Genomic DNA, 71,425 nt, shown 5'->3' on the forward strand with positions numbered 1-71,425 from the left:
TGTGTGTGTGTGTGTGTGTGTGTGTGTGTGTGTCTCCCACCAATTAATCACGGTCGTTTGCACCTTTTTTCCTCACTTCATAAATTTCCTTTAAATATAATTATTCAGAGCCTCAGTTTAATTTAAACATTTTCATATTTTTTTTAAGGGTAAAATTAGAGTTAAATTAAAATCAGATAATACATATATATCTTGGTTGCTTCCAACACAATAAATCATATTGATGGATTTATGATTATCGTGTGAGTCAGTGAATAATTCAATGATCATTTAAAGGTTATAATAATTTGAACAGAAACCTCTAAAATATAGAAAAGGAATATATATGTTTTTATTATTGTTTTCAACAAAATAGAAGAAAATATTTTATTCTAATTTGTTTTCTTAACTCCAGACGTGTATGTAATGTAATGATTACAAAATACATAGTTACTTTAACTTTATTTCTAAATTTATATTCAGATACAGGCAGTTTTGACAGTCGGTAGTTATATTGGAGCCAGGGGCTGAAAACCTGGACGAGGAGGAGGCGTCGGGCTCCAATTATAGGAAACAAGGTGCACATGTGATGCTTTTTGTGTGTGTGTGTGTGTGTGTGTGTGTGTGTGTGTGTGTGTGTGTGTGTGTGTGTGTGTGTGTGTCGCAGGTGGGGGGGGAGGTCTCCGCGTTTCTCAGTGTGACTGTGTGTGTGTGTGAGCAGAAGTTACAGGACGATCTGAGAAACGCTGGGTTTGGACGAGCTGGGGACTGGAAGCCGAAAGTTTGGAGAGGAAACCTTGTGCGTAAAAGTAGAAATTCACGACTAATTTCTTATTTTTTTTGTTGCCTTTCTGTTTGGTCCTTGGGGTAAAAATGTAAAAGAAAAACCTTATTGTTAATATTCTATGTATCACTTAAATTCAAGAACAAATCGAATGTAATTTACCCTTGAATTTTGATGCCAAACGATATGATTTGGAGAGGTTGTGCGTGGAGACGTGTCTAGGCCTGTTTGTAATTCTTTTAAAAATTAAAAACAGGCCTAAACGAATCAATACATATCAATAATCATCATCAGATTTTCTCTATAATCTACCAGACACTTTCTAATTGAATTAAACAGCAACGGTGCTCCTGCATGCTCCTTCCAAAAAGCTCCTCCCCTCGCTGGTGTGTGTGTGGAGGAGTGCGTCTTATAAGAGCCGCTCCACATCCCACGTCCAGCCCATAATCTGATCTGAGAACCCGTAGGTGAGGAGAAGGTTGAACCTCCTTCCATCATTCGTTCAGGGAGGGAGGCGTGTAGACACACACTGAGAACCCGGGCGCCTCCACGGCCGAGATCCTTCACCTCCTTGGAGCCTTTTTCCTCAACTCCTCTTTTTCTTATTTATTTGCAACGATGCAGTTAGAGAACATCCTTCCCAGCGCCAGCATCAATTTACCCAAAACCTTTTACAACCTCTCCTCGTCGGACAGTGTCAACAACAGCCCGAGGCCGTCGTCCCAGCAGCTCGAGTACCAGGACGTGGACCGGACGGAGTCGGAGTCCGGCAGCGTGCCCAAGAAGTACCTGAGCGGGGTGGGCACCGGGATGCTGGGCGAGGCCGGGGACACTTTCTCTAAACCCGGGCCCGATGGGAGGAAGGGCTCCCCGGTGCTGGAGGACGAGCTGGCCAGTGCTCGCCGGTACAACATAGACGAACTTGGCTCTGACAGATACTTCATCTCGTCGTCCCAGGCGAGTAGCGACATGGCCAGCCCCTGTTCCCTCTTCCCCTATGCAGGCCAGACCGGCTCGGTGTACACGGGCTCCAGCGGCTCCCGGTACCCGGCGTCGCTTCACTACGGATCCGTGCTGCCGCCCACGGGCTTCTCCTCCTCGGCCGTGTGCACCGGCCGGAGCCAGTTTAGCACCGGAGGGTACCAGTTCAGCCAGGGTCCGGGCTGCTTGTACCCGTCCTATCCCGGGACGGGCACGGGCATCGGGTCCATGTCGCTGCCGGGGTCTGCAGCCGGAGCCCGGGCGCAGGTGTATCTGTGCAACCGGCCTCTGTGGCTGAAGTTCCACCGGCACCAGACCGAGATGATCATCACCAAGCAGGGCAGGTAAGCAGATGCGCTGCCGGAGGATATAAAGGCCTAATTTAAATAAATAAAACGAACATGAAAATGGAATTAATATTTATTTAGTTGGCACATTTATTTTGTAAAACCTTAAGACACAGCAGTCATAATTTCTCCTTTTACGCACGCGTAAAAGTTAAATACACGGTCGATATCTCCCAGTGACGCATTTATTATGCGTTTTCTGTGCTTTGAATTTAAAGTTTTCGTTTCTGTTAAATTGTAAGTGCACGTTTACGCCACGATTTGCTCATTGCACCCGTAAATTTTATTTTATTTCACATTTTAACAATCGTAAAACATTCGGACAAATACAATAATCTCCATCGTCCCTGCTTTGAATGAGCACAGCTGTTAATTATTGCTTTCTTATTCTTCTTCTTCCAGACGGATGTTTCCATTCCTGAGTTTCAACATCACCGGACTCAACCTCACGGCACATTACAACGTCTTTGTAGAAGTCATCCTGGCCGATCCGAACCACTGGCGCTTCCAGGGAGGAAAGTGGGTCACCTGTGGGAAAGCGGACAACAATATGCAAGGTGAGTTCGAGCATTTCAATCAAGTATTTAACTCTGGAAAAGTCGTATTTTTGAGTTTGTATAAAGGCTTTGAAAATATTGATGCAGCAGATGTTGTATTTTGTCAGGAGACATTGAGGATATACAAATATGGGTATAGAATTTAGAGGTGGCTTTAATTCTTTAAAAAAAATGAAGACAGTTTCTCAATTCTTTTAAAATCGTATTTAACCTTTGTCAGGTTGGAATTGAGTGTTTTATTGCAAAATATATTTAATTTGAATTGTCAAACATTTAAAATGATTCAGCTCAAGTGTGACATTGTTTTTAAAGATTGCTTTCATCAAGAGTTATAAATCAAAATAAGCAATTCATTCTTTAAAACTGTTTTAATCTTGATGGGGAATTATAAGGTTATATGTATTGTAATTCTTTACAATACAATAATATTTAATAGTTTGTATTTATATTATATCAGGGGGAAATAAGGCTTTTTAAGTCAGTAACTTCTTATATCTATATTTAAATAATATAAGTTTTTATTTATTTTCATTTACTTTAAAACCAGGCTGTTTGATGGTAAATTTACCAAGAGAATGACCAAATATTTTTTTAAAGCACTGTGTTTTATTGAATGTCTAGACAGCTGCTGTTTTTGTGTTTATCACTTCACTAAATATCTATTTACATTTTCCAGGTAACAAGATGTATGTTCATCCCGAATCTCCAAACACTGGTGCTCACTGGATGAGGCAAGAAATCTCATTTGGCAAGTTGAAGCTGACCAACAACAAAGGGGCCAACAACAACAACACACAGGTTAGATTTTGATCTCTCACCTGCTTAAAGCTCCATGTTTTCCAAATTATTTTCAACATCGATTGTGGCTTTATTTATCTATTTACTTCATCTTTAAGAAAAATAATTTAAACATTAAAAAGTCATCTTCTCAACAAGATATGCATCTGACGTGTTTACCTGTTTGCCCTATTTGCAGATGATCGTCTTGCAGTCGCTTCACAAATACCAGCCGCGGCTGCACATTGTGGAGGTGACGGAGGACGGAGTGGAGGACATGAGCAACGAGGCCAGGACTCAGACCTTCACCTTCCCAGAGAACCAGTTTATAGCCGTCACTGCTTACCAGAACACAGATGTAAGATTCTGCATTTGGATGAAGAATTCAATAGGTTTAGATTCAACTAAATTAAATCATATACAATATAATATATTTAATGTTTTTCTCTTCTTCTGCTTGTTTGTTTCAGATCACACAGCTGAAGATAGATCACAACCCATTTGCAAAAGGCTTCCGGGACAATTATGACTCGTACGTACACTTCAATCATTTTTTTTTTTTAAATCTGTGTCCTAGATGCTGAATTTCCCCTTTTTCCATATTTTTTTCTTATGCATGCTATTCTTTCTGTTGGACAGGATGTACACAGCCCCAGAGAGTGACAGGTTGACTCCATCCCCTACAGATTCCCCTCGCTCCACCCAGATTGTGCCTGGGGCCCGCTACGCCATGCAGCCTTTCTTTCAGGACCAGTTTGTCAACAACCTGCCTCAGAACCGTTTCTACACTGGTGAACGGGCCGTCCCCCAGACCAACAGCCTCCTCTCCCCACAGAGTGAGGACGCCAGCGCCGCCGCCTCTGCCCAGCGCTGGTTCGTCCCACCGGTTCAGCAGCCGGGCTCCAACAAGCTGGACCTGTCCTATGACAATGACTATTCCACCAGTAGCCTCCTCTCCTACGGCATCAAGCCCCTGTCCCTTCAGACCTCCCATGCCCTCAGTTACTACCCAGACTCGGCCTTCGCCTCCATGGCCGCTGGTTGGGGAACCAGAAGCACTTACCAGCGCAAGATGACCACGGGCCTGCCCTGGTCCCCTCGCCCGAGCCCCCCGGCCTTCCCCGAGGACCAGCTGGGGGCCACTAAAGACAAGCTGCCGGAGGAGAGCGCCCCCCCGGCCTCAACCTGGATCGAGACGTCCCACTCACTGAAATCTGTGGACTCTACTGATTCTGGCGTGTACTCCATGGTGTGCAAGAGGCGCAGGATGTCTCCGGGGGGCTCGAGCACAGAGAACTCCCCCACCATCAAGTGTGAGGACTTGACCACGGAGGAGTACAACAAGGACAACCCAAAAGGCATGGGTTACTATGCATTCTACACAAGCCCCTGAGACTATTTATTAAAACTATATCAAAATCTTTTTGCTTATTGAGTGCTCTCCATTCCTTGATAATGTCTTTTTTTCTCTTTTCTCTAAAGGTGCCAAAGCTTAGTGTTCCCCCCCCAAGCAAGCTGCACACCGTTATTTTCCCAGGCCAGCCCCCCCCCCCCCCTCTCACATACCTGAACATGCCTAGTGATTGTTGTTTTTGAAAAAAGCATGTCCCTTCTTATTCATTTATTTTTACAAATATCTTTTTTTTTTCACAAATGTGATAAATCCCCCGCCCGCCCCCCCCCCTGCGTATTTAAGTCATTTTCGTTGTACAGTATTCGTGCACTTTAGAATGTGATGTATCTTGTACAAAGTGTCTTCATGGAGGTGTTATTAAATGGATAATAAAACAGCTTTTCATAAAGCATTGTCCAAATGTCTTTCTCTGGATGTTTTATTCACAAAGGGAAGTGGCGGAGAGTTTGTGACTGTAAATATAAAATCTAAAACCTTTTTTTTTTTTAAACATGCGCTAGTTGCAGCAGGAAGCGGAACATTAGGCTATGACTGTGTAAATGGAAATTGTGCATGTCTTGTTAAGCAGTGAACGTACCCGAGTAGTGTTGACTTGTAAAGCTACTGTATTTTATGGCTTGTTAAGGAGGCCAGGAATTTGGGCCTCTGAACCGGAAGCCCCTAAGTGGTTGCGGCCATCAAGCTGACACTGCAATGAGCAGAATAAACTGTAAAACCATGCAACTGAAACATGTCTTCAGAAATTTGGCACAAGTGAAGAGCCAGTTTGACATTTTAACTTAGTTTAACAAGATCAGGGAAGTAATCGATATTCCTCCAAGTGAGCCATGTGACTTTATGAGGCCATTTCTATCAACATTACATTGCAAATGAACATTTCATAAGCTTCTGCTGCCTTAAATCTATTTCCCTCTAAAAATAAAGTATATTTGGTGCCATTTCTTAAAAGATTTCCAAATACAAACATTTTTCTTCATATACACAGGCATGTGCATTGTAAATACCAGAAAGTGACGTGCGTTTCTGTAGCTTTTATTTCTGGCTCGTGGACAGATATTCTCAGAATCCGTGCGTTTTAAAAGAGCTGAGCAATCCGTCAAGCTACAAACAAGTGTTACAAGGTATAACACCAACTCCAGTGAGAGAAGTGCGATTTAAAAACGAGATGTGCGCGTCTTGCTCGACTCACAACATAGGCCCGGTTAGGTGACAACCGCACAAAAGAACGCAGAGCTACTATTGCTCCTGTCGTTGCCATGGCGTTTTCACACATTTTACAATTTAACCTAAGTAATCTAACTACACGTGAGGCTTGCGTACTGAGGAAATGCCAAAGCAGGGTAAACAGAAAGTGGTCCGTCATCCGTCCAACTCGGGCCGATGCACAGCTCAACACGTCTATTTATACAGCCGGCGTACGGCCTCCGCTCACGTGGATTAGTGAAGATGAAATCCACAAAAAGAGAAGTCATACGATTCACACAGAGACTCGACTTGGCTCGTGTTCTCAGCACCTGTTTTTCCTGCGTGAATATACTTCAAATCCCCCCCCCCACCCCCTCCTAAGCAGCCCAATTTGAATTGATTTACATACTCAAATTCTAATTAATTCTGTTGTCAGACTCCTTGACAAAGTGAGGAGTCTGACTAACTCCAATTAACACCTCCTAACAAGGTAGAGTGCTTGATTGCCCCCGCCTCTCAGGAAACGCTGTAAGAAAAAAAGGCTCCTCGGGGGATTTCGAGCTGGGAGAATCAAAATGTTTGCACTTGCGCGTGTCAGCGAATTGTATTTCAGGGCCTGTGATGATGTTTTCATCCCCGTGTGTTGTGTTGACCTCTGCTCAACAGAGCTGGAGAGGTGGAATGTGTGTGTGTGTGTGTGTGTGTGTGTTGAGATTAGGAATGGATGTTGGACGACCACAGCGGCTACACACATTAGAGATGCAGAGATTTGACGATAACTGATCTTCTGAAAATCGGAGAAGAAAACCAGTTTGAATTTTATACACACAAAACCTGTTCCTGTTAAGTGGAACTAATAGTTGCTACAACCCAGAATCTCCTAAATAACTTTTGAGTGTTCCCATGCCAACAAATATTGGCATTTTGGATTAGTAGGAGTATTTGTAGTAATTACCTTCCACGCAATACTGCTGGAGTGGCACTCAGAGGAGCGCCTTCCTCTGCCAAGGCCCAAATGTCCCCTTAAACCAAATTGCTCACACACACATAGATATCAGCTCCCTAAATGTATCTGATTGAAAAACTCCCAAATAGAAAAAGCAACTGCTACCTTTGCATGTTTCTCTGTCAGAATCCCCATATACCTTTTCGATTATTCTCATGTCGACAAATTTTGGTGTTTTTAATTTATTGGAGCATTTGTATAGATTATATTTATTTCACATCTTCCATGCAGTGCTGCAGATTAACTTCCAACAAACACACCATGTAGGAAGATGGCAGTTGTGTGTAAATTTCCTCTTTCATGCATGTTTGCATTGACCCTGGACAGAGACAGAAATCTCAATCATCCCTTGACTGGAATGAAATCTCCTTTTCTTGAAGTAACGTGTACAACAGCTTGTTTTACATTCACCGACATTAATCTTGTTTTTAAACTGCACACCTCCTCAGTCTCCAGCACTCTCCCATCCTGTATTTGATGGATGTTCCACGCCTTTATGACAGATGATTCCTGAGCAACCCCTGCAACAAGTCGATAGATTGTGTCTTTATCAAGCATTCATGCAAGAAGTACAGCAATCAATAGACACCTCGACAGCATGCTTCCACAAATTCAGACCATGTTTACTTACGGGAGATATGCGCATTGGGATGAGACCTGAAAAACCGGCTGCTGTGCCGTACTGTGATAACGTCTACAAGGACCAACAAGTGGTTTATACAGTTTAAAGTATATCATGAAAGAACTTTAGCGCTCTCTTCCTCCTCCTTGTCTGTGCCCTTCCCCCAGGCAAATCATTGGCGACCATGTAGAGATTCATGTAGGAAAGGCCAAGGAGGCTACGGAGACATTGTACTCAAGGAGGGCTGACATCCAAATCCAGATGAAGGCCTGAGGCAGTTTCCTCACCTTCAGTCACACACTATTACTGCTCTCACTGGCTAAATGCAGCCGCAGGCAGATCTGTGGGTCTGGGTCAGGATTCTTTTTAGACGTCTCTTTCAAAAAAGAAGGAGAAAAAAAGGGTCCTGCACACGGGCGAGACAGGGACAGTGGTGATCATGTTTCCTCTTACTGTATTTCCACTTTTCCGATGTGTTGATATATAAAGTCTTCCTCTGGGACTGCACCAGTCTCACACGGCCACTCTGGTGTTTTGTGATAATCAAGCATTTCGCTTTTATTTTGAAGAGGATTTCAGTTTCACTTGAAGTTAACAACAAATCGATTTCAATCAGTCCAATATAGTAATTTGTGATCCTAATGTACACGTAACCATACACCACAATTTAGTCCAACACAGTAACACATGTACCGTCTGACTCTGATTCACCTTGTGGGATATTCTGTTGTGTGTATTTCGAGCATATGTTTTTTGCATTAATAAGTGGAGGTCAGGCATCGACAGTCCTAATGATGCTGACCAGGTCGCTGCTTTTAGCTCACCCCGGGTGTTTACGCTGCATAAAGCTTTATTTAGCCTCCTCTGGAAGCGGTCCGTCAGCACTGAGCCGGGGTCGGGGGTCCGACTCCAGTAGACGGGGGTGTCATCATGCTCACAGGTCTGCTGGAGCAGGACCCCGGTGTGAGAGGAGTCTCAAGTTAGCTGGGCCACAACTGTTTGGATAAGGGCGTTGAGTGTTGGCAGCGAGCACACAGCGAGGTGAGAGGATCCAGAGGCGCGGAAGGGGAAGGGGCCTCGTGCTGGTGCCCCCCCGCCACCCCCCCGGACGGTGTGTGTGCGGTGTGCAGGCCGGGCCGTGACTCACTGGTGCATGGATAACACTGAAGAGAGTATCCCGCGGCTAAGCTGCACTTAACAGCACATTGATTTCAAACCCCCGTGTTCCCTCTGGAGGGCAGTGGGTCGTACCTCAACAGGCCCGGACCCCTCCCTCTTCCTCCCCCCTTTTCCTACTTACCCCTTCTGGCCATCTACCCACCCCTGCGTCGATTTGGGTACACCATGCTGGTCACTGGCCTCTCCACCCCCCCCCCCTCTCCTCGGAGCGTCCCAGAGGAGTTGAACAGGATTCAGAGGGCACTAAGGCTCCCGAAAGACCCCCGGTCTTGAGAGCGATGTTTGGGGTAGGGCCGGCAAGGGGGCAGCCAGGTGGAAGAGATCTGTGGTCAAAATCAATGCATTGGCACTTTGAGGGAGCGCTGCAACAGATTTGGGAATTTCACATTCTCCTCGTTCTCTCCTGGCGCCGTCGGGAGGCCTCGCCGCTGGAGAGAAAAACAACATCCACTAGATCTTCTGGGAAAAGGGAACTCTTAACTTGCACGGCTTGTGGGACCAAAACCCACGCGGTCAATATTCATTTGGTGGCTTGTGTCTAACATGTTAAACTCTCCGATTTGTCGCTTTTAGCTGCTCATGGCTATACATAAGGAATATCTGTTTTTCTGACCGGAGAGGCGGTGGACTAGTGGCAGAAACTTGGACTATGGGCAGAAAAGGTCTCTGGATCGTCTCTGGTTCGACTCCACGGAGAAACAACAAAAAGACGAACCTGGATTGATCTGTCCAAAAATCCAAGAGGATTCTCCCTACCCTGTCTAGTGCCCCTGAGCAAGGCACCTTCCTCCCCCAACATCTGCTCCCCGGGCACCGTACATGGCTGCTCACTGCTCTGTGTGTCCTGCTCCAGATGGGTTAAAAGCAGAGGTTAAATTTCCCTCCTTGCATAAGTGTGCTTGTGCATGTGTTTAATGTATTTTATCTAACATCTGAAATTAAGAGACAACTCATCCTACCACAGCAAGTTTAGTGCAATTACTCCGACACCTATTTCCCTCTCTGAAGCTTCGGAAGAGAAAACTTTTTCCCTCACCACCACCACCACCACCACACCTTGGAGTCTCTTCATGTGGATCCCAGAGCAGGCGGTTGCCAGTGTGGTGCTTCTTCCACTTGTCTAACTTCTGACTCATCTCCCAGCTGCATTATGTGGATGCATGTTTTTAGGAGCGATACACGGCACACGTCTTTGTGCGCTAATGGGCTCTCAGCATCTTTAAGACTCAGGGTACAATTAAGAGGTGATAGTTTGATCTCCCACCTCGCAGTTCTATTTCTGAGCCGCCGTGTGATTATGCCTGAGGTTGCTAGGGCGGGTGAGGAACAGGCTCTATTTAAAGGAAGACACACCTCTGCAAGAAACCGACTTCTTCTGCCGTTTGCACCTCTCTGATTTCTGTTCTGTCTGTATTGTTTTCTGCTGCACTTAAGTTTGGGACATTTGATGATGCATGAATTCACATGACGGAGGGTGATGTCTGAAACTGTGGCAGAAGTTAGCTTTGTATTGTCCACAAACGTTTAGGGAACAGAGGTTATCCTCAAATGCTTAGGCTGATATTATTCTCTACTGTACCAGAACTAACTTGGCCTTACACATTTAGCTCAAAATGCTTGATTCCAACTTAATCTTTCTTCCATCCACTATATAATATTTGATATGTTGTGTCTAAAGGCTATTTACAAGTGATTAAACGTTGATAATTACATGTAACCAGGTATAACAGAAACAGAATTGCCTCTAAAAGATGAATTAATTACAGCGTGGTGATTTCTCAAAGCCAACTTCCACGAGTGGAGAGAATTGGTTAGTACAGCATTGCCATCTGCTGGTGTACAGGGAACATTGCACAGTGGTGGTCGCATTGATTTGAATACATATAAGGGTGTAGAGGAGAGATGGTTTTATGGAAGGTTCAGATTCATGGGACTTTATTAGTGTCTGTTGGTAGATTTATTGATCAGTAACAATAGAAGGAGGGCGTCACTTCAAGGGATGGAATATAGTCAGGACTCTGCAAAACAAAAACAGGAGATACAAGGCAAAAGAACAGATTTTCTATAAACTGAAGGTGGCCAGGACTCTTTAGATGAAAAATTGCACCTGGAACAAGTATTTTCCTGTACAATTTGTTCTACACCTCATGACTTTAAGCCCCCGACCAGACGGGAGAGGCTGAAAGTCCCCGGTGAGGGCTGGTGGTCATCACTGGAGATGGAGCTGATTATCTGCTGTACTATACAGGGACTCTAGGCTCAGCTGTGACCCACCAATCAGCCGACTGGACCATTTAACTATCTGGGGCAGTCTGTTTCTGTCCTTCAGAGAGAGAGAGAACCACACCATGACACCAACGGAAAGGGAAACACTGACTCAATAACAGCTCGATAAAAAAAAGTCATCATGGTTTGTTCCAATTCCTGAGGCAGAACAGAAGGGGATGTGATACGCCTGTGTCAAGAGTTTAAATTATTTAATTACAGGTTTTGTGCAAATATTGTGGCTGTGGCTGTGGAATGTGGCTCATAAACCAACATAATATATCATTGCTGAGAATAGTGATGATTGTTGGTTTCCCACTTAAAGACTAAAGTTTCAGTGTTTTATTGAGACCATCTGAAATAGCCTCTGTCCATGTCCATGTTTTGTGATGGAAACAACTGAAGATGTTCAGGCGTCTGTATGTCAGTCCAAAAGGTTAGGAAGCTTTTATTCAGTTTGAATTCTTAAGTGTATGTAGGCTTAGCTGTTTGTACTTACACAGTAAATGCATTGTATAATCTTCTCTAATGTAATTTCCAAATTAAATATATTATGAAGTAAATAACCTCATGAACATCTTCTTACATTGTACTTTTTTGTTTCTCGAAACTTTTTTCACTTTAAAGACAATAAGTTGAGATATATTGCAGATATACTTGTAAAAATGCCTGTTCCTTACAAATGAGAGAATGAGGAGAATTACAAATATTGTCTACGCTGTTTAATGTTTGTTACCGGTCTGATATGCAGTATTACAAGTCTTCTGTTACTTTAAAAGCAAAGGGAATTACCTCTGTGTTAATAAGATAAGACTCTTTATCTTACACACGGGTTTACAGTGTATTGATCCGCCGATGGGGAAACAGCAGTAAGAGTCAAAAATAGTCCTCAGTAGGTAATAATACGTAACATGAAATACTTAGGTGTTAGGATAACAATACTTAAGTATAAAGAAATGTAAAAAATATAGAAAAATAACATATACAGTGTGAAAAGAAGAAAGTATGTGCAGTGTGAGAACATGAACAGTGAATGTATTTCACATGAACCATTGTAGTGCACAGACAGAATGAATATTGCACAGTTATATTAATGAACTGAATAATAATAAATATTCCTCATATTATCTGAAATGTTTCTTTAAAGAAAACCACAACACAAAAGACCCGCTCGGACTTTGAGGAGAAGGAGCCACATGCCCCGCCTCCATCACTACGTAGTCTCCTCTGATTGGCTGAGGGTGCCGGGCTCTGACACCCTATTGGCCCTCCCTCGCTGTCAGTTCCTGTGGAGGCGTGTACTCAGCGCCGGGAAGCAGCCAGTCGCCTCAGCCCGGAGAAGTGTCACCGGCCCCGGGCTCTCACTCGCTCATCCCCCGGTGCACACGGAGGAAAGGCAGCGGCAGGAAGCGGAACAGCGGAGCGGCGGAGCGGCAGGTGAAATGGACGAACCCTCGGATCAGATGAGGCCCCTCCTGAGCTCAGTAAGTCCCCGCCCAGCACGGCCCGGCACGGCTCAGCCCGCCGCCCCGCCGGCACGGTAGCACGGCTCTTTGTCCCGGGTTGGTCCGGAGCAGCAGAGGGGGGATGCCGGGGAGCTAGACCCCCGGGTTTGGAACCATCCGGCGGCTACTATTGTTAGCCGGCTTTCCCCCCCTGACACGTGGCAGGGACACACAGTTGTGCTCGGGGGTCTCCGGTGGGGAAGTGGACTAACGGGGGGGGGGGTCGTTCAATCGATGTGATCGCTACGTGGCTCGGTAGCTCGGGTTCTAGGAAGTGAGTTAGGGTTAGGGTTATAGGGTTAGGGAGGGTTTAGCCGGTTCCCAGAACTTTTAAACCTTATTAACGGAAGTTGAATTAACCGAGTGTCTCTTGCAGTGTTAGTCCCGGAACTTTAACTCACTCACAAGAAGTTTAAACCCGAGTTAAGTGTCTAAACTCCACCGGAGCGGTTTGTTATATCTGCTATTGATTAACAAGACCGTTACATTTGGGTTTTATTCTTCATAGGTTCAGCCCAGTTGGCTCCAGTGGGGTTTTCCCCAGCTGCTCACTTTGAAGTGATCTGCACACACTGGTTTAACTGCGGAAAATAGTTTTAATAAAAAACAACAAAAAAGTCTAATTTCCAAACCAAATGCTCCCAGAGTAGCTTCTTTCTTTCATGTGTGACATGTCAGAGTCAGGAGAAAGCTGCTGATTTGACTGTGAAAGCAGCAGAGGAGACATGCACATTAGAGACGTGCTTTTGAGCTTTTCATATTTGAATTCTAGTTTTAATATAGTAGATATAATGCATTTATGTGTTGAACGTGGCTCATAACGCCACCTTGTGTTTCAAATCGTGCTGGACCGTTAATTTCATTCATCGACCAAACAAAACAAAGGGAAAAAACTCAAATCTTAAAATGAAAAGGAGCAGAAAGAAGAATAATCGTGTATGATCTGCTTCTCTTTCACAAGACATCAATTAAGGAAGCATGTAATTCAATACAATTCAAAATCCCAATCGCTGCACGCCAACACAGCTCCTCACATCCCTTATTAGTATAACTTACATTTCATTTTATAGCATTCGAAAGAAACTCACACAATAAGTTAAACTAAACGACAAATCAAACTAGATGAAGAACAAAACTTTATATATAATGTTTGATTCTTTGGTTTCTTTTGTTGAGATTGTTCCATAAACTGATTCCTTTCACTGTAATGGGACATTTTTGGGGCAAATGCTTGTGTAGAATTTATCCTCAGGGATGTCGCTGCACCATCCCATTTATATATATTTTTAAAAGAAAGTTAACAAACTCTTATCAAAGGTGCAACCAGCGATCGCTTAAGAGTGGGAATCTTTAATACCATGTACATGTTCACATCTATGCAAAAACCAAACATCTAAACCACCCTATCTTCTACCATTCTGAGACGTCTCCATCCTCTCCTGCTGTCTCTCTCACACACACATCATTTGAACTACTGGCTGAGAAAGCTGCCTGATTCAAACTCCTGTGGACGGCCATGCTCTCTGCTGTCGTGTGCTGTTCCTGGAGTCGTCGCTCGTAGCCGGACCTCCTAGAGAAACAACAAAAAAGACGAACCTGGATTGATCTGTCCAAAAATCCAAGAGGATTCTCCCTACCCTGTCTAGTGCCCCTGAGCAAGGCACCTTACTCCCCCAACATCTGCTCCCTGGGCGCCGTGCATGGCTGCTCACTGCTCTGTGTGTCCTGCACCAGATGGGTTAAAAGCAGAGGTTAAATTTCCCTACAATTGCATGAGTGTGCCTGTGCATGTCTGTGCATGTGTTTTGGACAAATAAATGTATCTTAATCTTAATCTTAATACCACATTCGAGGCACCTCAGCTCAAACTTAGGGGTGAACCTCCACCGAACTGAAAGAGAAAGCACACTGCTCAATGCAGGAGCCACGAGGTGCAGTTACACCCACCAGACTCTGGCATATGAGATGTTTCAAGTGAGACCCGCTTCCTGCCTGCTGGGACTGGGTGTAACTTTACAGTCGTAGAGGAGATGATGATGAGCATCAAACACTCGGCCGTGTGTACAAGCCCAAAAAAGAAACTGGTAGCTGAGCTAAGTTTAAAAAAAGGCAGGCGGCCTGTCTGACATCAGTGCTGGTGTAGGGTTGTCTACTACTGTGTTTGTGCGCCTAGGTATGTGCTCTATGTGTGTGCATGCAACATGTGCATGTGTCAGAGGAAACTCGACCCCACGCTGTTCAATGAAAAGGAGCTGCTGGATGGCTGCCCACCTCGTCCCCCCCAGGCCTTGAAGTCAGTGTGACGCAGGACCCTCCAGGCAGTAAGGAAACTGCCTAATGCCTGATTAAGTCTCTGTGCTTATTAATTCTTTATCCATCAGAATGCACAACTTCAGCCTAAGCTTTGAGTGGAACATTGAGTTTTTTAGAAACAGGGCTCTGGTGTGATATTTTTCAGGCTTGCTGGTCGACCAGTGGGGTTTCACACTTGTGTGTAAATGTCTCTTTTGAAAGTGCAACATTGCTGTTTGTTTGAGACACAGAACTTTGTGAGAACCAGAAGTTCCCTCGTGTGTCGGGTGATGTGACTGAGTTGTTTGGTCTGATGCCTTTTAAGACACAAAAGGTCATCTCAGGCTGTTTTTAGCATTTAGGAAAGGCTCCTTGTGTGGTTTTGACTTTACATTTACCTTACGTGTGTTAGTCTACGAAGGAGAGGGTTGTGTCTTTTAATCATACAACACTGAAGTGTTGTCTAGTAGACCACAACCTTCCTGTTGTTGAGTTTGGTCCAGGTGTCGTATTTTCTTGAATACACTCACCCTTTCTTTCACTGATACCTTAATCTCTCCTTATCAATTCTACTGTCCTTGGACTACCGTTTATGAACTCTAATCATATTTGACTTCTGGTCATTGCAAACTTTCCAGTGGGATATTTGTGCTTCCTGCTGCCCCACTACTGAAAGAGTGTTTGAGTCCTGGTGGCCCTCTGACCTGGACTATTATTGGCTAAGCCTCTTGCTGCCAGAGTTAGTGGGTGTTTTATGAACTTTCCTTCATCACCGTGTGGCACTGCTTTGAATGGGTAATTACACAGAAAGAGCCTCTGTGCCAGTCTGACTGTGCTCTGATCTCTTCACCTATACAATTATTATAATACGATAAAAATAATTAATTTCTACAGTACCCAGTCATAGGCTAATTGGTTCACACAGCACAGAGCCTGGTTGTTTCTTTCTGTAGGAATTAAATGTACTTTTAGGAGGTGTGACGCGATTAAAACAGTACAATAGGCCACAAGTTTTAAAGTGTTTTTTTACAGGAAGTAACAAAAGATGTTCCTAACAGCAAATTTCCACGTCGATTAAACAGAAATTTAAGTGGATGAGTCTGAAAATCAGAAAACAATTATAAAACAGAAAAGAGTTTAGCACAGTTTAATAAGATCCACAGTGTTATCAATACCATATTGATTATTCAAGATTAGCATTGCTAGCATCAGCAGCATTCTGTCCTTGCAGGTTAATGTCCACATGCCTGTGCTGATTGTGGTCAGCCTTCTTCCATTCGAGTGGTTGTATAAACAGCCTTAGGGATAGGGGTAGAGTTTTTTTTTATCAGTCAGTGTGAAATTATTTCTGGGGCGAGTGCTCCTTGCTTTCATGCCTTGAGTGAAATCAATCCACTGGTTCCAAGTTAACCTGTCTGCTTGGTGGAGACGTCTGGCAGCTGCTGGCTCAGAGTCAGTCGCAGAAAGCAACTTAATATAATACAGTCTCTGGCTTTTGTTTGATATATGGTGTCTACACAAAATGTTGCAAATTTTCCGATCCATGTATAGCTAGCATGCATCAGCTCAGAGATAAAACTCATGTGAACTTTGCTACCACCCTGAAAATAATGGCTTATCTGGCTGTTCAATTACTCACCATTACTCTAATGGTCTCCGAACATTAATCGTAGAACATTTGTATTGATTCTAGTTTGACTGACAGAATCCTTATACTGGTACAGTCCTGGCCTACTTATAAGCTTATTTTCATTTTCTAGATAGAAAATACTGGCAAACTGAGCTGGTTTTCAACATGACATCTGCTCTGCCTTCCACTTTGCTAGTTAACAACCATTATTAGCATGGGGAGAGGGGGATTGTTGTTAACTTCTTAGATGTAATAGTTACTAAAGTTGTCTTGTCTTTCCAGTGAGAAGCAGTTCCAGCAATCGATTATTTTGATATAAAGTATGTCTTTAACAACTTGAAGGATGTTTAAAAATTGAAAGTGGCCCTTGATAGTAGGAAGGTTTCCCACCCTGGCAGGGGTGCATATGTTTTCACTTTAAGTTTAGTCTGATATTGTTCTCACAGAATTGTCTAATGTCTGAGCTCAGTGTAAGTTTTGCCTTTAGAAACCATTCTCAATCTATTTTGCTCGTTTTCTATTCCTCATTACGAGAAGTACCTTCATTTTAGGTTTGGTTTGACCTTTCCCTTTGTGGTTAGTCTATTTGGAGCCGGACCTAGGGGTCCCCAGTGTTTCCTTGAATAAAAAAATAGACTCTTCGGTTTCAGAACCAGGTTCATCTTGCCCTACTCGTGTGACACCTCTTGTTGTTGAGAGAGGCAACAAATGAACCCCAGTAATTGCAGCTTGTTGAGAGACGTGTCCAACCTTGAGAATATAGTAACAGTTGTGAATGTCAAAGTGAAAGTCATTTGGATTCTTCATTAATATACGGCACTCTGTCCTTCTTCTATTCATTGCACCCTCCGAGGAATGCCGGGCCCACACGTGTGCTTGTTTCTATTTCTCCGTGCTGGGGGGGGCGGCTCCACGTTTGTGACCTGAATACCTCGGCGGGCGAGCACTTGTGTGTCCTCCAAATATGTACGTATGTCCTCCCGTGTGGGGCTGTGAATGTGTGTGTTTTTAAGCTCTTGGCTGGGTGAATAAAATATTCATGGTGGCATGGTGGGATTGGCTGCTGAGCAAAGAGCGGGCTGACAGGGACGAGCTGAGCGCCGTGTGTTCCGAAGCGGCTCGCTCCCCCCTCTCTCTCTCTCTGTATAAAGAGATGAGCAGAGGAAGAGGTAACAGACGAGTGCGACAGCATCTCCGTTACAGTCAGCTCACGCACGCGTTTTTTAACAAGCGAGATAACAATCCGAAAGAAGGAAGTGGTTCACGTCCTGTCTGCCGTTGCTTTGCGGATGTTTTAGTCTAAATGGACGAACAGAGCGACGACGAGGAGGCTGTGCTCACGGTACGTCTGGTCCTTTGTGTGTGTGTGTGTGTGTTCCTGTTTTACAAACTGTCGTGGCGTGAACGGGATCCAGTGTCTGTGTGTGTGCTCCGTTACTGGTATGATCATTTACTGTTGAGTGGGGTAGAGGTCTCTGCTAATGGAACCGGGCAGGTGGTCGGTACATTCGACCAAAAAGGAAAAACACGAGATGAGGTGAAAGAGTCAGAAGCTGTTGCCTGAAATGGGAACATATCATCTCCACTCTTGAATTGCCTCAAGGACCAGGAATGAGAGGAAGCCGACAGCGACAGTTATGGCTGCTTGAAGGAGCGGGACAAGGAGAAGAGGAGAGAGAGAGAGAGAGAGAGACGCGGAGTGCCGGGGACAGGAGGGTGAAAAACAGGTCTGCCAAGGCAGCTGAATTCAAACGAGCTTTTATTGACTGGAGGGGAGTTGATCAAATGCTTGTTGCCTTCTCAGTCTCGCTGAGAGCACCCGACACAACAACATGTGCCTTGTGGGGGGGGGGGTGGAGGCAGCAAGGACGAAGGCACTGTTAAAACCAGGTACACAGATACAGAGAGGCAGATAGAGGGCACGGTTTCCATCTTTGTGTTTACGTGCGTGCGTCTCAGCGTGTTTGGGAATATTAATCACAACCAGTGGAACCTGTCATGGGGATGTGTTTGCTGGAAATATCTGGAATATCTTCCCAGTTGTTTTATGCTCAAACATCCGACTACATCTTCAGTTGGGAGGCGTGAGACGCAGGAAACAATCATCTCACTGCCTCGCTCAAACATGCAGTGACTCCAGGGATGTATGTAATTGAATTGCCAGCAAGCAAAAGTCAGCAAAATAGAACTGGCTGATAAGATTATATAATTATCTCTGTCTTCAAGCACCTGCTGAGCACCAGCGGATGTCCGTGTCATTCTAAAAAAGACCAGAACATCCAATGTTTACACTAAACACAGTGTAGCTACTAATTTGTAAGAAGTATCAATTCTTTCTTTTTATCTTTCTGTTTTGAGACAATTGAATTTATAATCATGTAATTAATTGAATCTAGTAGAATAATTTAACATTTATTGGCAGTGTATTAATGTCCATGTTCTCATCTGTGCTGTGTCTATAATGGAGCATTTGGCAACGTGAGACAGATATGCAGTAATGTGAAGGGACAGGTTCCCTCACTATGTAACACCTCAGTTACGTCAGTCTCTGTTGGAACAGTTCCCAGCAAAGCAAGGCAAGGAAGTGAGATCAGAGGGAAGCAGGCCTGTTGGCTGGTTGGGGGCCGGCTGAAGAGGTGTGCGACTGCTGCTTGGCTGGAGCACTCCCACACAAACACAGGAGTGATACGCACTCACATCTTCGCAGTGAATTATCAAATTCATTTTAAATGGAGCACGACCGATAAGGACTTTTGGCAGCGGATGCCAACATCGGGGAGGAAACGATTTCTGACACCAGTATATTGACCAATATATATTCTAGAAATGGCAGTGATTCATACGATGTCGTTATGAAACTGGTATGATGAAAAAATTCAATTGAGGCTTGATATTTTATAGCTTAACCTTAATTTGTTTACTGTAAATAACTATAAATAAAAAGAAAACAAATGCAACACAATATATTGAAATAGGCAATAAACTATTTATTTTTCTGAATTGTTTATTCTGTAGAATAAAACTGTTCTTACCCCTGCAGGATACAGGGCTGGACCACAAACTCATAATATCATACAAGTTGGATGTTGTGTTCATGTTATGCTTCCTACTGAGGCAATTTACACCATGATACACATCCTTTGTGTAATGTTTCTCTCGTGTGGACCCTTTTTTTCATTGGACACCAACTCTCCAAGCATCCACAGGTCTTTGTGGGTCACACAGAGGTCTCCTGTGTGACCTCAGCACATTAGATTAGAGGAATGGGCCCATTGTAAGCCTTGTGTTTACTCTTAAAAGTCCATGTGAACCGTAAATCCCTTCACATGCATAGAACCTGACACAACTGTGATTTTACCATCTAAGCTGCTGTAAAGACCATGCAGAGAAAATCCTGAAATGCAGAAACACTTACAGTAACAATGTACTTGCCCTTTATCCTTTTCCCAGATGCAGCCTGGAAACTTAAGTATATTGTGGAACATTCTGTGTTTTGAATTGATGTGTTCATGGTGTGCACCCTTTCATGTTATCTGCAAAGTGCACAATAGGCCTGTATGTTTTTATTGGCAGCTTTATTTATTATTAAGCAAGGCTTTTTCTCAGATGAATGGCCACGGAAATGCTTTTTCATCGGTTTCCAGCCAGCTGCGTGAAATGTTGAAGTAAGAGTTCCCACTGTTTGAAAACTGCAGTGGACCAACCTGATGTTGTTCTGGGTATTTTTCTTTATCTTCAACCTAACGTCAGTCGCTAATATTCATTTGCAAAACAGTGTAGAAAACATGCAGCTGCTCTGTCCCTGTTAAAATATCAAACATGCTGGTTGTACGTTGGATCAGCTTTAACAAATTAAGTTGATAAAGGGCCTAAATTTAGTTCCAGCCCAGTCCAAAACCTCTGTTTTGTGAAAGATAGCTATGGAAAAAAAACACCACCGAGTGAGACATCTTAGTGTTTTGCGACCTATCACTTTCAGGGATGGCATCCTCGAATCTGAAGATATAAATAATTCAAGATTAAAGACTCAGTGTTGTTTAACTTTGACCTTCAGTCGTTAAATGGCTCGTCATAATATAATAAAAATTAAGTCATGACTACGGCAGAAGTTATTCTACAATCAAGAGACCACAAATGTTTGGTCAATATTTTACAATACACAGTTATGATCAGGATTCTGGGCTGAACATCATCATGACTGTCAATCAGCTGGTGATGGACGATCAGACGTTAGACAACCTTTTAGTTATTCTATTTACTCACACCACAGGTGAGGTTCAATCATTTCACATTCTTTCTAACACACTATCTTTCTTCCCAATTTTGTAACGGGCCCTTGAGAATATCCAGACTCTCAACCAGACACAGCCAGAGACACATCTGCCTTCTGTCAACAGCCCTCCATTGATGTATGGTGACTTGGTTCTTTTTAGGCTTCTGCTCTTCAACCCCCCCCCCCCCCCCCCGACTGGCACTGCCCCTGCCCAGCAGCCACAGCTGTGCTCTGGTATAATGGCCGATTGCCTCCCTTGCCTGAGGACTTTGCGAGTGACAGTCTGGGGTTCTTTATTTTGGGAACTATTTGACAGGTTGAATCACGTGTCCTTAAATTGTACCAAGCAATGCAGGGTTGAGGGCACGACAGAGTTGAACGTGTGTGTCACCGTGTCACCTAACAGGCACGACAACGGCAAATACAGACTTCATGAAACTGGATGTTTGTATGTAAACAGGTGTTTATACAGTAGAATTCACAGATTTGTGTAGTGGTATTTTAAGAAGCTTAGGAATAAGTCGATACTCACGAAGCAGTAATAGTTTCACACCAGCTTTGTGTGGCCAATGTTCGTAAACACGGGTTCATGTGATTGTTGGAGACCGGCGAGTGGACTGATGGACCCAAAATGGGTTTGCAGGAAATTGTCCAATTCAGAGGATTTGATAACAACAGGAAAAATGTGTGAAGTTCAAGTGACGCTCTGGAGTCTTGTTTCCCTTCCAAGTTAAAATGTTATTCTTTTAAATTAGTGACGCATCCTTTTTCCTCCTAAGATATTCCTATTCTCTTTGTTTTCTGTCAGTACTTGCATCCATCAGGCTTGAGAAAACATATCAGATGCGCGCCCACTCACTTGTGGTGAATTCTCTGGACATTTTCCTGCTGTATTCACACGTGGGCCCGCTGGGACATTAACATTCTCACGTCCAGTACATGTCTGAAAGCAGTGTTGATTTCCTCTCTTTGACGTCATTGCAGCCGAGAATGTTTTGGATCTGAACTCCTTGACAGTTTTCCTGTGCTTCTCGGCTACAAATGAACCCCCACTCACCGTCTGTCTGTCTGTCTTCCTCCAGCTACTGGTTCGGATTAATTTCTCACCGCTCCTCTCCGTCGCTGCAGCCGAATTATTCCCGCTCCTCATCAAGGCACTGTCACAGAACAACGCTGCTCATTATCATGCAAATCCACAAGCATCTGAAGAACGTGTACACACACACAGGCACGCACACAGGCTACAGGCTAAGACAAGTGCACACACAAACACAATCCCAGATGGCTTCATTCATCCCACTTCTAACAAGAGAATGATTATGCAAATGCACGTGTGGAAATCTATATGTCATTGAAGACCTATTCGGAGTTGTGAGTCACTAATGAAACAGAGAGAGGAGGAGATGGATGTAGAGGACGTGCTTTCCATCAGAATGACACTTCAGTGTGGTCAGTGGAGGTGTTAGCATGTTGTGGCCGAGCCTGAGACACACAACTAGAGGCCCTGATATTAGCTACGTATCAGGTATCCTTTCATCATGTGGGGAACATCATCACCTTTTGTTTCCCCTCTCTCCTGCTTAGCAGCAGTGCCCCTCTGTGATTGGTCGAATGGATTAAAAGGATCCTCCAATCAGGGGGAGATGCTTGCTTCAATGCATCTCCCCCTGTCCACAAAGCAGAAGAAGAGCAGATATGTATATTTTGAAACGACATGATGTGTATAAAAAGTCTCAATGTCACATATTTAAAAACCCAGAGATGCAGACTTAGTTTGGGCTCACTGTTGTGGGTGGTGGAGGGAGTGGGTGAGGAAGTGCAGTGTTTTTATAGGAGTTACTTTTGCTGTTCTGGCTGGATTAACATCTGTATGAATTGTTGTATTCTGGTGGTCGACCCACAGGGACGTCACCCAGCACGTTTACTGCCGTGTTGGCCGTATGCAGCAGCGATAGGAGACAGTGTTTCTAAATGTCGTGACACTTCAGGGCAGAGAGCCAAGGGACCACTAATAACAGGGACCACACGTATGTGATTGGATTATGTGTGCGTGTGTGTCTGCGGTAGAACCAGTGCGTGTTTCAAACTGAAGCTCTTTTCTGTCGATGGTTTAGTTGAAAGATTAGAGATTTGGATTACTTCAGGTTAGAGGTTAGGCATGTACGGTTCAAGGTTACAGTTTAAAGTCAAGGTAACAGTTTTCCATATGTGTGTATGTGTGTTTACTTGTACAGATATCTTTGTGAGTTACATTTTGATCCTACACTAAAGTGAGGACATTTTGGGAAAGTGAGAACAATCCTCACTTTCTGACCTACTTTGAATGGGCTGTTAAGACTTGGTAGGAAAAATGTGTTAATGCTAAAGAGGAGGGCTAACCTGGTGTGTTAGCATATGTGTGAGTCCAGCACAAAGGGTTAGGTGTGTACACATGTGTTTGGGTATGTAATGATTGTGTTGGGGCGTTTTAATTTCATAAATAATATTAATAATGTTGTTTACCTTTGCTGACGGATTTATGTCTCATCTAATTGGATCTTTCTCTCTCTTGATGTTTCCAAAACATTGATACTAAGCAAAATATTTCCACAAAGGTCGCAACCTCTTTTTTTTAATGAGCATAGCAAACCTCTCGACGTTGCCATGAAACTCGACCTTTGTTGCCTGGACCTTTACACTGGATATAGTTTCCAGTACAGGCTAATTAGTTTGTGGAAACCAGCTCATAGATAATCCTTCATGAGTCAATGTCACATTGTACAAGCACTTGAGGTTGTAGATCATTTATTCAGGTATCACATCTTGTGCCAAATTGAACCAACCTGTCGGCTTCTTTGTGCTATATTTCAAATAAGAGGTGAATTTTCAAAGTAATCACTAAATCCTTTTGTTTGTTTAGTTTGTAACTCGTCTGGGCCCACACTTTATAGGCTTGTGAGCTACTCTTGAAATTACCAGCTCAACAAGATCTACCCCCCCCCGCAAGTACCCCCTCTTTTTTCGCGCCAGGAAACACACTGAAAAAAGACTTTAAACGATATTGATAACATATTTTATATTTAATATGATATAAATGATTAAATATGCATCCCATAGTTTGTATTCCCCTTCTGTTGTCCTGGAGATTTAATTTTACCAATTTTACCAATCACATTATTAAATGTCCCCCTCTGCCCAGCCACAAGCAGTCATATAGATAAAAAGAGAGAGGGGGGGCTACGTATTCTCCACATAGGTTTGAGTGGAGAATACGTAATTTACCCTCCACACCCGACATAGAAAACAGCGGACAAGTTCTTGAAGATGGATGATATTAAATTAATAATTGAAGTGGAGAAGTACAGTGAGTTGTATGATCCTCAGCACATATGACACAAAAAGACACATGTTGGGCTGTGTTGCAGTTAATGTTGGAGCAACAAGTAAATGCTTGAAAAAAATGATTAAATGCCGTTTTTACTGCAGGCTGATAACAGCAAAAGTATGTGATATTATTAGCGTGGCGCTTCAGCGTCCGCTGTGAACATACCTCGATCACGATCGACCGGTCGCGTATTGGGCACCCCTGCCCTAGAGCTATGGAGTCATTTGATGTGGTTGTAAATATTCAAAAACAAACAGGGATCAGTACTTGAGGATTGTGATGTCTGGTGCATTTGGAGAGTGGTTGTCCCTTGGACTGTGGAGCTGTCCGTGGTCCCTGTGTCTGTGGCCAGGTGGATTCTCCCACTCGACTTGATCATGAGTCATGAAGCAAATTTACTCTACGTTATTATATAACACATAGCCACTACATCTCTCACTGACAGATCCCACATATGTGATTTCTGTTATGCCAGGTAGAGTTTTTAAAAGTTGGATCAAAGCTTGATTTAATATTGTTATATTACAGTGATGCTATCTGTTGACCTGACCTATTTTTTAAATCTCTTTTGGTCTCTCCTCTGTCTCTCATCGTCTTTCTCAGGGTCTAGACGAAGAGGCGATTGTTGACCATGGAAAGACCAGCTTCACCACTCACTCCAACTATGAGACGGAAGATTTGGAAAGTAAGTTTAAAGCCATTCGGGGGGGGGAAAGACTTTTCTTGTCACTATGTTCTGTTTTCAGTGATCGGAAATAGGATCCTAAGAAGGCACACAACAGGTGGAAACACTTGCTTTTGGTTTGCATCATGCAAAATCAATGCAAATCATTCACTTGTTGCTGATCAGGTTAAAGTCTCAAATAACCAGATTTTGAAGCAGGAAACAGAAATGATTCAAACTAATACTTTGTTTACTTACTGAAGCAACATGTAATTTAAGTTGATTCGAGTTTGTGTATTATATGTAAAAAATATAACCCTTTCTTGACATTGAATAAAAAAAACTCTTTATATAACTCAATTATATCTCCTTTCATCCCTTTCTTTCCCTTTGTCACACCCATGGAGAACTCTGCTCTCCGTCCAGCTAAACTGTCACATTTCTTCCTTCCATCTTCTTTCATCTCCTGTACCCCCCCCCCCCCCCTGTTCCCTCTTTCCTCCTCTCCATCTCTGTTTTGCCTCATCTGTTCAGCTCATGTCTTTTACTGCCTCCTCTGAGCACCACATCCTGGTTTCATTCCTCCTGGGCTTCCTCTCAAATCATAGAGTGAAAAACTCATCTGTGAAAAATGGGTATTGGCAGCGTTATGTAGAACAAAAATAGGGCGTTTGCGTCTCAGAAAACTGTTCCTGTGAGGCAGCGATGAAGGGAAGCAGATTAAACATTTGGAGGAAATCGGAAGGGTGAAAAAGTTAAATGCTGTTCTCTGGTTTCCTTCGAGTAGATATTCAAGAGCACTCAAAAGAAGTTTTTTGTACTTTATCTCAAATGGTCTTGATTTTATTTTACTGTAGTTGTTAAAGTTTATCCCTGGAACTTTGATAACTTTTTCATAAAGTTTGTTGTATTTCATAAGTATATCTATTGGATTTAAAACACAATTTAAATCATATTGTTTATCATTTGTTATCGCTGAACGGGAATTCTCTACAATTTAAAAAATGTATCAAAACACAAAATACTTTATGAATTATTAAAAAAAAAATATTCTGAATTAATCTGCATTACAAGACTGAGAATGCAACTGAAATTGTTAACTGTAAACGTTCCTCTATACTATTCTACCTCTTAATTTTCTTGCAAAGTACTATTCCTGCTTTTTCTTTTTCTCCTCTCCATTTTCATTTTTCTGGTTGTGTGAAAGCTGGTCTAGAAGGAAAGCCGTCTGATTTGTGTCTTTCTTGTCCCCCAGGCCACAGAGCAGTGTACGTAGGTGTCCACGTTCCTCTTGGAAGAGAGAGCAAGCGGCGGCATCGTCACCGAGGACACAAACACCACCGGAAGAAAAGAGAGAGAGACGCTGAGGAGGGGAAGGAAGATGGCCGGGAATCCCCATCTTATGGTTAGACACTGTTTTTAACCCCAAGCATAGCACAGGAAATCCCCCAGACTATTTTACTAAAGAAACACCAGTCACTTCTTCAGTTCTACTGTTCAGGACTCTGGACTCGTCTCGGATAATAAACACAAACCCTTGCAGTCCAGATTAGATAGACCTGACTCTGTATACTTTTAATATCTTTGTATAGGTTGGGGGTTATCTTGTGATTTTATTATACAGGACTTTGAACTGAAACAATAATTCTCTTGCGAATAGTTTTAAATTAGAAGTTAAAACAGGCCCTTAATAAGTCCCATCTTAGTTAACGTAGCGTTTCTCTGCTTTCAAACAGTCTTGAATAAAACATTCAGCTCTAAGAGGCATTAAAGGCCACAGGAAGCCAGCCTCTGACACTGATTGAAGACTGACATTTTCAGGACCATGTGCACGAGTTTGTGTGAGAAGTTGCTGAATCAGCTGCAGGACTCATTGGTACCCTAACGATGCCGTGAATGATAACGACAGTCGTACATCATTTTAAGCTCCTACTGAGGGCTCAGTGCATCATGGTTTATAAGATGAATATTCAGTTAAAAGATTTTTTTCTGCGCCCACACAGTAAGACCTAATGCTTGTGCCAAAATATTATCACAAAGCCCAAATTTTGCTGAGACACGCACACTTATAACTTCCAATCATTTCCATTTCTGTCTCCCTCTTGCATTTTATTGTAATATGTCATATCCATTTCCGTTTATTCTCTGGTTCCAGATGTCCTGATGTCTACTATTTAATTCAATCAGCCATCAAAATGTGTTTACATTGACAGAATTCCCAGCTAAAAGCATTGTGTGTATTTAAGACAATAAAAAAAATACACTTCCTCCCTTAGAAAGAATTTGGAACAGTATTATTTGTAACCATTTGTACTAGTTTAACTTCTTCTATGTTGCATTTCCTGGCACTTTGCTGCATTACTAGACTCATTACAGCATTTCTGTTAATCTGTGAAATAGCGTTAAACCCTGGCCTGTGGGTCATTTCACCCAGGTCTCCTCAGGATACCTTTAATAACACATCCTGCTTTGATTATTTAGCTGTTATCACTGTAAACAATATAAATCTGATCTTTGTCCTCTGACCACCCTGTGTCCAGACACTCCCTCCCAAAGGGTCCAGTTCATCTTGGGTACAGAGGACGATGACCTGGAGCACGTCCCCCATGACCTCTTCACTGAGCTGGACGAGCTCTCCTTCAGAGACGGCAACAATGCCACTGAATGGAAGGAGACTGCCAGGTCAGCAAAACAACTTCAGACCACATATGGATTGGTTTCGTACTTCTATTTACTGTATCTCTTCGAATGTGCAGAAATACCGAAATACTTTCCTTCTGCTTTTTTATTCCCACAAGCATCACCTCACCGGGGAGCTTTTTAGTTTTATTAAGAACTTTGAGTTTTATTTTGTAGACGTGTCTTGGCTGGTATTTCAGAGATTGTTCCCTTCCTGATAAAACTTGTGTGTGTAGTAAGGGACCGATTTGGAAGATGACTCACTCAGTTTGCAGCTTTTCACTGTGCTCCGAAAAGTGAGATTTGAATTTGTCATTTAACTGGGGAACATGAGACAGAAACGACATGTTCTTGAAATAATGCAAGACACGTTTACACATTTTCTTTGTTAATTATCATCAGAAGATTGAAGAAATTTTTTTTCTCCGTTCCCTGCAGATGGCTGAAGTTTGAGGAGGATGTGGAGGATGGTGGTGAGAGGTGGAGTAAACCCTACGTGGCCACACTGTCGCTACACAGCTTATTTGAGCTACGGAGCTGTATACTCAACGGCACTGTCATGCTGGATATGAGAGCCAACACCATCGAGGATATCGCAGGTACATGGAATGGATGAATTTATCATGAATTATAAAAATTGAGTTATTCATTAGTCTAATAATATCAATTTCAATGCCCCATTCATGACTTCAATGTTCTCTGTGTGTGTTTGTGGTCCTGCTTTTGTCCGACTCAGACATGTTGATAGACAGCATGGTGGCGTCGGGCCAGCTGAAGGAGGAGCTCCGTTTCCAGGTGCGAGAAGCCATGCTGAAGAAGCACCACCACCAGAACGAGAGGAAGCTCAGCAACCGCATCCCTCTGGTGCGCTCCATCGCTGACATAGGCAAAAAACACTCTGACCCGCTCTTGCTTGAGAGAAACGGTGAGATTCCTTTTGACGCACTCGCATTTCTTTTTCCTCCACTCTTTTCCACCAACCCCCCCGGGAAACTGTCGCTAAAACTTCCCTGTTCAAATCCCTCAATGCCAGCATAGAAGGTGGAAGGCAAAAGTGAGTAAAATCTGGAGAACGATCCGTATTGAAGCGGTGGGTTCCCTTAGCGAAAGAGAAATCGGGGTGCTAATGATTGTGCTAACCTGTACTGCTGGCCTGGCTTTGGGATTTGAAGTAATGAGTGTTTTCATTACATAAGGTGACCATGAAATATTGCTTAACCTGCATTGTGTGTTTTTGATTGGGCATGGCCACAGTGGTGATAATGTATGTTCTGCATTTTACGATCCTGGGCTCCGGCCTGAGGTTTAAAGAATGAAAGGAAATATCACATTCCCCACTTCTGTGTATGTGTGTAGTTCTCGCTGGGCTTCCACTGTCATGACATCAAACCTGCAATGCACTTGTGAAAGGTTCTACATTAATGGTCGGTGATGGTGGTAGTCGGAGTGTGAAAGTTGCGTGACCGGCACCGTGATTCACGCCTGTCTGCAGTGGAGCACCTGTTTGCTTACAGTGCACTGACATTGTGCTAAGTCCCCCCCACCTGCATGCAAGCTGAACTCAGACCTGTGCCTCAGTTCAGTCACGCCACGCCATTGGTTTGTTTGGAGTTGAGTCACACAGTGGTGCAGACCCTCCCACATGCATCACAAACCCATCCTTAGTGTCCCCTGCTCTCAACCTCGCTTTCTGCTCACGTTTCTGCAAAGCACCAATCTCTCCAGCTCTGCCACGCTCTTGCTGCCCCCCCCTTCCGGCCCTGTCCCCAACCAGATACCATTCCTGTGATGTGTTTCTTCTTCATGTGTTTTTTCTCTCGGCTCCATCCCTTATTCCTTTTCCTTCTTTCCCTCCTGTTCTCTCTCCCCTCTCTCTTCTCTCCTTTTTTTTGCCATTGTCTCCTCTGTTAGGAGAGGGCCTGTCCTCTTCCCGTCTTTCTCTCCACAAGCCAGGAGTATCCTCCTCTGTGTCCAACCTGTCCCAGAGACGAGAGTCCCGAGTCTCCGTCCTGCTCAACCACCTCCTGCCCTCTTCTTACTCCAACACTGGGTCCGCCCCAGGTCTCTCGCCCCACACCACCCCACAAAGTACCCCTGCTTTCTTCCGGCGCTCCTCCCAAAGCCCGCCGCGCACCCGTGGCACAGGCCCCGGCCCTCATGGCATCCCGGAGGTGGTGGTCTCGCCTCCCGAGGACGACGACCCACAGCACTCTACAGAAGACGAGGCGGCGTCGCCACGGCTCAGCCGACGGGCATCCTCGGCATCCCAGGGCCTCGAGATGCTGCCCTTAGAAGGCAAATATCTGTGTAGCCTGCCAGTGTGAGTCACGGCTTGAACAGAGAACACTAGCACTAGCATGAAAGCTCTGCTCCCCGTTAACTTGTATTGCTCCAACCATGCGGCCATCTCATCAATAACCCACAGCAAGGCTCAGTTGCTAAGACCCCACTGTTTATTATCCACAAAGTTGTTAACACCTCTCTCCTCCGCCTCCTGATTCTTGCTTCTCTTCCTTCTCTGTGTCTGTCTATTCCACTGTCGCTCTTGCTTTCCTGAAAACTCCTTATAGTTCCCTTTGCCATTCAAAATCGGTTTCCCCACATACAAGACATTTCTCAGCATCTTTGCCTTGCTGGGCCATGTCCCCGTTCCCACCCCCCTTCATTGTGATTGCATGGTCGCCTTCGAGATATTCTGGTGTGTCTGTCGTACACTTCATCATGCGTCCTGGGATGTTTTACTCTATGTTAAGCTTCTCATTCAGGTCGTTTCATGTAGGATCTCTTAGTAGGAATCACTTTATCACATTGTTCCTTTTTGCCCCTTGCATTAAATCTTAAGTGACAGAGGGACATTTTTTTTTAGAGGTACGTGGTCAGATGTGTTCTCTGATTGGTTTATTGCATGTAACGCACAAAACACAGTGGCAAATAATTAAAGGACAATGTACAACAGTGTTGAGGCATTCACAAGAAACTGTAAAGTAGAGTGGATTTGGATAACACTTTGATGAACTTGGCCTAGGCAGTTTAGAAGTTTCGCTTAGATCCTTAAAATAGTCTTGTATCTCCACATTTTGCTTGAACTCCAGGAGTTTCATTCTTCTAATGTCAAGCTGCTCTGGTTTTACGTGTTGAGATTCTCTCTCACTGTAGATTATCATTAATTGAACGACTGGCTGCTGTTTATTTCTAATGCTGTTCACTTGAAGCAATGTATTATGTTCATTGGGGCCTTTTTGGTAGATCGCAAACAACAAGGCCCACTTTATTAAATATATAATTGGATTGGGCATTTAATTGCTGCAGATAGCTGCTCATAAAATCCCCAACTGTGAAGTCATTAAGCTTTTGTTACGATGTGTAGAGAGAGACTGATCTAAAACATCCTTTCAGTTTCATCCTCGGGTGCCTGTCTCATTTCAAGTACACACAAATACAACATTCATGCAACTTGTTCTTTTCCCATCGGATCATTTGGCTCCCCTGCTCTTTTTCTTCATCAATTCCTGAACAAACATTCTTTTACCCGAATGCTCCGACGGCATCGTGTGCCAGCAGCCCGGGCTCAATAAAAGCCTGAGACCAGGGTGGGCGTGTTGCTGCTATCACAGGGGGCAACTACAGTGACTTTTTGTTCTTCCCAAACCAAGCCATGTCAGTTTATAATTAGACCGTGTGCGTGTGCTTGTGCCGTCTGTTTGCTCCGCTCTGGGAATGGCTCCATTTCAAAGTGTGGGTCATTAAAAGCAGTGATCACTTGGCGGGAGTTGAATCTGAAAAGGTTGGGGTGGTCTTATTATAGCCGACGAGCTTCTGTAATTGTACCCCTTCTAGGAAAATACACAGTGTTTCCCAAGTGGGACGCATCTTGACATCAGCGTGTGGGTTATTCGAGGGGGGGGGGGGAGTTTAAGCCTTCATCGTCACAGTTTAATAATTTGCTCTGTAAGTTGTTCGAACTGTTGTACAGCACTGGTGACTAGCATTCGTTAAACAGGGATGAAGTGTTAGACAGGAAAATGTGTCACGTAGAGGAATTTGCCCGGATGCCAAGAATAGCTGGCTTACAGGTTCCAAATAGACGGCTGGGCAGCGACATGCTGTAGATCTTCTTAAAAGTTATTTGACGTGCACGTGAACAGGACTGAGTTGTCCATAGCTTAGTTATACATAATCAGGCAGTGAACACACTGACTCTGAAGTCCTGGGGGAGAAACAGATCTAATCAGAAACTGTGGAGAACTGATTCCTAGCTGAAGAGCTGTAGATTACCGGCAGTAGATCACACTCACTGACTAAACACTTCCCTGCAGCTACTAGACAGATATACTTTATAAAATGAGAATGAATGGTCCCAGTGCAACCAGCCACACATATATTCTCCTAAATTGTTATCGGGTTGACTCTTTTTCCCTCATTGCATATGAATGAGAAGTGTCAAACCACTGTTTCAAGGGTTGGTATGAGGGAGCATTCCAGGGCTTAGCCTTCCTGAATGAAGTTTGTTTACGGACTCAACCTTAGATAATCCCCCCCTTATTCCAAGAGGCTTTGTGGGGTATGTGAGCAATCATGCTCCTGTTCAGCCATCGCAGCTACCCAGCATCCACAGGGTACAGTTCAGAGGTGTGGCTTACTGGCCAAAATGCATGGATGGAAAAACGGCACAATTAAATTTGGGATTATTTCTAGATGAAATTGTGGCACAATACTTAAGCTGTTATAAATGTATTTAGTTGTTTTTTTTTCTTCATGGCAAAAAAATGAAATTTGTGAACATAAATGTGGTAAAAACCTGGTAAAAGAAGCGTTACTTCAGGATTTCAGGGAATAGTGTTAATATGCTATTCTCTGATCCAACACATTACTCCCTCATTTCACCTCCCGCTCTCATGTCCCCTCAAGTGCTAGCGTTTCCTGTGTCTGGTTCGGCTCAAATGACTTAAGCGGTGTTGAAGCGTGTCTGCAATTTTCGCAGTTGTCGGGAGGAGGGTGAATCGTCAGGCATATCAAACAAGTCCACTCAGATATAGCTCAAAGCTGACATAAATTCAAGCTAAGCAGGACGGACTTAAGCACCAGAGTAATGAGCTTAACAGACAGGAATCAGACGGCAACAGAGCTGAGTCCAAAATACCTTCAGTGTAGCTGAGCCATCACAGTGTGCTGAGTCCTGTAGGAAACCATCACATCCAGCTGGTGACGGTAGTGGTGGAAAGACATCATTACACTCTCAGCCAAAGATGTAAAGTTTTAAACTTCAACTTTAATAGGTTAAACAAGTCTATATCTTATAAGTTTGATCAGAACTGTATTTTTTATCTCAGCTTATGGAATGCAGTTCACCACCTTGTACAAGAACAAACCGGTTCTCTTCCCATTCATGTGTAAAGAAATTAGCAGGATAAAGTTTTGTCATTTGATTGGATCTCAAAGTGAATAATGGAGAAATGAACCGGATGTATCCTGGTTGGTAGAAACATCATCCAGGGCTGAGGAGTATAATTAACTGTACATATTTAATATGGTCACATTTCTTCACATTTTAAATAACCAAAGAATATATAAAAATAGCAAGTTTTCATTTTTAAAGGTTAGTTTACCCAGAGAGATTAAACACCACTATTAAACTGCTTCTAACTTTTTTCCAGTTGTTCCTGATGAAAATCTGATTAGGGAGGAAAAACAAAAAAAAACAAAAGACATTTAATAATGACGTCACGTTTGGCATGTAATCGTAAACCGCACCGCTTTTTGCTGCTGGTTATTTCCTCTGAAGTCCTTACACACTGTCCAACACTGTTCTGTGTCTCCCTCCCCCCCCCCCCCCCCCCCCCCCGCTCCTCCCAGGACCCTTGGCGTCTCCGAACTCCGTCCCGAACAACCTGGATGGCAATAAGCCGGTGGAGAGGAGGCCATCCAAAGTAGGGGTCAGTAGAGAAAGCAGCAGTGTCGACTTCAGCAAGGTAACCTAGCCACAGTACTGAGCACAGAAACTGTCTCTCATGGTGGAGGGGCCCATGACCAAGTCCATCTGTGTTTTGCTTCAGTTTCTGGACGTTCACAGTCATTTCAGTGGCCTGAGTTGGAGAGCCCATGTGACCTGACACATCGGCTCTTTCTTTCTGGGCTCCATGAAGAGCAGCTTCAGTCATTGCTTCGCCTGCAACAGACTAAGAATTAATAATCAGAATAAAAGTCTAAACTGCGGTTGTGTAACTGTGTTTAGCTTTAAACATTCCTCCCTCTCATGGCCGTCATCCATCCAACCATTTTTCAGTTGGTATTCCATAAAAAAATGGCTCCCATTATGTGATGCTTTATGTTTAAACATGAGTCACAAAATACAAAAGAGGGATGGAGACACAGTATTTGCTTCACAGCGATTTAAAAAATGTTTCCCCCTCTCGAATCTATTTAGCCCTTGTACTCGAGAGATATTTATTCAGGGAACATGATGAGAAATGCATCACTGCAACAGACAATCTTTGCTCAGTACTATGTAGTTCTTAGGATAGCTACTAACTTTCCTCATCTCATTCGCTATCATAGCTAACGACCTGCTGCCATCCTCTACATTCTTCTTCTCTATCTGCATGTGTAAACTTCTGTTGCGCTTCCCGTGACCTGAAGTCTCTTATTCTTTAGCACAACTTCCTCTTCTTGGTCTCAGTATTTGCTCTGTTTTCTCATTAGGGTTTGTCAGCGTATCTAATTCCTCAATTTCATTGGTCCTTTACGGTTTTAGGTGGACATGAACTTCATGAAAAAGATTCCTCCGGGTGCCGAGGCATCCAACGTGCTGGTGGGAGAAGTGGACTTCCTGGAGAAGCCCATTATTGCCTTTGTACGGCTGTCTCCTGCGGTCCTGATCACGGGCCTCACAGAGGTGCCTGTCCCCACGAGGTACATTGAATAGAAACTGATGGATATCATCATCAGACTTTAATGAGTTATTAGACTACTAGCCTGCCAGAATGCAGGTATCATTATTATGAAAAATCATCTTTGCACAAGTTTTACAAGAAGGAAACAAGACAATTTTAGTGAGGAATAATGAAACTGATTTAATGCCACAGTGCGTGATTAAGTGACTACAGTGCATTTTGTTGTGATGAGTGTTGTAGTTACTGTGGTGTATGGTGAATTTGATTATGACTGCATCTTGTTCAAAGGTTTCTATTCCTGCTTCTGGGTCCTCACGGCAAAGGCCCACAGTACCATGAAATTGGCAGATCAATGGCCACACTCATGACAGATGAGGTACGAGCTAGAATCTAATTAGTATTTATTCATTTTTATCTTGACAATCGCCTCATTAAACTGTCAAAGGAATTATCAGATTTTTTTGGTGGATTTAAGATGCATGATGTGCTGGTGGTGTTCTATTCTTTGCTGCACTGCCCTCGCTCTTGCTTTCGTTGTGAATAATTTAACTTGTACAGAGATAAAGTGCTAATAATAATGATTTTGTAGATCTTCCATGATGTGGCGTACAAAGCCAAAGACCGAACGGATCTCCTCTCGGGGATTGACGAGTTCCTGGATCAAGTGACTGTCCTGCCTCCTGGAGAATGGGATCCCACGATTCGGATCGAGCCCCCCAAGAATGTCCCATCTCAGGTCAGTGGACCTCTATGTCAAAGTTGGTGTTAAATAACCTTAAAGTGGGTAAAAGTAAATTAAATTACAATGCACAACCAACCTATAGAGATTTGCCTGGCTGGTATTGGTGCAGAAATCATTACCCAGCTGCACACTAACACAATAGACACTTATTTGACCTTGAATGATGTGTGCAAGTCTTGTCCTAATCTAGAAGTTGACATCACTGACTTTTATTTAAGTACATATCCTTTTAATTCTCACCTCTATAGTCACAAGCAGAGTGCCCTCTTATGGATTAAAAGCATCATGACAGCGAAGGGATTTCATTGCATGGAGCCATGTTACATATATAGACGTCTTTTGATCTGCAGATGAAGAGGAAGATACCAACCACGCTCAACGGGTCTGCGTCCCAAGCCGGAGACTTGGAAAAGGAAGAGGAACATGAATCAGGACCTGAGCTGCAGAGGACGGGGATGTGAGTGTGAACAACTTCAAACGATCATTTGTTGAAGCAGGAGGACGTCACTCACTCGAATAATTTATTAATACCACTTGAGAATTGTGTTGACAAAGAAACATTTGATAATTAAATGCATACCCTAGTGGAATTAACAAGTTCATTATTCAGTAAGTAGACATGTGTAATACATCATGTTGATCACACTCAGACAAGTGCCTGCTGACAACAAGAGCCGCAGGAAAAAGCTCATTTAAGAGACCAAAGACCTCATTTTATCTTCTTTAGTTGCAGACACTTATTTGTGGCAAGAATAATGAAGATTATGATGAGATTTATCACAAGACATTAGCTGAGGAATTTTTGCAATATGTTTATACAGTAGACAGCAGTCATACTTGATCTGTAAGCGACATTTTTCAATCAGAGAATTTGGATTCCTCACACATCCCGAGCCTAGAATCGTAAAATCGATGATGTGTGCAGATGTTTTTCTACCACGCAGTACCTACCTTAGATGCTGACATTTATGGATATCTCCTGCTGGGTCTCTGGAGTCCAGGTCACACGGCGAGGACAATGTGTTTATTTTAAAACCTCAGACAGACGCACGCACTCAGCACAGACACACAAACACACCAGTCGAGAGGCCCTGTATTATTTACAGATTCACTCTGCGTTTCACCGCTACTGTGAGAGGAAGCTATTCTGGGACTGAGGCGTGTGGGGAGTCGCAAGGAGCTAATTTAAAGAAAAGCTCAGAGAAAATCAGGGTTCACATTAAAAGGAGGCACAGAGAAAGGAGGTTGTTGAAGCAGGAGATAGAGGAATTCCAGAGGTGTCTGGTAAAAGAAAATGGAAGAAGACATCACAGCCGAGCAATTGTTCAGGTGTCGCAGAAGAGGGGGGGGGGATGGGGATATGCAAGGTGAGAAATGGATTTATTAAACCAATCTCTCCAAGGCAAAGTTTAAAAATAAAAGCAGAACCAGAGAGAGGAAGTGTGGATAGGGAGTAATTATGTTAAGTTGATCCAAGGCAAACGATGTCTGGATTGAAATAATTTGGTGGAAGAATTGTTTTTCAGGGAAACGACCAGAGGCAAAAAACATTTCTCCCCAATTAACCATGTGAAAATAGAAAATAAGCATTTTGAATCACCTTATGTTATCAAACACGCTGCATTAAACTGATTTCATCTATAAACAGACCAACAGGAATTTACACATCGTAAGAATGGGAATTCATTCTACTTTAATGATAAATGTTTTTAACCATTTACCTAATTGGTTGTGTTGTTTATGTGATGCTTACTCTGATGTGTATATTTTCAGTGACGGTGCCACCAATAGTATGTGAACTTTAAAATCTCCCTCTGTCCTCGTCAGGATATTCGGGGGTCTGATCTGGGACATCAAGCGGAAAGCACCGTTCTACTGGAGCGACATCCGGGACTCCTTCAGTCTGCAGTGTCTCGCCTCCGTCCTCTTCCTGTATTGCGCCTGCATGTCCCCCGTCATCACATTTGGAGGTCTGCTGGGAGAGGCGACCAAAGGCAACATAGTGAGTCTGAAAACTTCACCGTGATATTTAACCATCTGTAAACACGAACATACAACACATGGGAACCTTGCCTCCTTCCTGTTAGCAGATGGTACATTGGGACATACTAAAAAGTCAAATAACACCAATTTTCACAAAGATGGTTTCTGTTCATTGGGGTTGTTCCACTGCTGAATGTCAAACTGATCATTTTCCTAGTCAATTTGGTTTTAATTATTTCTTTCATGGCTCAATCCCATGATCCCTATTGATCACTGCTCATCCAGGGTAGTTTTGCTTCTTTGCTGTAAAGTGGGAGGAAGCGAAGACGTGTCCCACATCTTTATATAAAGCCTATGGTCCATCCTAGTTAATAACATCCTTACTGTTTCACAACAAAGACGCACATTGTCATTTTCTGATTACCCAATTTGTCACTTTTTTTAATAAAGCAGCTAATTTAGTGTGACAAGTTTATCTCTCACCCACATCAGAGTTCTGTTATAGACTCATCTGAGCCCATGTCTTTCACTGGGAGGTCTCTATTCACTGGCTAAAAAAAGGGTGTGATAATTATTCATCCTCCCGTGCACTAATCTGTTATCACACTGTAATCTATTCTATAGGGTTTCTGCCTTTTTTTTTTACTGTCCATACTAGACCGGGGACTGTTGGCATGGGGACGCTCTGTGTGCTGGTGTGTGTGATGCGTCTGAGTAAACTCAGCAGGCGGGAGCTCCACAGAGATATGACTTTGGACAAGTCAGCCGAGTGGAAACATGCAAACAGTTCGTCTCTATTCTCAGTCGCAGGCCAGTGTCTGTTTAATCAAAACCCGTCTCTGTGAATCATCTCTCTCCTTCTCTCCCTCAGCCCTCACCTCTCGATCCTCCTTTGCGTGATTTCATCTCCCCCATCCTCTATTTCTCATTCCCTCACGCCCCCCCTCTCCTCTGTGTCGACAGAGTGCCATCGAGTCTCTGTTTGGGGCGTCGCTGACGGGCGTGGCCTACTCCCTCTTCTCGGGCCAGCCCCTCACTATCCTTGGCAGCACGGGGCCCGTTTTAGTGTTTGAGAAGATCCTCTTCAAGTTCTGCACGTATGTCCAAGCAAGTTTACCTTTGCTATGAAGATGAAATAGTCGTTTAATATAATAATAAAATCCTTGGCATCCTTGCAATGTATTGCTGCATATGTTTACCTCTTTCCATGTCGTCTTTGCCTTTCTCCCCTAGCGACTATGGCCTCTCCTACCTGTCACTGCGAACCAGCATCGGCCTGTGGACGGCCTTCCTGTGTCTCGTCCTGGTGGCGACGGACGCCAGCTCCCTGGTCTGCTACATCACCAGATTCACGGAGGAGGCCTTCGCCGCGCTCATCTGCATCATCTTCATCTACGAGGCTCTGGAGAAGCTGTTTCACTTGGGGGAGCACTTCCCGGTCAACATGCACAACGAGTTGGACAATCTGACTCTGTATTCGTGAGTAACATTTACACAGTTTTTAAATGTTTTTTTTTCCCTCTGTGATTCTTAAACTAAGAACCAAGAACTTATTTGGAGCCACGACTCAAAAAACTAACTTTTTGAGTCGTTGATGCAATATAAACTACAATTGGTGATATTTGAAGTTCTCTTTTAACTATTAGAATCACTCATAAAGCTGTTAATTTGATTTATTATATTATACTACTTAGATAAAATGTGAAGCTGTAAATTACCTTAAAATACATATGATAACTATTTGTCTGTGACCTATAGTATAGAAGATATGCCCAGGCAATGTCAGAGTTCCCCCAAAAAGGTTTAAAACCTTCTTAGCCAAATAGATTTCTTCTATGACCAAATCAGCACCCCCCAAATCTCAATACTATCTCATTAGGAACCCTCTGCCTTTGTTGCTGAACACTGTAATTGTGTTCGCTCAAGATGTTCCACAGAGCTTAAATTTTAATTACTCCCTTTCAAAAGAACACATTTAAAAACATAACTTATACTGCAGCCTGTGTTTTGAAGTCAGAATGAACCTAGACGTTTTTCTGCATAGGATCAAGTTTGAGAATTGATTTGTTCTCTGCTCCTCAGGTGTCAGTGCGCTCCACCAGCCAATGTCACGTACGAGCATGAGCAGAAGTGGAATCAGTCGGGTTACGAACCAGACTCTGTCCCGTGGAGCAGCCTCAGTGTTTCGGTGAGGGAAGCACACGGCGACCTCTAGTGTCACGGGCTGTAATTACACCCACACTGCGTCACATGTAAAGGATTCAAACAGAAATCCTCAGCCACTATTACTCAGTACGATCATTCCACTCACTCACTGATTCCTACTGAATTAATCAGGCACATTCACATACTTGTACTGATTTCACTTTACAATATTTTACTTTTCAATAATTCGTCCTTCTTCTCCAGATGTGTCAAACGCTCGAGGGGGAGTTTGAGGGTCCCGCCTGTGGTCACCATGGTCCCTACATCCCAGATGTTCTCTTCTGGTCGATCATCCTCTTCTTCACCACCTTCTTCCTCTGCTCCTTCTTCAAGCAATTCAAGACGGAGAGATATTTCCCCACCAGGGTGAGATTTGTTATGTGCACCTGTTTTATTTTACCGTCAACAACACAAAGAGTGGATTTTAACACCTTGGAGTTCAGTAAGTAATGTAAATTCATATTTAAATAAGATGTTTTCTAGGTTTCTGTGACTGCAAGAGTGTGTCTGTCTATACTGTATAAAATCCTCTGACACTATGTAAATGTTTACAACGCATCAGTCATCAGTAGGCAGGAGCAGTGTCATGCACACAAAGAGAAGATCCTGTTGCATCCTCCCACACTTCAGCAGCTTCTCTGTTATCACTTGGTGTTCTGTGTAGGCAGCTGCTGGTTTTGTCTGAGCTGTTACTGTCGACACACATGTAATTAATATGACATTTGACACACAGTAGAAAGTAGCACACAAGCTTATATCAAATGTCTGAATGTGTTTGCAGGTGCGCTCCACCATCAGCGACTTTGCTGTGTTTATAACCATCATGGTCATGGTGCTGGTGGACTATCTAATGGGAATCCCATCTCCTAAACTGAATGTTCCTGACCGCTTCGAGGTAGGCATCTGTTCCACTTTGTCCTTCTATCTCAATCCATGGATGTCAAACATAATTGCACCATGTCTATCCTTATTCCTTTGTAAGTAAATAGATAGATAGATAGATAGATAGATAGATAGATAGATAGATAGATAGATAGATAGATAGATAGATAGATAGATAGATAGATAGATAGATAGATAGATAGATAGATAGATAGAGTACTTTATTCATCCCCGAAGGGAAATTAAGTTGTCATAGCAGCCGGTATATTTGAATACAATAAAATACAATACAATACAATAGAATAAAATTAAAAATATTGAGGTAGAAAGAATAAAAAACAGAAGCACAAGATAAAATACAATAAAGTAGGTAGATAAGGTGCAGTGTCAGGATGATGGTAATACTGATGATATGATGGTAATGGTATTGTTAGAATACAATCAAATAGATAGATAAGGTGCATTGGCAAGATGATGGTAAAAGTACTGATGATATGATGGTAATGGTATTGTTAGACAGTATATAAGAATAGTACAGTATATATAGTATATAATATAACATAATATATATTTGTATATGATAGTAATTATACCAATATAAAAGCAGTATATGGTAATAATGGCAGCAACAGTGTATATATAATAGTAATGGTGGTATAATAATAGTAATTATAACATGTACACATGTATAAATATGTGTATATAGACTTACGTAAACAAGAATATACAGAGAGTATGATATGATATATAGTAGAAGTATGAATATGAATATAAATATTTGACTATACAATAGGTAATATAATATACTAAGAGTCTAAGAATATGTAGACAGAGTGTGCAAAAGACAATATTATTGTATAAAATGATATATAATATCAATATGGTGCATATGAGCACATATCACATATGATGTGAAGTAAGTGTATATGGAGTGTTGTACAGGATCCACAGTGCAAGGAGACAGGTTTAGTGCAGTTCTGTGATGGTGGCTCTGACAGAGGTGGATGAGTTGTATAGTCTTATTGCGGTATGTCTACCTTCACTGCTTAAACATATTAATGTTCACATTATCCTCAAATAAATCCTTTATGCCTTCAACACTAAAAGTAGCACATCCCTGCCTTCTGCCCGCAGCCTACTTCAAAGAACCGGGGCTGGCTAATGGACCCGCTAGGAGACAACCCCTGGTGGACACTGCTGGTGGCTGCGCTTCCTGCCCTTCTCTGCACCATCCTCATCTTTATGGACCAGCAGATCACTGCAGTCATCATAAACCGCAAGGAGCACAAACTCAAGGTCAGACCTGCCGGGGGAGATTTACTTTAGCCCGAGTTTTTTCTTAAAGACACACACAGTCATTCTTAAAGTGTTCCTGGCATCTTTCCTCATGTTGCCTCTCAAATAATGCAAAGTAAAACTCTGCAGTATCTAAACTGCATCAGGGAAGGATTAAAAAAAGCCATAAAGTATTTGCCATCTATTATTAAAAACACATTAAAGTCTTATTTTTAATGATGCCAAAAGCAAGTAATTTCCCCATTGAAACCCCAAGATACTGCAGAGTCAGAACAACTTTCTGGAAACTGGTTTTATCCCAAAATAAATGTACTAATCTTGTAATGAGAGTTAAATTATATTGTTTTTTCAATAGATTTTGTAATAGACTTTACCAACTAAACTAAATTTCCGCTCCACAAATCTGTCTGTTCACCTGTTCTTCTTTTTACATTTTCTTTTCACCTTGTGCTCATTCGTTCAGCCTCCAGCTTGTTTCCCTTCAGTCTGTTCTTTGTAACCTTTTCACTTCCCTCATCATCTGTACTTTGCTCATCTCTTCCCACTTCTTTCTGTCATCCTGTATTCTGTTTGAAGCTAAAATATTACCTAGTCTTGTCTCTTCCTCTTTGTGTTCATCTCAAAGAAAGAAAACATTTTAGTTTTTCAGATTTCTAGATTTCAGATATTTAGAAAATAAACTCAACCCACTTTGAAGGTTCCAAGTATGTTTTGGCAAATTAAATTCTGTTAACAATTTTGCTCCTTGTCCTGTGCAGTTCTGTTATTGTTGTACACTTCCTCCACAGGGACAAACACTCATCGCTGCTCTTGCATCTCTCAACCGTCACTTGTTTCCTTGTGTGTCCTACAGAAAGGCTGTGGCTATCACCTGGACCTGCTGATCGTGGCCATCATGCTGGGTGTGTGCTCCATCATGGGCCTGCCGTGGTTCGTGGCTGCGACCGTCCTCTCCATCTCCCACGTGAACAGCCTGAAGGTGGAGTCCGGCTGCTCCGCCCCCGGAGAGCAGCCCAAGTTCCTGGGCATCCGAGAGCAGCGCGTCACCGGGTTCATGATTTTTGTCCTCATGGGTTGTTCTGTTTTCATGACCTCAGTGCTCAAGGTGAGAAAAATCATTGCAGAAATATATTACACCCTCCTGGGCTTCTGTTGGATTTCACTTATTGTAAATCACAAGCATTTTTCAGACATGACCCAGTTTCCCCAGCATTTTTCAGACTTTGACTTTCACATAAGAGGAACACAGTAGGGACAAGTTTCTGGAACATTCATGCAAGGGGGCGGGGCTGCCTAGCTAATGCAGGATATACAAGTTTTCAGTTTTGTTTTAGAGTCGTCATCAACACACTGTTTTTCCTGCTGCATCCTCACATTGGTTCCCTGGAACTTTTACAGCCCATGGGAAAAATTTCAAGAATTTATTGGATGTCTGAAAGCAGCTCCAGTCATATGTCTAACATGGGACAAGCATGTTTATGATCAGTGTATTTCTACCTCTGTCATATATCCTCTTGCTATGTTTTCCCTTATTTGTACCAGAAGCTGAATAATTGATCACGTCATTTGATTTCTGCTCTTCACAGTTCATTCCAATGCCAGTGTTGTACGGAGTCTTCCTCTACATGGGTGTCTCCTCCCTCAAAGGAATCCAAGTAAGACTCTCCTCTGCTGGTCTTTGAAGATAATGCGCTCTTCAGTTCTGAACACAAGAGCAGTCACAAGCTGTTAGTAAAGATACGTTTGGCCCCTGTAGCTCCAAATCCTTTGATCATATTTCAACATCCTTAAAAGCTTTTGTTCAATGTGTTCCAGCTCCTGAATAATGTATTGAGTTTTACCCCATCCTCGTCAGCCGTCATCTTTCCGGTGTTTTTTTCTCCCTTTGCATATCTTATCTCGTTCTCTGAGTCTCTTCCTCTTCTCGTTCTCTCTGCAGTTCTTTGACAGGATCAAGTTGTTTGGTATGCCGGCCAAGCACCAGCCGGATCTGATCTATCTCCGCTATGTGCCGCTGTGGAAGGTCCATGTCTTCACCCTGGTGCAGCTCACCTGTCTGGTGCTGCTCTGGGTCATCAAGGCCTCTTCAGCGGCGGTTGTGTTTCCCATGATGGTAAAGACGTCTCTCATTTAGTCACCACTTCACTACAACAGGATTCAACTAGTTAATAGGGACATAGATGCAGAAAGACTCACCCACTCAACCGTCAAATAGAAACAACTGTGAGGAAAAGTGAAATTGTTTTTTTGACTGGTGACGACGTGGTGGAACTGTTTAATCTTTCATCAGTTTCCCAGTATCAATACAAATATGTTTTTATCATATTTTTGATATGAAACCTGTGATAATAGTTCTTGTCTTGTCTGCGTCTCCAGGTTCTGGCGCTGGTCTTCATCCGAAAGCTTCTGGACTTCTTCTTCACCAAGAGAGAGATGAGCTGGCTGGACGACTTGATTCCAGAAAGCAAGAAGAAGAAAGAGGATGACAAGAAAAAGAAAGCTCGCGAAAAGCTGGTAAAGATTCATTTTAATGGCTTCGCACCAGCGACAGCCAGTGGCCGGAGACTTTAGGTTTTCAAGTTGTACCTCACATCCCCATGAATGGGATATCTTAACAAGGCCTTGAGAGAATTTCCTCAAAATTGGTACAAATATTTACTTGAACTGATTAGATTTTCACAGCTAAAGGTCAAAGGTCAAGATCACAGGGACCTCACATGTCTGACCAGCTTTTGAATCAGTTATAGCTCGACTCAAAGCTAAATTGATTATGTTTCAGTTGTCAAGAGCAACAGTGACCTTTTATATGAATCTGGAAAAAAAAGTTGTGAGACCACTTCAACCTTTGACTCCAGCTAGAAAAATATACTGAAGAAATTCAGACTTTGCCCTTTGTCACAGATGTACACAACCTTAAAGTCCTAACTTGAATATAGCTTAACATAACAACCAAAGCTGCAAACACACACTGAACCATTCTTTAAGACTAATTTTACTCTTTTTACATCCTACTCTCGGCCTCATGTGATCATAAACCAGTGTTATGTCATAGTTGCCAGCCAAAAAGATAGTGAAGCACGAGCATGGATGCAGTAACAGCTGGTTTTTAATTCCTGCTTCCGCTGCTGTTTCCCCCCAGGAGGCGGAGTCCAGGCGGCAGAAAGAGGGGATGGCACTGAAGGTCGGCTTTGAAGGCGCCAACCACCTCAGCATCCCAGTGAAAACCCTCTCAGGGAGGTGAGCAGAGCAGCACACACACAACGACACACAGTTCTAGAATTAAAACCGACATTTTGCAAAGACTTCACGACTCATTAAGTGTTTTCTATTTCCATTGCACAGTAGTGTATCGCTCCCAAAAATATAATCTTATTATTTTGAATGTTTGGATCCAAATATGGCAGTGTCATACAATTTAATCTTTCAGGCTTTTTACGGACCACACTAAATAAACATGATTTTCCTCCTTAACTGAAACCAGCCCAGAGTCCTGAGCTGTGAACGCGTTTTCAGATGCTTCATGTCATATACAAGCTGAAATGGTTGTTCTGACTCTGGACGTCAGCTGTGTGTTGTTATGTCAATCCTGAACAGATCATACAGAATAGGAGTATTGACCCACAGCCTTCCAATGGAAGAAGAGGTAGCAGGGCTGTGTCTGATGCAAAACATCTGAGCCGCTCTCTAACCTCGCTCACTGATACTCAAACACTTAGCGCATGGCCACAACTGAGGAAATCGCACTGCTACGTGTGTTGTTGTTGTGTGCTTTTTTTTGTTTTGTGGATGAATGACCTGCGATGAGATGTTGAAGCAGTTTGGTTCTTGTGTGACTAACAAGTAGTGTTCAATCAATCCACTAAAACCTGCTCCTTCTAAAGCAAAGGGACATGTTATCCTTCTTGTCAGCTCTGATCTTTAATCTGCATTCCTTTGTTTTTCCTTTGCACGTTCGTGTCTGTTGATTTGAACTTTTCTGAAGCTCTGCAGCTGATTTGATGTCTAGTTGCCTGTCTTCTTCTTTTTGTGTTTGCATTGTAGCATGTAGTCCTGATTCTCACCTCTTGGTTTTATACATCTCTGCTAAAAAAAATGCTGAAAAAATATCAGCAAGTAAAGTGAACTCAATTCGTGTTCCCGACCAGAGAAGTGTAGTGGAAGGTGTCAGAGCTATCAGAAGTGTTCTTGCTCTCAGCCGCACGACTTTAGCATAAACTAGAACGACAAATACCTCTGCCACTGAGTCGCAAATACGTTTAAATTCACTGATCTGGATTTTCATTTGGATCTGCACCGACCTGCACAAACTCATAAATTTCATCCGAAAAAACCTGAGATATAAATGTAAATGTCGCCATATTAAAGACCTTTTAAAAATCCAGATCCGTCCCGTCATTCGGATCTGCAACAAAATTTAACAGGTTCCTTTTCTTCCTCTTCTTCTGCTTCTTTTTCGAAAGTTCCGTGGAAATCTTTCCAGTAACAAAGATTTCTGGTCTGAAAACCTAAAATATTTATATGTGTAGCCCTCTAAAGTTTAAAATCCATTTTGTTCAAGCTGATATGATTTTGTTCTTATCTCCGTCAGTTTAAAGTATAATTTTGTCTCGTGTTTAAATTATTTTATAAGGAAATGATATAAATGCATATTTGATCTATGTTTGTCACAGCTAAGTCACAGTCCTCTCACTCGTCCTCTCATCCCTCAGGTTTACTTCAGGTGGTAAAATCAAAGGAGTTTTGCATCTTAACAGAATCTCACATTTCTCAGCTGCTCCCCAGCCTCAGTAACGTCCGAGGCACTGACCTTGTCTCTGTCTCTCCATCTCAGCCAGGAGAAGCTGGCCTGCGTTAGAGTGGACGTCAGCCCCGACTCGCCTGGAGCAGGATCCACTTCAGAGACCTTCCTGTGATAAAAGGAAGGCCCTCCTTCCCTCCTGGTTCCTTCTCGCACACCAACACTCCATCTTAGTGGGAAAGAGGGGGCGTAGACCTGAAGCAGCACAACCTGCCTGCTGAGCGGCCACCTCCCGGGCGGAGCTCCCTCCCCTACACCCCCCCCCCCCGGGGCTGTGAGTCCTCTCAACTCTTGAATGGTGCAGCACATAATGTACAAATCGCTGTGACGACGTACTGTAGAGCGCACGCCTCCGAGGACCGGAGGAACCCTGCTGTCAACTGCCCACCGACGCTCACTGTTTAGGAAACTCTCTCTAGCAAATCGGCTGTTCAAACCACAGATGCCAAAGGAAGGGGCCTCCCTCGTGGGGAATGTTGGACTGTGCGAATTTGATTTTATTTCTAAACCCTCGTGTATTTTAATTTCGATTTTACTGTCATTCTTTTAGCTGGTCACAGTCCCGTAGATGTCTGTGCGTTGTCCTGTCCCGTTTGTCTCCGTGTGTTACAGGTCGAGTTAAGTCCTTTTCGCTAAACGACACCAGCTTCTAACACACATTCGATTATGAAGCCAGGTTGTGTTTCAGAATTGGCCCGGCACACTACAGTACATGACACAAACCAAAACCCAGGTACGTTCGGTCAGACTCCTCACGACTACTGCATACATCTTTATAGACCTACTTACAAATACCTCCTCCTTCCTCCAGGGGGAGCACTCAGTGTTGATATTGCTGCTTTGAAAGTCGGTCAGTTTATTTTCACTGTAAACCTCACTGTTGATATAATATGTGCTGTTATAGAGATATCATGATATGTATGTATGTATGTAAACTGTGTTCTTTTCATTTCATTTGCATATAGAAAACCTACTTCTGAGGCCATATAAAGTCTGTACTGTACAGTAAGCACTTTCCCAGTATAGTTTCTTACCTAAAAATGGATTATATAGTGTGTTTAATGGAAAGGTTTCTTCTCCCACAGAATCTACAGAGCTGTTGTTCAAATGTCAAACAACTCAGGAATCTCGAAGGATTTCTGACCGTAGTCACTTGATATTTTTGTCACAAGGCGGCGATAATTAACTGTCCACTGTGTCCCTGTCATCGCTGGTACCACGACTATTTTCATAAATGCTGTAAATCATTCAATCTAGTGGGTGCAGGAGAAAAGCAACAGTATATTTGTGACCCCCGGTTAGTTGCACCTGTTTTTATACTGTCTGTTATAATGTTAGTAATAGTGTACGTGTGGTGTAAAGACTAGTAAACGTCTAGCGTTGCAAAATCATTTTATGCAAGTCTACAGTAAGTGTAAAAAATATTCTATTCTATGAAGTTGTTCTTATTTTGCTGCGTGCAGTCGTGTTTTAGCAATAAGTGAGTGCTCCATACTGTGCAACGTGTGGACTCGTGACTCTGAGCTCGTGTTCGGGCAAAAGGATAATTAGTGAAACGATTGTCGTGTCTGTTTTCCTCGGCTCTGTCTGTGTGTAGCTGCAGTGACTATACGAACAATAGCTTATCTACGTGCCTTGTTGGAGATCTTGATGTACAAGTCTAATATAAGTGTTCAGAACATATGTACACACACACATACATAAACAAGATGGCACACAAACGCCAAAGACTGACCATGGTCACTTTACGCGGCTCAGTGTTCTGTTCGTCTGAATGTGGTTCCACGTCCGTGTGAAGGTCGTAGCCTGAGCCACCGACTCGCACCATGTGACTTGTGTTATCTTCCATCTTCTTCTGATGTAACTCTACCCGTGCACAGTGTTTCTACTGCCGCAGCACAAACGCTCTGTCGTCAGTATTGAGGTACTGTGGGTTTTATTTTTTTATTATCAATGAACTGTCAAATAACTTTACTGGCCTCATCAAACATGACGTTTACTCCAAATCTTACTTTGAAATCCTGGTTCTAGCTCCATACATGATAATGTAATTTGTCCACCGACTACTAACTTATTATTTCTTAATTATATTCATTATTTAGATTTTTTTTAAAAGACCCAATTTTCACATCATCCATCTCATTAAGATTTATCTCCTTAAAGAGGTGGACGAACAACATCAGCAACAAACCATCATCACAACGACAATGCACACGAACAGACGTGACATCAGTGACGCACACTGCCACCTGTTGTCTGGATGAGGACTTCTGTGTCATGGCTGTTTGATGCAAAGCAATAAAAGTGTAAACATGGTGACTTCCTGCTGCGTCTGTGAGTGGCTTTCTTCACCCTCCTCATCCTCAATTCACTCTTATCACATCATTTTTCATGGTATATCTAATTCTTCCTTTTAAACGTTATATTTAAAGTTAGTTTTTTTACCTGTTGAATTGCCACACCGAAGGTCTTGATCACAGTTATTTAATTATTACATTTAAAAGATGTAAAAGGAAAAACTAGATTGGCTCATACCACTACCAAGGTCCAACAGTTCCATTAAGATCTGTTGAGCTGCACCAACTTTCATACGCTCAAAGATATCATTTCCCTCAAAATGCCAGATTTGTTTTTATCAAGATCCATGAATTATTCCCTCATCTTGCTATGATTAAAGTGAAAAAACAATCCAGGATCTGCCTCAACATTAAATGTGTTCTCTCTTATGTTGAATCCTTCCCCAAAGTTTCATTTTAAAACTATTCTGTGGTTTTTACTTAATCCTGCTGTCAAACAAATAGAAAAATGTGACCAAATGTCTATATATTCTTACTGAAAAATCTGTATTGGTCACATAAGACAATTTCAGCTTTAGTCAAAACCAACTCAACAATAAGAGGGAAATGAACTAGATCTGAATACAGATGCACATTGATGTAGAGGCTCTGTTCCTTTTCTAAAAAGCCTGGGGTGTTTTTTATGTTGAGGACAATTGGGGGCAGCAGAGATCTGTTTTGCTCACAACTGCTCAGCAGCTCAACCACATCACATCTCTTCATCTCTGCGTCTACATCCTCTGCTCCACTTCCACATTTCTGAATGTTTAAAGTTCCTGTGCTTGGATTTGAATTTGTTACCATTTAAATAATCATTTTGAGTCTTTTTAGGACCTTGACTTTACTTGAACAGTCTTAACGTGATAGTGTACAGACAATAATATTAAGAGATTTCTGACTTGTGTCTTTCTTTACTCTAATCGTGTTTAGCTTTCTGCCTCAGTGAGACTCTGGAAGAACAGATTGACACATGACATGACTGTAGGTTTTAATAAACACGATTATTATTTTACAGAACATAACAGCAGCAGCCATTTCACAAACCAGACGGGTTTGATGCTTTGTCCTACGTGGACTCTGGAGCAGAAGGAACATTTGATGCGACCGACCTTCCTGTCTGACGTTCTGTCGTTCTGTCAGCGGGTCGATTCCTCCGTCTCCCTCCGCTCTCTCAGGCTGTTTGAGAGGACGAGCATTGCATTGATTCACATCACTCTGTTACACTTCACACACTGCACAATGTGTTCACACACATTTAGGAACTCTCAGGTCAAACTCACTCCATCACAAAGTGCTACATGAATCAGGGTTTCCTGCTGCGGTTCAGCTTCTGCACTAACGTGGCCCAGAGAAAACAACCATCACGTAAAAAAGAATCATTGCAATTCAGACAAGACTATTTCAACAAATATTGTAGCTTGAAGTTGTTAAACACAAGTAGTGTTGTGATTAGTTTTCTTTATAAACGTGCCTGCTGTCCCTAGTTTATGGATCACAGAGACATTGCATTGGCAGACACTTATTATATTTCACTACGTTTACAAGGCCTCACTAGCAAACCTTTGTAGAAGTTGAACTAATGTTCTCGTCATTTGACAGTTTCACATGTTGGTCTTTGTGCAGACAAACAATAAAAAGTCATTAGAAAGTGACTGGTTTTCTCCTTTTCAGGCTCAATCAGTAATTTGTGTTCCGGCTCAAAGTCTTAAGCTCCAGTGTCGCAAATTGTCTCACTGGTCTCACAGTTAACACCTCATCACAACAGCGTCCCTCCTCGGGATATTTGTCCGCTCCAGTGGCTCTCGGCGCCCGTGTTTTCAGTTGGCAGCGTTCGGCGGCCCCTCGGGGATGAGTGACATGAAGAAGGTGACGATGAACGACCACGTGGAGGCCAGGAAGCCCGTGTGGGGGCCGCTGTTCGGATCCTCGGCTCCTTCCTCTCCGCTGTCGCCCTCGTCGTCCGAGCTGTCGTCCATCAGTCCTTCCTGTACGGGATGAGGTCGTGATATGAGAACACGAGATATGAACCAAAAGACAGACAGATGCAGAGTCTCTACAACAAATTTAACATATTTGAGATAATTGCAGCAATTTACCTTTCATGTCAATTCCTTTAAGCATATCAAATGTATCATATGGAAAATAACTAGTTCAAAAGGAGCCAAAGTCCAATAAAATCCCCATCAGCCCTGGGGTCAATGATCTCAGTAAAGATGAGAGAGGCACTGACCATTTCTTGTAGCTCCGCCTCCATGTCGTCCTGATTGGCTCGATCTCCAGGGAGCAGAAGTTCGTTCTCCAGGTTGAAAGGGAACCAGCCGGCCTGATGCCTGCACACACACACCAACACCAGAATGAAGCTCCCACAACAACACATTCAACTATTGGGGTTTTGGTTAAAAATACTAATTTTAACTCATTTTAACATTTGCCTCCACCTTTCAACCAAGCTGTACATGCTAAATCAATACAGAACAGAAGGTAAATACATACGAATGTAAAGTAAAAGGCTCGCTCACAGGTAAAGCACCAGCATGGCCATCATCACCATGACGAAGCGGCTGAAGGACGAGTAGAAGTAGACTATACTGAGCAAGATGGCGGCGCGTAAGAATGTGTACACCCAGTCCAGCCAGTCCCAGTTCAGATCCTCCTCGTTCAGGATCTCCCCCCCCTGGGCGTTCATCTGGATCTCCGGGTTGCCACGGCGATCGGCTGGCGGCCGCTGGCTCAGAGGGTCCGGCTGGTGGGACTGGGCCGGGGGCTGGTCGGGCCTCAGGTGCTGAGAGGAGGCGGCGGCAGCGGCTAGCAACTGACTGGAAGGAGGGGAGAGGAGACAGGGGAAAGGATGTGAGCTGAGCTGAGGATGTGTGGTTTGACAAATGTTATAGACTCCATTCAGCGAACATAAAGGAACTCACTAATGCATGTAGTACTGTCTGATGTAGAGCTGCTGCCACCACATCAGTGTCATGGGGCTGTAATAGGACTGTGGAGGGTGTTGATTCCAGCTGGAGGAGGAGACAGACGGTTACATTGGACCATTCCCATGATCCCAGGTATAAGATTTGACATTTGAGCCGGATGAATTCAGTCAGTACATGAAGTGGAAGAAAGTCATGGACTTTGTGTGTTTCCTTTGAGGAACAAGTTTAAAATGTACTGAAAATCCACAGAACTGATTTTCACCAAACGTGATGGAGAGATGGGGCCTGAGAAGAAACCATCACAGTTCAGAGGGGAGTAAGGGAAAGATACAGACTTTCCACTTTCTAAGTTTTATGACAAATAAATCATTTAGGTTTTCAGACCATTTCTATTTCTACTATTAAAACTAGACAATTATGTGTAGGGGGGGTGGGTTGACTCTGCTCTGCATGTGTTTCTCCAGAATCGTACCTGTGCATATACTGTGAATACATCTGGTGGTAAGGGAAGGGCCCGGCTCCCTCGCTGCTCTCCCCTGCAGCCGACTGGGCTTGTGGACCAGTGGGGGGGCTGTTTGAGTTCGTAAAGGGCTGAAACCAGAAACACAAGTTCTGAATATACCAAACACGTGTCGGCTCAAAGAGGAGCAACACATCTCCAGTCCTCGTGGAGCTGGATGATGAAAGGAAATGTGCCGATGATGAAATGAATGGAAAGGTGTGATGGCGCGAGTGGCTGACCCACCGTGGGACTGGCCGGGTTCTCCTGAGGCTTGTTACCATGGCGACGGGGGGGCTTTGGGGAGCTGGGAGGGGTCCGTGAGGCGCACACCAGATGGAGCATATGGTACTCGTCGTGCTGTAGAAACCAATACAGCTCATTATCAGAGTCAAAATAAATAAACTTTGGACCAACACAGAAAAACTCCATAACACTTCCCAAATAACATTCATATTATCTGTGTAATGTTATTTTTTATACCACATTGATTTTCTCAGTAAAATACAACACAATCACAAGGAGGTTTCAGTTTTATAATTCTGTACATCTCAATAACTAAAATTCTTTGCTGCGAGTTTTTGCCCTGAGGTGTGACAGAAGCAGGAAATTGAATCAGAGCACAAAAATGATAATAATAATAACTCTCTATGTCCCTGGTAATGTAGGTGATGTCTGTTTCTGTCCACACATGAAACACAAACCCCAGTTTTTAGTGTTTTCAGACATTTTTCAAACTGAAAATGTGCCTGTTTTCCTGTTTTATTACATTTTGGTTTCAAACAATTTAAGGGCCTGTTGTCTTGTTGTTGTTTTTTGACAAGAAAACAGATTTCACCTTTTTACCCTGACCAATGGCCATCTAACGATTAAACAGGCCTGTAGCAACAGAGTGAACCTACCTTTCTGAGCACATCTTTTAAGGTGAAGTGATCCAAAAGCAGCTTCCCAGAATACACTAGCCTCTGGTCCTTGGAGCTCTGAAAACGTTCATGATAACGACAGCAGGGTCAGAGGAAGAGTTCTGTATCTTAGGAACAACTCCAGGATGTGAACTGCGGTTTGCTTCATTTTTAGTTTTTGACCTTTTAGAAGATTTTTATATAACGTTCACTAAAACTAAAAGAAAGGAAAATGGCTAATTTGCAAATGTAGGTCACAACATCAAAAGACGGAGACTTTGTGTGAGTAAGTAATGAGGATGAGCTCATCGTAACCTCAATTGGGATAAGTAGGTCTTAACAGTGGATTAGACTGGAGGTACAACAAGGTCAGAGTCTGTCCTCTTAAGACCTACATTCACTGCGTAACGCCATTTGGGAATTGAAAGTGCCAATTTTAAAATTGGCCACTTGCAACTGAGAAAGTATTATTCTGGGTTGAATATGGGTTGAATCCAAACAATAGTGCAGCCGTCACAGAGAAAACACTGCTGCGTTTCCAGGCAGCAGTTTGTCCCCATGTGTTTACAATGATTGCATCAGAACAAGTGGCAGAAAGGAAAAGAATTAGATTAGAAGCACAAAGCAACAGGAATCTGAAAAGCTTCATTTCACTGTGACGTCAGATCTACAGACTCTGAGGCTCCTTCAGCTGCTGGGATTCAATATCTCTTTGAAGAACAGATCAAGGTTAATGATCCACGTCACTTTTATGATTATTTAACAGAGAAAGTTTCTCAGCAGAATGGAAACAGCAAAAAGTCCAACTGGGGATTGTTGACTGTGTAAATGCTGGCCTCTTGTTCTACACTGGTGAAATACACTCCTGTCACATTGGAAATTTAAATATAATAGACCTGATCTTATCATGAACACTTTTTGAGTCTAAACGCTCAGACACACGTATGTCAGTGAGCTGGACTGTGAATACCTGACAGACGTTCACAGTATGCATGGGACTGGGAACATGGTTTCCTGTCGCACTGCACTGGCAAAAGCCCAGTTCACAAAACCCAACACAAAGATGAAACATGTGATTCAACGCGTGTGAGCACTTTGTACTTTGTGCTGAAAGGTACTCCATTAATAGATTATTATTAATATTATTATTATTATTGTTAAAATTATTTTCATAAAAACGTACTGCTTTACTTGGGTATTATTAATAGTAATATAAGTACTGGTTTACTTGGGTAGTATAAGTACTGGTTTAGTATTAATACTTACTGTTTCACTTGGTTGTATTATAAGTATAAACACTTAATGTTTTACTCGGTAATATTATAAGTATAAATACCTACTGGTTTACTCGGGTGGTATAAGCAGCATAAATACTTACTGGTTTACTCGGGTAGTATTATTATTATAATTACTTTCTGGTTTACTCAGGTAGTATTAGCAATATAAATACTTACTGGTTTACTCGGGTGGTATTAGTAGCATAAATACTTATTGGTCTACTTGGGTAGTATTATTATTATAATTACTTACTGGTTTACTCAGGTAGTATTGGGGTCGTATCAGCAGTATAAATACTGACTGGTTTACTCGGGTAGTGTCATTATTAGTATAAATACTGACTGGTTTACTCAGGTAGTAGTATTATTATTATAATTACTCACTGGTTTACTGGGGTAGTATTATTATTAGTCTAAATACTTACTGGTTTACTCAGGTAGTAGTATTATTATTATAAATACTTACTGGTTTACTAGGGTAGCATTTGTAGTATACATACTTACTGGTTACTGGGCTAGTAGTATTATAATGAATACTTACTAGTTTACTGGGGTAGTATTATTATTATAAATACTTACTGGTTTACTTGAGTATTATTATATGTCTAAATACTTACTGGTTTACTGGGGTACACATCTGACAGGTGAGCTTTCAGCTTCTCCACGGTCCAGTCCTGGAAGCAGTTGATGGTCTGGTCGTCGTAGTTCTGGTTCGGAGCCTTGATGACGAGGATGACGGGACCGTCCACAGCAGCTGGATCCATGACTCACGACCCTCTGACATCAAGGTGGGAGGGGGGGGCAGAAATCTGGAAGGTCCTCGTTTTCTAGATCTTCTCCCGGAACCATCGGTGCAGAGCTCCAGCGCCGATCATCTCCAGCTCGGAGGTTCCTCTGCAGGAGCCTGAGCACAGAACAGCAGGTTAGCATGAGGTTAGCATGAGGTTAGCATGAGACCAGCAGCTGCATAGCTTCAGACATGACGGAGGAACAATATGAGACCGGAAACTGATCCAGCATCTGTGATAACTTCACAATTTAATGCAGTAAATAATCCACCTGCTAACCCTGCTCAGGGGTATTTAACAGGCGGCTAAGCTAACGCTAGCTTCAGTAGATCCCTGGCTCTTCTGGGCGTTAAACCAGCGGACAGCGTTAGCTCGGATGCTAACGGAACCGAGTGGATCCCTCACCTGGTTCTGAGCGGATGTTCGTCCCGCAGTGATTCTGCTTCAGCCGGTTTCTCTTCGTTGTTTACGTCTAAAGATCGAACCACTGCCCTGGACCTGGGTGGAGCTCTTTTTCGTTGGATGCTGTGTGGTTGTCTACCTGCTGCGATACCGTTTGCTACCGCCACCTAGTGGAGAAAGTGAAGATTACAACAGAGACATTATTAGAGAGACAATGTTAAAAACCAATGTGGATTAAATGTATCAAATACTTAAGAATGAACACAGACAAACATTCTAGTTACACTAAATAGTATAATGTACTATATGTAAACACTCTAATTTGACTAACTGTATATTACAACATGATAAATTATAATAAATTATAAAAGTCTTCCACATGTCATTTTCAACACTTATCCTAAAAGACGTGTGAGTTTTTCATTGTGTTACTTGTCAAAATATAATCTGCAGTTGTGAAAGAAGTAGTTGCGATAATAACAACTAAAGTTGCAAGTAGCAGTGGTGGCCCTTGAAAAGAGGAATCACACATACAAGGCTTTGTAAACAGAGAACAAAAGGCTTTGTAACTCACAGGGTTCCTCGAGTGCAGGAGCAGGGTTGTTCAACAGCACAGCATGAAAGAAATTGAAATTGAATGGATAAGAAAAATATTGTTGTTTAGGGACAGAGCTCATGGTTAAAGGCTACAGGATAACTTCCATTATTAAAAATCTTAAGAAATTGTACAGCCCCATAATTAAGCCCTAATAATGATCATAATAATGTTCATAATAATAATTGTATGATTTAATAGTTGCTCTGTATTTGTGTGAGAGTGGCATCAAACTAGGGCCGAGGTCTATAGCAGTTAAGGGATTTAAAAAATTATAAACTGACGTACAACTGTAAACAAATATATTATTTACTAAAGAAAAGAGGAGATGACATTAGATGGAAGTGAATTGTCAACAGGACAAGTGAGTTTTTCACACAGATGGATATTTTTTTTATATACAGTATAAAACCAGAGGCCACTGAGAAGTGAATCCAGGTTTGAAACTCTTGCTGAAAAAGAATATAAAACAATGTTAGTGTGGGAAATGAAAAGATGACCTCACACTCACAGTGTGCAGAATAAATCCTCACCAGAAAAAAATCTGTGCTGCAATGCAGTGCACCCAGAAAACAAGATTCAATGAAATTCTCAAGCCCAAAAATCAAATGAAGAGCTACATTGGGAAAAATAAATCACGACCTTCAAAAAAAACTTGTATTTCCTGCTCTGAAAACTACATGAAAATCAATGAAATGTGAGTCAGAATCAGTCATGTGATCTACCGGTTCTCTGCTGTGTGGTCCTGCTCTCGCCCGCTGTGTGCTGTGATTACCTCGAGCTTTATTAAATGACCCTGAATGCGTTTTATGTCAAATTAGTGTTTTGCAAATAAGCCTTTAACGAATCATTTCCCACTGGATGGTTTGCACGACCGTATAAGGATTTCCTGCAGTAAAATGAAAAAAAACTCTCAGAAGGAGGGAGAAGCACTTTCCCTGTGACGTCCGTGGTGTTTGTGGCACCGATGATTTACAGTGCAGTGGTCTGCATGTCTCTTTTAATGCATTAGAGACACCCCCTCTCTTTCATTTCCTGCTGCCTGTGTGTTTATCCGTCTGTTACCCAACTTCTAAAAGGTTCATCACACCCTGCCTCATATTATTACATATTTCAGACCTTTTTTCACAGTTTGAGACATTAGGAAAGGGGGGGGGGGGCGATTGAAATGACGTTGCCATTGACCCAACTCATGATGTATTTTTACATCCCCTAAAATGATATTTCATATTTTTAAACATAGTAGCTGTCCAAATGCTGTTATTCATCATTTGAGCTATACGGAGTTTTTTTTGAGTTTTTTTAAAGATTGTTTTCCAGTTGTTGATTGTGTCCTTGTTGTTATCGTGTTTCTACATCTGGCACAAACATTCACTCGGCCCCGAGGAGGACCTGATGGACAAAGGAGGTCAAAGGTCAAGGTCACATTCATCTCTCAAAAGCCTTTTACTATCTGGAACATGTGATCTTTAGAACGCATGTTGGGTTTGAGGCGTTTTGGATAATAATCATCAGTTTTAACCTGTGGAGATTCAAGCCACAAACTTTACATGAAAGCTCCTTTTCTCCATCGTCTTACATCCATTCCTCTCATCCAGTAAAATGTCATTCTGCTCTTCGAGTCCTCAGAGAGCTTCCTGTGGCCTCTGCCGCCGCAGGAAGAGAACACTCTTTAGAATCTTTTCAGCACCACACAAACAGGATGGGTCAAATCAAAACAGACACTGAATGGAATAAACACATAATGTGCACATTACTTCGGGATTTCTCTACAGCAGATGTCTCTGACAGTAGGAAGCTTCATCTCATATTTTAATTTGGACATCAGATGGCTATTTATCTATCTATCTGTCTATCTATCTATCTATCTATCTATCTATCTATCTATCTATCTATCTATCTATCTATCTATCTATCTATCTATCTATCTATCTATCTATCTATCTATCTATCTATCTATCTATCTATCTATCTATCTATCTATCTATCTATCTATCTATCTATCTATCTATCTATCTATCTATCTATCTATCTATCTATCTATCTATCTGTCAGTCTATCTATCCATCCACCTATCCATCTATCCACCTATCCATCTATCTATCCATCTATCTATCTATCTATCTATCTATCTATCTATCTATCTATCTATCTATCTATCTATCTATCTATCTATCTATCTATCTATCTATCTATCTATCTATCTATCTGTCTGTCTGTCTGTCTGTCTGTCTGTCTGTCTGTCTGTCTGTCTGTCTGTCTGTCTGTCTGTCTGTCTGTCTGTCTGTCTGTCTGTCTGTCTGTCTGTCTGTCTGTCTGTCTGTCTGTCTGTCTGTCTGTCTGTCTGTCTGTCTGTCTGTCTGTCTGTCTGTCTGTCTGTCTGTCTGTCTGTCTGTCTGTCTGTCTGTCTGTCTGTCTGTCTGTCTGTCTGTCTGTCTGTCTGTCTGTCTGTCTGTCTGTCTGTCTGTCTGTCTGTCTGTCTGTCTGTCTGTCTGTCTGTCTGTCTGTCTGTCTGTCTGTCTGTCTGTCTGTCTGTCTGTCTGTCTGTCTGTCTGTCTGTCTGTCTGTCTGTCTGTCTGTCTGTCTGTCTGTCTGTCTGTCTGTCTGTCTGTCTGTCTGTCTGTCTGTCTGTCTGTCTGTCTGTCTGTCTGTCTGTCTGTCTGTCTGTCTGTCTGTCTGTCTGTCTGTCTGTCTGTCTGTCTGTCTGTCTGTCTGTCTGTCTGTCTGTCTGTCTGTCTGTCTGTCTGTCTGTCTGTCTGTCTGTCTGTCTGTCTGTCTGTCTGTCTGTCTGTCTGTCTGTCTGTCTGTCTGTCTGTCTGTCTGTCTGTCTGTCTGTCTGTCTGTCTGTCTATCTATTCTATCTATTTATCCAACTATCTATATGTGAAATATCATACATCATAATATTCTACATGGTAAGAGAGAAAGACTGACTTATTGGTTGGCCAAAACAAAATCAGCCTTAAATTAAAAATTACAAATACATGTAAACAGAGTTAACACATGTAATATAAACAGTAAAGATGAGATCCCTTCTCTTCCCACTTGTTTCACAATATTTCCTCTTTCTACATTTCAGGTTTTCTACCAGTCCCTCTGATCTCAGCACAGTTTACTCACACCATGAAATATTTAACAAGTTAGCCATCGCAATAGAAATAAACCTGTAGTGTCGGGACTTCAGCTCAAACATCTCAGTCAGTTAACAGATGATGCTCCGTACGACGGAGATTTATTTTGACGATGGTCGTAAACCATACTTTGCTTGTACGTCACTTTCAGCAGAGTTCATCAGATCTCAAGGCTTTTCCTTTCAGGACTTTCAGTGTGCAGCGTCTTTCACAGGTATTGGAGCTGGTCTTAGAATGTGAGACCGATCTGTGAAATCTGTGAATGTGAAGTTCATGGTGTAGATTTTATTCATGAAGCTTATTATGAGTTGATTTTTGTTTATTTCTCCATCCCCCCCCGTGACCTTCTGTGAAACAAATCCTTTTCTTCTGAAGACAGTGTTGGGGTTGCTTGCCTGACATTTAAAAAAAACACTGTTAGTCACAACAAATAAAAGAGAGCACTTGTTGAATGGATTGCGGAGCCCTTGTGCCCCCTCAGTTGAATTCATGGCTGTTGCTTACAATTAGTGAGTCACTGGTGCAGAGAACGTCACAAGCTGAGGCAGGAGGAGGTTTTCACTGCACGTCTCAACTCCCAGGACCGACTGTGTGAAAGGCCATGTCAGGTTTGTTGATTGCCAGTGTGCCACAATAATAAGTAGATAATAAGTAGACCTCATTCTACTGCTGGGGCTCATTTACACAATAGTCTGCAGCCTGAATGAGTCAGAGTATCATTTCAAGTTTTATACAACTGTTTATTGTATATTGTATCTGCCTGCTGCACATTTATTTGTAGTTTAAGAAGTGTAAGATAAGTAAAGATCAACTTTATTGATTAACTTGTTACAGATAATCAGAAGGAGGAAGATAAGAGAACATGTAAATGTATAAAATAGACAACAAAGTAGAAAATAACAACTTAAATTAAACAAAAAATACAGAGAAAATATATTCATGACAGTCAGAAACATCATTTGTAAAGAAAACGTCCTTGAACAAAGTGGCACAGGATGATATGAACTTTGTGCATCATGCATTTTTATTTTGAAATAAACATTTACAAATACATGGTATTGTATGGCACTTACAGTCTATCTATGCACATGCATGAATATGTCATTAACAGCCAAAGGGGAAAAAAAGCACTAAATACAAAGTAATTCCCAATGTGTTCATAACGATGTTATACATTTGACACTTAACTTTTAAGTGTTGTTGCCACTGCACCTTCAAAAAACCCTGTCCTTTCCACTGGGGGGCAGTATTCACCTTTTACACCAGAACCAAGAGGCTGATAAACCTGAGAGGAGCAGCATCCCCTTGATATCCTGAACCCAAACCCCCAATTTGATCACATACTTAGAAACAAGTGGCAACTTGTGCCCTCACTTTGTATGCAAGAACCGAACCTGCATATGTGTGTGTGTGTGTGTGTGTGTGTGTGTGTGTGTTTGTGTGCACAAACCCTTTCATGACATCAGTGGGTTTAGAGAGTGGATAAATCCCCTCTTACATCCGAGAATATAAAGACATGTTCAAATGGCTTGAATGGATTTCCTTGTGATGTTGACAGTTATTATTGCGTCCGTGCACTTAGATCCACTCTGCAGCCTCTTGTCACCGGCTCGACTGGTAACTGACGCAATCATGCTCAAATAGGCCAATCGATTAACTGGAGAGAAATCGACTGCTGCTGTGGATTCGTCATTACGTCAACAGGCTGCAGTATATCGAAGCTAAAACTTTTTAAAGAGCACCGCCGCCTCACATGCACATGGGTCTGGCGAGTTTAAAACACGGCGTCCCCATGGAAACAGGTTTCCAGTCTGCAGGAGCTCCATAAACGGATTTCCTGCAAGAAGAAAAGAGAGGGAGGAAAGAGAGAGAGAGAGAGGGGTAGAGAGGGAGGGGGACATACTCAATATTTGACTTCTGCAAAATCCTTACAGTGCACTTCAGGTGGCTGAGAGCAGATCCCTGCAGGTAATACAGTATCCGCATATGAGGAGAGATCTGTTTGTTCAGGCCGTGTTTCTTTAAGTGCTCATGACTCACCTGTTACCTTGACGCAACTGAGGTATTTTTCTGTGCTCGCGCCATTAGCCTCCAGTTCTCCTTGCCCAGCAGCCCGAGTGCAAAGAGAAGGAATGAATGAAGCCATCACACAATGCGAGTGACTCAACCATTTTCTGCCACAGGAAGGAAAGATGTACAAATTAGGCAAGGTCAACTCCCAGCTATTTGGTCCAGAGAGAGATCCCTCCCACCGGCGCTGAGAAGGGCTGCAATAACTGAAGAAGATTGGAGGGTAATTTCTTTGCCCGGTTTCCATTCACATTAGTGGTATGTGTTGCCCATATCGTAGGGGGGTCTCCACAAGGAGCCTGTGATGCACTGGGCCACTCAGCAGATGTTGGGCGTGCACTGCTCGGACAGTGATCCTCTTTTGGATGAGGCATTGTGATCCAAAAATGGTTCCTCACGCCATTAAATGATCGGTTCCAGCGCCTCAAAATAGTCCCTGGAACCGGCTCTTAGGCATCAAAGATAATTACTAGTGATGCACAACCAATGGCTCATTGTCAAGACGTGTATTTATAGGACAGTGTCGTCCCAAAATGGAGCCAGCTACAGATGGAAATGGCACTTTCCGAAATGAAGCCAGCTTAAGAAAAAGGTGCCTTGCCAGATGTTTCTTTAGTAGGCAAAAATAAACGTCTTTTGAAATAAGCTCAAGGAAATTAAATTCTGTCGCAAACGATTTTCCAGGTCAGGCTCCGGAAATAATTCGTACAAGCTGTTTTTAGCTTTCACAGATCGACTCATCCCATATTTAGAAGAGAAAAACTGATCAACATTCTACATCACGGTCATTAACTCAGACTACACACCTCGTATGAATCCTGTGCTTTGTCTTATTATTTGTCTGCACTCAGCGTGGGAGAGTTGCTGAGTCCAGGAGCAAGTAAGGTCAGCAAGTCCTGTCAATCAAGGAATACAAAGAATACTGTTTTTGTGCATGACAAGGCTGCAACAAGAAAACAGAGAGGGTGAAGAAAAATACACATATTTCTGATAGGGAGACAGGATGTTTATGGGTTTGATGGATCTGGTGTGTGTCGCAGCAGAAACCTTCAGAGCTGCATCCGGTGTCCTCGCTGTTGTTAGGTTCAGTCTACAAAACCCATTTGGTTAAAAGCTGGGGAAACCTTACTCTGAAAAGGTCTTGACGGTGATTTTTTAAAATGATTCTTTATTGTTGTCAGAAAGGTTGCCTGTGGAAATATCTTTCCACAGGCTTTTTAAGATATTTTCTGTACACGTGAAGAGATTTTGTTGCCTTGGATTAAAAGAAAGCGTTGGATGGCCTTCCAAAATAAAGCACAAAATAATTATGAGTGACACATGTTTAAAGATAGTGACTGGGAGGACGTTTGACAGCTGAGCCCACTGAACCACAATGCATGTGCTGTTCTATTTGAAGTCTTCCCACCTTTGTTGTACCTCCCTCTGTAGAACAAAACAAGCAGCGGACTCTAATTCAGACAAAGTTAACAAAACTTTTTTCAAGAGTTGTTTGGAGAGCAAATCATAAAGTAAATAACTTTTAAAAACCTTTAGTGTTAGTTTGCGGTGCACAGCTCATGACACCACGTAGACATTTATTTAGTTAAAAACTTGTGAACAAGAGATTATCTTTGCACAGAGAGCTGCTGATATCTTTGCATTCATACTTTTCTGATCGCTACTCAGCTCCTCAGCCGAGGGTCAATTTGTCTGACCCAGTCCTTAGTGTGGCAATCTCCAAATCAGGGTGTCAGACTTCAATCAACACACTCCTCAGCAGGAAGGAAGGAAATCCATCATTCTAGAAAATATTGTATAAGGAGCAGCAGGATATGGATCACATAATCTTTATGAAACAGATTTCATAACTTTCTTCAGAGTGGGTTTTATAACTTGTTGAGCAAATTAAATCACAAGACCGGTGACAGAAAACGGAAAAAAAGGTGTAAAAAAAAAATTCCAAAAGTGAGATTTTCTCCGGCCCAAGGGTTTCCATCTCTTTCATATTCATGTTGTTCTGTGTCATTCATCTTATCTCCCTCGCACAGTTTGATTTAATAATTATCATACTGCATAAATGTCATCCCGCTGCAAGGCAAACATAAAGCTTGTTGTGCGTTGGTTGAGTGAAACATGACAACTAGTGAACCTCCCATTTCTCGTTCCTCCTCCTGGCGCCAATCCAAGAAAACAAAAACCTGAATGGAGGCAGAGACTCAGACATGTCAGCACTGTCAATGAGTGAAAAATAAACACTATCCCCCCCGCCTGTGTGTACAATCTGTTGGAAAATGGACTGTGTCTATCAATCAATACTGGGACGGTGGTTGCAAAGGGCCTGGGTAATAAGCCGAGTCGAGGGGAAAACTGCACTTTTGTAAAAGTGCTGTGCAACGCTTCCAAGTGTGTTGTATTGAACGAGTGAGCGCTCGAGGACGGGTTGCCATAGCTACCGGGTTCATCAGAATGCATGACATGTGCGATCTGTCTCCACTTGTGTTGTGGAGGGGGGGGGGGGGTCAGGCAGGAGGGATTGATGCACTCTGCAGACTCTTAAACGGAGCCATTTAGTTCAATTAGCAGATGTCTGGTCGATAACTTCAGTCTTTTGGGTGGGGGGTGAAGGGTGGGGGGGCGTCCTGATGGGGTTTTATACCTCAGACGAACACTGAGGTTCATCTGTCGGACTGAGAGTTAACTACACATTATAATGCACCAACCTGCAGCTCAACACCTGGAGGGTTGCTCGGTTACACACGTGTCCATCAGCCTGTTTAGCAGAGGGGGGGGGGCTGTGTCAGGAAACAAATAAAAAACTTTAAATGAGGCTGATGTCTGTTTCTTTTAAATGTTCCAAACCGATATCAGACAATAAAACTTGTTGTATTCTGCAAAAGATCAGCAGAGGCAATAACACGCTGGCGCAGTAACAGCTTGAAGCCACTTGGGGTCATTGGAAACAAGTTGTGAACAAAATCAAGTTCAAATCGAAAACTTTCCAGACAACAGTTGCTTTAAGTTACACATTTTGCGCTTACAGAAAAACACTATGATTTGTGTAGAGTTGTGTTTTTTACTTTCCTATAATAATAGTTTTTAATTTAGTTTTTTTATCTGTGCTCTCTGTCTCTTGTAGCTCCTGAAGGAATATCTGACTCCTCAGCTGATGAATGCTTCACTATACGCTCAGTAACCTGTGTCCAGTTAATGCTGAGCAGGATCCAGTGGTTTTTCAGATTAAAATAAGAAAACTATTTGTTCCAGAACGTTTCCTGCTAGATTACATATTCTGAAAACAACGCCGGGGTCACCACCTGCTGTGGCACCATTTCTAAAGAGATGGGAGCATTCGGATGTGGCTTGATGTCCACCGCCGTAGGGATGACCTCCAGAGAACCTGCACCACTTGACCTCTTCACCCCCCCGTCCTCGCCGCCGTTCAGGTCGGTGCAGCCCCCGGCGGCGCCCCCCCCCCTGACCCAGCGTCCCTCTCAGGGTCTGTGCAGAGAGCATGACAGCAGCCACTAGAGCCTGTCAGTGTCACAGCGACGCATTCAGCCCGTTCTCTCGCCTCTCTTCAAGGGCAGCCGACTGCGTGTTGCTGGGTTACACTAATTGCAGCATTAGTATTCTGCATTGAGCCGCTTCCGGAAGCCGAGTCTCCACCAGACACCGAGGGCCAGCGCAAGCCGCCGGGATTACAAAACCACAGCAGACCCTCTGTGTAACCTTTGTCTGAGTTTTCTAAAAAAACCCATGTGCCCAACTTTTGTTTTCGACGGTGTGCAGTTTGTTTTCCTCCATCTCTCATCCAATCTTTCCTCTTCAAACGGTGCACAGCTCCTATTTCCTATTTCATTCTTGCTTCTGAGCTTCGTCCGCACTTATCAGAAATCATTCCCTCAAAATGAATTTTCCGCAAAGTGCCGTCAGCCCCGGAAATATTCAATTTGTGAACCAGGACACATCTGTGTCATCGGAAATATGAAATCAGGTCAGGTTTAAGTTCACTTCTGCACATTATTCCTTTTCCTGTTTTCTGTTGACATCTCATTGATGAACCTGTCTGCTGTGACATTAGGTATTTGTGCAATATATTCTGCAGTTGTTCATTTGACTGCATGCTGCCTTCACGGTTCACACTCTCCTCTGACAAATGAACGCATCAGAAAGGAATGGCATCACCACAGCAACGCGGCTATCACAAGCTAAGGGTTCCTCCATATGTAAGGGCTCGGTTACCGTGACAACATGATTCACGGTGAAGTTCCAGCACAGAGGAGCTCCCTGCGTCTTGGTATTCAGGATGTCTGTCTGAAAAAGAAAAGGTGCAATTTTTACTTTTGGTGAGAAAAACAACAACAACAATATTCTAGGTTTGGTGTTAACATCCGGCTGGGACCTGCTGAGTCACTCCCAGCATGCATCTGCTCATGCAAAGCGTGTGTTTGCATGAGCAGGTGTGTAGGTGGTTATTGAAATCGTGTTTTGGTGCCAACAGGGTGACACAGATGATCTCTTGCAGCCTGTGTTTATGCCTGACCTCTTCCTGGGGGTCGTATTTATAAAGCATTGAGAAACTTTTTGTAGCCTGTGCTGTGCAACACGTGCAAAGACGATTTGCTGCAGAAATCTGCTGCAGTGTAAATTGTCAATTCTCTGTGCTCCTGCAGAGAATGGATTTCATGTTCCTGCCTCACCGAGCATCCCTTCTGTTTTTTTTACGGTGATGTGCGTCATTAGACGTGCGTGAGGCACATCTCTCTGCTGCATCTTTGCAGCCAGAAGCTCATGACTGAGCCAGAGTGATGTGAAACATACACACACTGTAGATGAGGGAACATTTGTTTCGATAAATGTATATATTTATCAAAGCAATAACGGGACTGATAATCCCATGTACCGCTTGAACAGCAATAAGCAAAGAGGAAAATACTTTTTCCCATCTGTGTGGTGAGCTTGGCTTGTGTGAGTCCTCTCATATAAATCTCTTACAAGCCAGTGCTCAAGAATTCCAATGGTAAGACGGATCCCTCACAGCGTAAACATGCCTTTTATCCACAGAACACAAAGAGGAAACATGTGCTTGTGCAAGATGTGTTAAGAGAGTTAGAAAACAGATTAAGGAAGCTTATCACAAACACGTATTTTCCACCCGGAGTATGTGGCCCCAGGTGAGTTTATCTCCTTATATATTGCACCGAAATATATCAAATAAGAATCGCTAGCAGCCTTTTACCATCCTCCTGCTATATAGAGTCATTTCCACTGAAATGAGCAATTCAAACTTATATGAATATTGATATATCTTCCTGGTTTAAATCCTTGTTCTGCTGGGGTCTGTGTGGACTTTGAATGTTTCCTCCCAGTCCACTTACAGGCCAAAGACAAGCGAATCAAGGATTGACTGGAGTCTCTAAATTGACCAAAGGATGATGGACTAACAACCCCCCGTCCCCCCCGCGACCCTCGAGAGGATAAGTGATTTAGATAATGGATTGATCCTGTAGTCACTGTTTACTACATACTGTACCTGACCTACTCCAGCCTCTGCATGTTTGTAGTTCTTCTTTTCCTGTGGGTAAAGGTGGAACCTCTACAGACAGAAACAGCTGCTCTCAGCCCAATTTCAGGAACGGGTGATGACAGTGATTTCACTGAGAGGATAAACCTCCTTGATGCTCAAATGCCAAAATTGTTACCATCTACAAAGGTTCCATCGGTGGAATTGCGGTGAAGGTGAAACAGCTGCACTTTATTTTTTATCAGGATGGAAAGTATTCGAAATAAAAGAGTTATTTTACTGTGCAGAGACATTCATCATGATATTAAAAACATGTTCTTATTGGGAGAATGACATCTGTACACAATGATGATTGGCACATAGCACACTTGTCCTCTTCGGTGTCCTCTTTGAATTCAGGTGGATTATTTTCCTGAAAAGTGAAGTTGGAGCAGTTCACATACAATCAAACCAAATAACAGACGGAGAATAAAGGAATACAAAGAATACTGTTCTTTCCTTTTCTTTTGATGCACATTCTGTTCAGATGAATTAAAAAATAATGTTGTGTGTTTCCTTGATCCCCTCGGTGTGAGTTTGTCCCTGTGGTTTTTCAAATCCACATCCTTCCACTTTGATTGGCCCTCTTTGTCTTTCGCTCTCGGCCTCTTTTCACCATCTGCGCTCAGTGGCGTCTTTCAGCTGTCGAGATGCTGTCATTCATATTGTCATTGTGTTCGACAACTGCCATCGGCCCACTCACTTTGCCCTCTCTCTCTCTCTCTCTCTCTCTCTCTCTCTCTCTCTCTCTCTCTCTCTCTCTCTCTCTCTCTCTCTCCGTGCACCATGCATGTGTGTGATTGTGCGTGAATGACCGGTTAATTTGTGTCTACAGGAGGGAACAAGGTCTGTGAGAAGTTGTTGGGGCTAGCTGCTTTCTTCTTCTTCTTCTTCTTCTTCTTCTTCTTCTTCTTCTTCTTCTTCTTCTTCTTCTTCTTCTTCTTCTTCTTCTTCTTCTTCTTCTTCTTCTTCTTCTTCTTCTTCTTCTTCTTCTTCTTCTTCCTCTTTTTCCTGCTACTCCGGTGACGTCAATGACATTTTAAGGGGAGGCAGCAGCCACAGAAAATTAACACCAACAGCAATCACTCACTTGGAAGCACTGGCTCCGAGGCACTGAAAGTGCTGAGTGCTCAGAAGGAACAAACGTATTTTCATTGTCAGAGGCATTTTTTCTTTTCTCACTCATTGTCAGAGGGATTTTTCAGACATCAGGAACGTCCCCTGATGGATTTGCCAGTGGCGAGAAATGACTTTGTGTCTGTGGACATCCGGTGACTCAGCTTTAAGAGACCAGCATTTGACCGACTTTTCTGTTTTCTGATCAAGCCCCAGACTTGTTGTGCACTTCCTCCTGTTTGGCTCAAATGCATTTGAACAGTTCACGGGGGCAGCTTCCTCCTGCTCCATTACTCACTTCACATTTCAGACAACAGGTGTTGAGCTGTACTCTCAGTATTTGCCATAGCTTCACATTAAAACTTATCCTGTATCCACGCACTAATTCCACAGACGTCTGTCAGTTGAGTTGGTCATTCTCCAACTAAAATAAAAGCCCCACACGTGAACACTAATTAAGCACATTCAGTTTAATTTTATGAATTTTATGCAGATGAACCAGGTAGGATGAGCGAATGGTTTTCTAACTTCGCTCTGCACCATAGACCGTTAAAAAGCTCTGCACACAGCGTCCAGAACATTAACACTTAAAAGTTAGAGTTTATTGTAGTGCTGTTTGAGGAGGACTCACTAATGAAAAGGAATAAAGCTCCAGAGCACTAAAGCAAACAGGTGGGTTTCCAACGGGCACTGCAACTCGTTGTTTTTAATGTAAAACAGCAACAAAACTGGGATATGTTTTCATGAAAAGCGCTAAATCATAACATAAATGATCTTGAGGCAATTCACATAGTAAGGTTGAGACCTTGAAAGATTATAGAGAAACCCGACAGTTCCCACGATGAGCAAACACGTCCTGCGGTGTTTCTTTCTCCCTCTAGATTCCTGCTCCTGCTCATTTCATCCTCCAGCTCCGCTCATGTAGAAACTCCACCGGCTCATGGCACTTGAGCCGGGCTCCCTCTCTTTTTGAAAGTAGTTAATATTGCAAAAAAAGGAAATAATTACGAGATGTAGAAAAACGCAAAGGAATCTCAGGTATGAAGATGTGAAATGACCCTTGAGGGACAAACGTCTAGTTGCATGTTCCTGGAAAACACATAATTGCACCACATGGACGTGACCCGGTGACCTAATGTGTGAGTCCATATTACATGGGCGCAAACACCGTGAGCAGCAGGTTGTCGGTTCATCTCTGAGATCGTCTCTCCACTTCTCTCTAATCCTTCACTTTACTGTCAAAACATTGATGTGCTTTACAGTTTTCTCGACGATCAGAGCTTTTCTCTAAACTAAAGATGTGTCGTCATTCTTGGTGTTTTTTTTGGCTCAGAATGATTCTAATGTGTCACAGTTGCTGAAAAGCGGGAACCTCGGACTTCATAGGTAAATTAAAGCTGCTCTTAGACCAATGGATTTATTTTCTATATCTTTTGTAGAAGATCAGGCAAACACAAAAACCCACCTGAGATCTTTTTTTCGCTGCGGCGTTTCTAATAACTTTGAAGCCTCAACCTCTGAAGGGATAAATGTGAGGTTAATAGATTTCTGAATCTTATGGGCAGAGACATTCTCGAGTGGTGGGCTCTGTTCTCGACAGCGGAAGTGACCATTAGCGGTTCAAGGGAGCAGCTCAGGCATCAGTGTTGTATAAAAGCCGCAGCTACTTCCTGTCGGTTACACAAACAGGTGAGCACGGGTCAAGGAAACCTGTTCAGAGAATTGTACGCGACCACAATGGGGAACTGAATCCTTCAAACTGCGAGGATCAACAGAGCAGCCCTGAGCAATTTCCCACTGTATGAAGTCAGTATCTAACCCATCTCAAGTTGAATATTTTTCATTCACATCCTTGAGGCTTAGTTGTTTTAATTTTTTCATCTAATATTGTTTTTTTTATGATTAAACGGCAACATCTCAGAGGTAATGTTCATTTTACAGAAGCTTTTTATTGTGTCCTTATAAAATTGAGCAAATCGAACATGTCTGTTGCTTCATTAAAAGATAAGGTTTCTTTTTCAATTTGCTTTTATCTTTGTATTTGTGGAGAGAAAACACAACAGAGACAGTTTCACAATGTAACAGAGCGAACGGAGCGATGTCCTGGGGCTGCTGTCCTTAGTTTTGTATGTTTTTGCTCATAAATAAAAATTTTGGACGAATTAAAAATCTGGATAAAAGATGGAAATGTCAGGAGATGGAGTTACAAATGTTAAAGCGACCAAAAAGTCAGGGATGATCCCACAGAGGACAATTAACATAGATAACCCCTGCAGGCAGGAGGAGCACATGCAAAAAGATTAGACTGGGATTTGCCTGAACCGATGACCTTTGTGCTGTGAGTGTTCACCGCTTCTCCACCGCTGCAAAAACAAATCAACAAAACACTGTCAGGGACCCTGGTACATTATCTTTCTCCGAATTTGCATTTTAGAAGTCAACGTTCCCATCAGAGTCATTATTTACTAGAATTCAACTCCCATGACAATAACATCAACAGTCGCTGGTTTCAGTAAATGTTGCAGTCGGGCTGTTCACTGTGTCCTTTAGTGTTGAGAGCTCCGCTGGAAGAATATCAGCGTGTATTGTCAACGTGTTGGATAAATAACTTGCGATGCAAATAAGCTCAGTTATTTACTCAGGGTGTAATTGCTATTTCCTGAAATGCGCTCGCACGTTTCCTGTCATCCAAAAGCAAATGGACGTCTCGCTGTGAGGACACTTCCACCGCTCCTCGCTCAGCTTGACTCATTCAAATTCTCGACGACTCTGTGTCACAGAGCTGCAGCCTGAAGCGAAGCATTAGCACAGCAGAGGTAAACTACTAAGTCACGGGTTCATTTTATAGCAAACCACCTGGGATTCAGACATCTGCCTTCTGAGCACGGACACTGACGTCAGCAGCGTTAGGGGAATAGTAGGAAAGGATTTAGTGACTGTCTGGTGTCGCTGGCAGTCGTTGCCTCTGCTGTCTGCCCTCACTTCCTGTGAAACGTGGCCGGGTCAGAACCTGGTAAACGGCTCGAAAGCCTTTTGTCAATGTGTGAAAACTGAGGATGTAGTTGTGGAACCAGTGGAAACAACTGACGTCTGAATTGTGTCACCGTGTTTCAACCCTTTATCTGTTGGTTTTATTTCAACAAAGCTGAAGTCAGAGGAAAGATGTTTTCTCCTTTACATGTTTTTTCTGTTTCTGATGTCAGAGTAAGAAATATTTACTGAATCATATCTTCTCTTTCAGAAGTAACAAGGAGAGAAGCTCTCTATTCAAAGGAGCCCGGCTGCAGACGGGGCAGGATGTTATTCATTTTCATTTTCCTTGGAGGAAGCAAATAAACACTAGACCATCAACACATAACTGTCACTTAACAGTTTATGGTGTAGAATGTCTCCGGGGACCTGGAAACACATTTTGATATTCTACCCGATCGCCTTGTTTTAGCATGTTAATATGAATCTGCCAAACCTCCTTGCATACGCTAATTAAAACTGCAATTAAGCATCACTAGGACCCGGTAATGAATATGGAGGAGGTTGT

The 71,425-nt window shown here is 42.7% G+C and overlaps 3 protein-coding genes across 3 annotated transcripts; 2 read left to right on the plus strand and 1 right to left on the minus strand.

Annotated features, from left to right (window-relative positions):
• Positions 1-1,381: 1,381 nt before the first annotated feature.
• Positions 1,382-4,818, plus strand: eomesa (eomesodermin homolog a). The gene is made up of 6 exons (XM_061092687.1): positions 1,382-2,088; positions 2,494-2,648; positions 3,325-3,446; positions 3,625-3,783; positions 3,896-3,957; positions 4,065-4,818. Exons 1-6 carry the CDS (start codon positions 1,382-1,384, stop codon positions 4,816-4,818), a joined length of 1,959 nt encoding a protein of 652 aa, XP_060948670.1.
• Positions 4,819-12,496: 7,678 nt separating this feature from the next.
• On the plus strand, positions 12,497-48,611 carry LOC133025895 (sodium bicarbonate cotransporter 3-like). The gene is made up of 25 exons (XM_061092686.1): positions 12,497-12,580; positions 24,764-24,845; positions 26,080-26,229; positions 27,365-27,506; positions 27,942-28,102; positions 28,240-28,389; positions 29,415-29,726; positions 33,342-33,472; positions 34,255-34,412; positions 34,682-34,769; positions 34,983-35,129; positions 35,486-35,592; positions 36,963-37,137; positions 38,082-38,215; positions 38,352-38,597; positions 39,201-39,306; positions 39,528-39,689; positions 40,105-40,218; positions 41,340-41,501; positions 42,355-42,606; positions 43,088-43,156; positions 43,441-43,614; positions 43,878-44,015; positions 44,641-44,738; positions 46,333-48,611. The coding sequence occupies exons 1-25, from the start codon at positions 12,539-12,541 to the stop codon at positions 46,412-46,414; spliced, it is 3,582 nt and encodes a 1,193-aa protein (XP_060948669.1). The 5' UTR covers positions 12,497-12,538; the 3' UTR covers positions 46,415-48,611.
• A 987-nt stretch (positions 48,612-49,598) lies between these two features.
• LOC133025879 (homocysteine-responsive endoplasmic reticulum-resident ubiquitin-like domain member 2 protein) lies at positions 49,599-55,550 on the minus strand. Its single transcript, XM_061092666.1, has 9 exons — positions 55,434-55,550; positions 54,858-55,144; positions 52,964-53,041; positions 52,308-52,421; positions 52,035-52,153; positions 51,557-51,646; positions 51,155-51,451; positions 50,866-50,965; positions 49,599-50,620 (listed from the first exon to the last, which is right to left on the minus strand). The coding sequence occupies exons 2-9, from the start codon at positions 55,002-55,004 to the stop codon at positions 50,453-50,455; spliced, it is 1,113 nt and encodes a 370-aa protein (XP_060948649.1). The 5' UTR covers positions 55,005-55,144; positions 55,434-55,550; the 3' UTR covers positions 49,599-50,452.
• Positions 55,551-71,425: the final 15,875 nt, after the last annotated feature.

This window comes from Limanda limanda, chromosome 19 (assembly GCF_963576545.1).
Source record: "Limanda limanda chromosome 19, fLimLim1.1, whole genome shotgun sequence".
Taxonomy (NCBI): Eukaryota; Metazoa; Chordata; class Actinopteri; order Pleuronectiformes; family Pleuronectidae; genus Limanda; species Limanda limanda.

Excerpts from the sequence above, each read along its gene's own strand:
- LOC133025895 (XM_061092686.1), top strand. The coding sequence starts at position 12,539 with ATGGACGAACCCTCGGATCAGATGAGGCCCCTCCTGAGCTCA. Across the intron at positions 40,219-41,339 it reads ATGTTCCTGACCGCTTCGAG|CCTACTTCAAAGAACCGGGG; the intron begins GTAGGCATCTGT and ends TTCTGCCCGCAG. Across the intron at positions 42,607-43,087 it reads TCATGACCTCAGTGCTCAAG|TTCATTCCAATGCCAGTGTT; the intron begins GTGAGAAAAATC and ends TGCTCTTCACAG.
- eomesa (XM_061092687.1), top strand. The coding sequence starts at position 1,382 with ATGCAGTTAGAGAACATCCTTCCCAGCGCCAGCATCAATTTACCCAAA. Across the intron at positions 2,089-2,493 it reads ATCATCACCAAGCAGGGCAG|ACGGATGTTTCCATTCCTGA; the intron begins GTAAGCAGATGC and ends TTCTTCTTCCAG. Across the intron at positions 2,649-3,324 it reads AGCGGACAACAATATGCAAG|GTAACAAGATGTATGTTCAT; the intron begins GTGAGTTCGAGC and ends TACATTTTCCAG.
- LOC133025879 (XM_061092666.1), bottom strand. The coding sequence starts at position 55,004 with ATGGATCCAGCTGCTGTGGACGGTCCCGTCATCCTCGTCATCAAGGCT. Across the intron at positions 52,422-52,963 it reads TAAAAGATGTGCTCAGAAAG|CACGACGAGTACCATATGCT; the intron begins GTAGGTTCACTC and ends TGGTTTCTACAG. Across the intron at positions 50,966-51,154 it reads GCCATGCTGGTGCTTTACCT|GCATCAGGCCGGCTGGTTCC; the intron begins GTGAGCGAGCCT and ends GTGTGTGTGCAG.